General features: G+C 37.2%; 5 protein-coding genes across 5 annotated transcripts; 4 read left to right on the top strand and 1 right to left on the bottom strand.

Annotated features, from left to right (window-relative positions):
* The first annotated feature begins 10521 nt into the window (after positions 1-10521).
* LOC112190615 (blue copper protein-like) lies at positions 10522-11640 on the top strand. The gene is made up of 2 exons (XM_024330065.2): positions 10522-10684; positions 11477-11640. Exons 1-2 carry the CDS (start codon positions 10522-10524, stop codon positions 11638-11640), a joined length of 327 nt encoding a protein of 108 aa, XP_024185833.1.
* Positions 11641-37536: 25896 nt separating this feature from the next.
* LOC112167571 lies at positions 37537-38265 on the bottom strand. The gene has a single exon (XM_024304611.1). It carries the CDS (start codon positions 38263-38265, stop codon positions 37537-37539), a length of 729 nt encoding a protein of 242 aa, XP_024160379.1.
* A 4414-nt stretch (positions 38266-42679) lies between these two features.
* LOC112167563 (blue copper protein) lies at positions 42680-48758 on the top strand. Its single transcript, XM_024304601.2, has 3 exons — positions 42680-42842; positions 43711-43842; positions 48646-48758. The coding sequence occupies exons 1-3, from the start codon at positions 42680-42682 to the stop codon at positions 48756-48758; spliced, it is 408 nt and encodes a 135-aa protein (XP_024160369.2).
* A 1488-nt stretch (positions 48759-50246) lies between these two features.
* On the top strand, positions 50247-51384 carry LOC112174441 (mavicyanin). Its single transcript, XM_024312213.2, has 2 exons — positions 50247-50409; positions 51179-51384. The coding sequence occupies exons 1-2, from the start codon at positions 50247-50249 to the stop codon at positions 51382-51384; spliced, it is 369 nt and encodes a 122-aa protein (XP_024167981.1).
* A 7101-nt stretch (positions 51385-58485) lies between these two features.
* Positions 58486-59708, top strand: LOC112186787 (blue copper protein). The gene is made up of 2 exons (XM_024325301.2): positions 58486-58648; positions 59503-59708. Exons 1-2 carry the CDS (start codon positions 58486-58488, stop codon positions 59706-59708), a joined length of 369 nt encoding a protein of 122 aa, XP_024181069.1.
* The last annotated feature ends 12381 nt before the right edge of the window (positions 59709-72089 follow it).

Here is a 72089-nt window from a genome sequence, read left to right as displayed (position 1 = left end):
TAAATTGTTAACCTAACAAATCAATATGATAAATTGATCCAACCTGGATAATAAAAGTCAACACACAACAAATCATATCTATTGTTAACCTAACAAATAAAATATGATACTTTGGTCCAACCTAGACAATAAAAGTCAACACCGTGGCAAAATTATATAAATTGTTAATCTAACAAATAAAATATGATACTTGGTCCAACCTGGATAATAAAAATGTGTACTCAGGATTCGTAAGTAACCTACTTAGATCCATGAGATACGATGGCAGACATACTAGAGCTCTAACTGATCGCATCCACTCACCCGACCAAAGGTGTGAAGTCTCGATATATTGCTTGAGGTCACAACTTGCAACCCCAGATCCTTAGGCCAACCTAACCCTCAGATCAAAACATTTAAACGAGTCGCACTGGACCCAAAATGTTTCAAATCACCAAAAAGGAGAAATCACAACCTGTGACTCCCCAAATCCTCAGACCACCGATCATCAGATAAAAACATTTAAAATGGTCACACCGAACCTGAAAATGTTACCCAAAAGGCCAAAATTCAAAGGAGAAATCACAACCTATGACTCTCAAAACTCAACACTTTTCAAACAATAGAAAATACCATTTCCCAAATAATTGTTTTTTGAGAAGCCACAACCCCAAAACAATATACTGAACCCACTCACACATACTGTTTAAACCGCCCATCTTTCCATAAAGATATACATATTTCGAGTAAATACACACACACACACACGTAGTCATTCATTCAAGAATGCCATTAATATATCAACTATAGTTTGCAGTGAAATAAATAACTCCCAAAACGATAAGGTAACTCCATTCATAAATGAACATTGTGAGATTACTCACCTCTGAATCCTGCTACGTCTTCTATACAAAACCGAGCTAACACACTCACCAAAATATCCATTTGAGACAACTTCGTCAAGTACCTAATCACATACGGTCTCATCTCAGTACACGAACACAAAGCTATTAAAGTTTGAACCCCTATTTAAACTAAAATACTGAAAGTAATGTCAATCGAGGCGGAACTTCATCTGAGACCACCCCAAGTCTCTGGAATACTGCTACTATCGATATGACAAAACTACAAGTCGATCGGACAGCCGGATCCTCATGGATCGAAAACTAAAATAATCGAAAACACCCAAAAACCTTAACATGCTCATACGATCTCCAAAATTTACAAATCATATATCAAAATGCTCGTATCAACGAGTAGATGACAAATGAAGCATGAAACAGCCCCTGACATGGCTGGAAAGTCGCCAAGGGCTGCCACAGGCAGCGGCACGTGCACTGTACACACTGCAGTGCCAAACTCCAAACCAACAAGATCCAACCGTCTAAAATGGAGTTTACACAATGAGGATCAACTTTAATACTTGAGGTTTTGGCCGGTTCAGCCTAGATCTGCCGGAATCAAGTCCACAAGCCGGAATCCACTGTTCACTTCGAGTTGACTCTTCTTCGGTGAAATCATCCAAAACCACCACCATGGGCCGAAATAGGAAAGTCCCACGAACCTAACAAGACCGGTTTGAAGTTCTGCCATCGCCGGAGTTAAGATTTTTGATCAGGTTCAACTGCCTCTATCTTCGCCGCCTCGATGCGCCTCTGTGGGTGAGATTCGGTGCAAGCCACCACCACAGGGAGGACCGCGAGGCAAGTCTGAGTCAATCTCAGAGAGCACCGTCGTTGGAGGTGGCAGGAACTCGGAGTTCCGATCGGGTCAGATTTGCGGGTCCGTGTCGGGTTTGAAACGTTGAGGAGAGAGAAGAGAGCTTTCCGGTTTACTATTTTCCAAAGGTTTCCAAAAATATCAATTTGTGAATTTCCAAAACCGGAAACTCCTATTTGTAGTAATTTTCAAAATTAGTAAAATCTTCCGTTGACCATAACTTTCTCATACGAACTCCGATTTATGCGTGCCGCATGTCCACAAACTCGTATCGACGCGCTTTATGACTTTCGTGAAGGAAATTTTCAGATAAACCCAAAGAATAAAAACTCAACCTCTTGACCCCTGGAAAATGAAACGTTTCGAGTAATTATTCGTCCGAAATACTTCCAAATCATCCTCGGACTACGTACTCGTACCAATGATCACTGAATGAATTCTGAAAAATTTTCAGAAAATAATAACGAATTTCCGAGTATTACAAGACTCCAACCATGTTTGAGCTCCGATTTAACCAAGGCTCTGTTCTTCTCCTGAAGGCTGTGGCGCCACTCATTGACCTGGCCAACTTCGCCGATGTCTCACTAGTTGAGGTAATCTTGCTGATTGTAGGCAACTCCATGATCTCCAAGGGGGACTTCGTCATGCTGTGGATTCCGGAGTTGACCTTTGCTCGCATCATTTGCAAGGGTGTAGCTACATGGACATCAAAAGCGTCACTTGACCCTGCTCACCGTCTTGATGAACTCTATTATGTCTTAAGTGTTTGCTTTTATGTAAGAGAAATATGAGCTACTTGACTCAATTTGCCCCTTCTATAGCAATAAAATAGTTACTTTTAACTAGCTTATGACACCTTATTCTAAAAAATAAATGTGTGTGTGTGTGTGTGTTTTTTTTTATCTCTATTCCTCTCCTTGATTTGTTTATGTCATCCTTATGTACAAATTTCTTTTTGTTTTTTGTCATCGTAGGAAAATAGTTCAGGGCTAAGAAACTTTCATAGGTGATTATTTCTAGATGAGTATAGAGTATTTTAAAAATACTCGTATTTTTTTTTTTTTACTTTTTCTTTTTTAACTTAATCGACTAGCTATGTAAGTTTGACCCCTCTTAACTAAATTTGTTGGGTGTGAGGTTGTGATGCCCCGGAAATTCGTATTTATTTTCTGAGGATTTTCCGGAATCTAAGTTATGGTTATTGGACGGTTTCGTGACTCATTGATGGAGCGGAAGTGTTTCGGACGAATTTCTATTCGGAAAGTATGACTTTAGGGGGGGTTCAGGGTTGACTTTTTATACGTTGGGATTCTCCAAAAACTTCCTTCACGAAAGTTGTAGAGTGCGTCGGTACGAGTTCGTGAACATGTGGAACGTGAGAATCGGAGTTCGTATGAGAAAGTTATGAGCGTTTGAAGTTTTGGGAAAGTTCTATAAATAGGAGTTTCCATTTTCTGAAATAATCCTTTTCTCTCTCTTCTCTCTCGTCCGCACCTTCAGAGTCGAAGTTTTTCGACTGACCCAACCCGAACCCGGTGACCCGACCCGGCTTTTTCGGCGAACTGTGGTGGTCTCTGGCCGTGAAACTTGGTCAGCTGGTTCGCCTCCTCCGTCCGGTCGTCCCTGTGGTGTAAGCGACGAGATCCACCGTGTGCGGCGCTGCAAGACGGAGCAGTTAGCGTTTTCAGACCCGACCGGAAAACACAACTCCGGCGACTTCGTGGCTTCGTGCTTCCTTAGTTGAGTTCAGAATAGGCTTCCTGATCGATCTATGGTGTTTGTTTTGATCAGTTTACGTGGAAATCGGTTCAACTCAGTTGGGATTACTGTTTACGGCTTGTGAGGTAGTTTTCGACCCTTTTTGCTTGTTTTCTGAATTTGAGCTAGTTAGGAAAGTTCACAAGCATGCTTAGATGAAGAACTTTGATGTTGGGAGTTTTGTGAAATATTGAGTTTTGGCCGGCGGCGGTGCGCCACCGCCTGTGGCATTCTGGCGGTGTTCCGGCCACTTAAGGAACTGTTTTTGGTATTATATATGTTCTACTCGTTGTTACGAGCGTTTCGATATATAATATGCAAATTTTGGAGTTCGTATGGAATTGTTATGATTTTTACCGTTTCATATCGGTGAAATTATTCGTTCCGTGAGGATTCGAGAGTCCGATCGATTTGTGGTTTGGTCACATCGATCGTAGATGTATTCTGGAGACATTGGGTGTCTCGGATGTGGTTTCGCCTCGATTGGCGTCACTTTGGGAATTTTGGTTCGATTTGGGGTTTCGAACGTTATTCCTTGTGTTTCATTGATTGAATCAAAGCTGTACTTTTCTTAGGTGCTTGACAGAGTACTTTTTGTAAGTAGTCTAGTGGTGTGAAGACGCAGCGGGAATTTTGAGGTGAGTAATCTCACGAAGTTCATTCACGAATGGGCTTACCTTTATCGTTTTGAGAGTTATTTAGTTAACTGCAAACTATAGTTGGTATTAGTAGGCATTCCTGAGCGGATGACTATGTATATATATATATTTACGTGAAATATATATGTTTTAGTGGTTTGTGGATTTTGAAACAATATGCATGAAATGATGTTTTTTATTGTTTTGGGTTGTGGCTTTTGGAAACAAATGATTGTGGAAATGTTAATTTCAGATTTGTTTTGAAAAGCGTTGAGATTTGTGTATTTGAGGAACATTTTAGTTCGCGGGTGGTTTATTTAAATATGGGTTTTTACCGGGAGTAATTGATAGGGATCAATTACGGGGAATCTTTCATTTTAGATTCGTGTAACATTTTGGGTCCACTGTGACTCCTTTAATGTTTTGATATTTATACCGCGGGTCCAAAGACTTACGAGTTGAAGATCGTGGGTGGGAAAATCGGGACTTCACGCCTTTGGCCGGGTTAGTGAATACGATCAGTTAGAGCTCTAGTCTGTCCGCCGCGCTTGTTTATTGATTTAAACGTGTGAGTTTATCTCGTGATTTGTGTGGGTTATCCCGTGCTTTGTTTCTTGATTGAAACGTGCTTGTTTATTGATTTAAACGTGTGAGTTTATCTCGTGATTTGTGTGGGTTATCCCGTGCTTTGTTTCTTGATTGAAACGCGCTTGTTTATTGATTTAAACGTGTGAGTTTATCTCGTGATTTGTGTGGGTTATCCCGTGCTTTGTTTATTGATTGAAACGCGCTTGTTTATTGATTTAAACCTGTGAGTTTATCTCGTGATTTGTGTGGGTTATCCCGTGCTTTGTTTCTTGATTGAAACGCGCTTGTTTATTGATTTAAATGTGATTTGAGTGAGTTTATCTCGTGCTTTGTTTATTGATTTAAACGTGATTCGTGTGAGTTGTTCTCGTGATTGGTGTGAGTTGTGTGTGGTTTGAGTTACTCATATGGGCTTGCAAAAGCTTATCGGGTTTGTTGTGTGGCAACCCGGTGCACCATTCAAACGGTGTAGGGGAAAATCCTGCAGGTCAGGGTAATCGTGGCTGAAACTGAGGCAGCGAGCTAGAAGCTTTATGGTAGGAAGCCAATTTTGTGACTTTACCGTTATTTGGACTTCCGTTGTAGTGAGCTCTGAGGAGCATTTACGTTTTATCTTGTTGTTGACAATTTAATTCGTAAGCTTGTGTAATATATAACTCTATGGAGCGAGTGTATATTAACTTTGAGGGTTCATGGCATCAATATGTGTGTAAGTCAAAGGGAAAAAGATTTCAGGTATTTTATATTAATGACTGAACGTTCACGCATGTATAATTATGGGATTATATATATCGATTTTCATGTGTGTAAAATCAGGGGCGTGACAGAGGTAGTGTTGTGACAACACAATGCTTAAATGGATGGTTAGTCATTTCTCAACTTCTATTTTTACAATTCTAGCCTTCTTCAAGTAGAGCTCTATCTTGATATTGGACTCTTCCTTTTTCTTCAATGCAAGCAAATGTGATGGAATGATTCGTTATGTGAATTTTGAATTACTTTTGCTGCATTTATTTCTGGTTTAATGCTAAAAATGTAGTTGAATAACAAGGATTCATACAATATGTTAGTGCAAGATTTCGAGGTGTCTCTTCTACGATATGGATTATTTCTGGGCTGTTTTGTGTTTAGATCAGTAGACCTCACAAGCTACTCAAGTATGTGGTCCAATATTTTATTTTTCATACCAAAACTCGAGCCAAAAAAATGCCTGCTGAGATAGGCTTCATGGTTGGCCTATGTGACCTTAAAGTTGAAAAAGTAGTAAAACAACATGATTAATTATGGTATGGGAGCGGAAAATGCTGAAGCGCTCAGTTCATTTTGAGGGTTGGTTGATTTCTCTGGGGGTTGGTTTGTCAACAAAGTGATAGACTGACAGTAACTTTATATGTCTATGTTACTATCTTTTTAAGCTGATATTAGTAAACTTTTTATTTTCATTTTGATTGATTTCAAGTCAGTAGCTCTCTAGAACTATTATAGTGGCTTTTTAACATAATGATAGTAGCTTTGTATCCCTATGCTAGTATATTTTCAAGTTGATGTTAGTAGGTTTTTTATTTTAATTTTGAACGATTTCAAGTCAGTAGCTCTCTATAATGATTACAGTGGCTTTTTAACACAGCGATAGTTGCTTTCTATTCCTATGTTAGTATCTTTTCAATCTGATATCAATACGTTTTTTATTTTTATTTTTATTTTTATTGATTTCAAGTGGTCTTTTGTCAATAGCTTATCAAATTGGAAAAGTATGATCATGAATGAAATTCAATTTTCTTCTTATTGTGATTTCGTATCTCTAGCATTTCTTGTTTGGGATTTGTGTTATACATTCAACATGGATAATCAGCTGGTTTTGTGCAATCAGTATTCTGTTACTGGTCTAGTAGCTCTGTACATGTGTTATAGTAGTTTTCTGTATCTATGTCCATAGCTTTTTAATACTGGTTCAGTAGCTTTGTACATGTTTTATAGTAGTTTTTTGTACATATGTCAGTCTCTTTTTATTACTAGTCAAGTAGCTTTGTACATATGTTATAGTAGCTTTCTATAACTATAATAATAGCTTCTTCTTTTTTTTTTGAAAGGATAATGGTAGCTTTTTTGATTGCTTATTTTTATCTAGTTGATAAAGAGTGCCATGTTTGCAGCACAGCGGTACATTGTCATTTTTCTTTTCATATCAAATACTAATATTTTATTATATCTTTGTTCTTGTAAAATTCTTCCCCTTTGTATTTATAGTAGTAGATTTTTAAATTCATGTGGATTTGGATATTGACGCTCCATTCACCAAGAGATCATTCGGCCAATCAAGAAATGTTGAAATGAAGTCTCGTGCTGAGTGGCTAAATTATGCCCATGGGTTTAGAGCTTCACCTTTGAAAAATGACAGTAGCATTACAACTTTGACAGTAGATTTATACAACTATTGTAATAGATTTTCACAACTATGGTAGTGGCTTTTTACATAGTTATATCATTGTTGAACGTTGCATACTTTTAGTATCATTGAATATGTTTTTCTCTCTCGATTGCAGTAACATTTTTATTTTGGTTGTGTCATTCACATTTTCATAGCCCTTTTAGTATCTTAGAATAGCTTTCTCAATCTCTGGGACTCTGGGAGTAGCTTTTGTTATGTTTGGTAGTAGTTTTTGTTCTACTTGGTTATTGCTTTTAGCGTTGATGAGAGTAACTTTTAATGATGGTGATAGTAGTTTTGTTATTGGTGAGAGTAACTTTCTGGTGTTGGTGACAGTAGCATTCGTTGCTGGTAAGAGTAGCTTTTGGTATTTGTGACAGTAGCTTTTGTTGGTGGGTATAGTAGCTTTTGGTTTTGGGAAGTGTAGCTTTTGTTGGTAACAATAGGTATTGTTGTTGGTGACAGTAGCTTTTTTGACCTCGCCGGAGGTTGTCGAAAATCTCACTAGAGTAGCTTTTGTTGCTACTGACGTAGCTTTTATGGTAACCGGAGACCTCGCCGGAGTTGGTTGAAGACCCCGGCAGAGTTGGCTGGGGGTCGGTCGAAGATCTGCCGGAATTGGCTGGAGACCTCACGGAGAGGAGCGAGAGAATGATTGTTGACTTTTTACTATAGTGGCATTTAAGTAAATATGTTAGTTTTTATGTCCACAATTTTTAATCTAGTGGAATTATGAGGGGAAAAAATAGTTTGTGGCCTTATAGCTCAAAAAAAAATTTGAAAAATGGCCTTATATGTAATTGGCCCATATTTTTGCTTCTCAGTTTTCAATTACTTCCGACCTGCACACAATGTGGTTGTAGCAGCTAATATTGAAGTGTATGGTGAATGTGCCATATCTCCAAATCTGGGTGTGTATAATAGTGGGAATGACGTGATAACCTTGAATTCTGAAGGCACATACTATTTTGTGTGTGAATACCATTGTGCTTCAACTGCCTAGAGGGTTAAGATCACTATGAACTAGATCTATTCACTAACCTATACAACACAATCTGCAATTAGAAGACTAGTTGTGATTTTGAGCTACCGATGAGTAGGAAGTTCAAAGGGAAGGGAATTAGATGATTCTTGGTTCTAGGTTGATGCTTGGCTTATGTTGTTATGAGTTGCATTCTTATTTTGTTATCAAACAATCAGTTGCAAGTTGTTGTATTCTTGTCGTTAAAGGTTAAACTTTTAAATCCTACCATTATAGGTTTTAAGTGAACACCAGAATCATGTAAAATATCAGTAAAAATTGAATTTTTCCAAAACAAGTTTTGAAATAAGTAGCTTGATCAACAAATTACAAAAGGTGATTGCTGAAGGACTGATTAATCAATGAATCCTCCAGTTTTTGGATGACTTTTGCTAAGATTCATAGTTTAAGGGCCATCATTATTAATGACATCCATGACCTTAAAGAACCCAACTCCTAACAAAATTTCACTCCCAAATCCGTGAATTATGATGAAATGTAACATGAAGTGTCACGATATGCCATAAACATCAATACAAATCAGTTCACCCTCTTTTACACCATATCCAAAAACTACAAGCCATGTGGAAGGGCAATTCACCTTCATATTGATAATTAGAAAGCACCAAAACTAAAACATATATTTCCCAGGAATAACGCCATAAAAATGGCACAACAATAAAACCACTATCTCTGAATCCTAGCTCAATTGAGGAGGGACTTATCTAGAAACTGCTTTACAATTAGAAATAATTGAATATTTCTTACTTTGATTATATATTTTTCAATTTACTATAATAGCCCTTATATATTAATCTATATACTATTATTAAGAGAAGAGACTTTGTTAGCCAAAACTGAAAATTTTGACAGATTTAACCGTGAAAGATTAAAAAACTTTGACAATAAATGAAATTATAAGGGTAAATAGGAAAATTATAAAATAGATTTTATTAAGAAAATTGAAAAAAAATGCCCCACTTTTCTTTCCCACTATTTTCTCTCTGCAATAACTACCCATTGAATCTATTTTTTTTGCAGATAACTTTTTTTTTTTTACAATTAAAAATTTTTGAAATTTTTTATTACAATTAAAAATGTACAACAACTAGTAATTATTTTAACTTAACTTATGGTCTAGCTAAAGTAAGTAATATTTATTATATTATAGATACATGAACAATCCGTTACATCTCAGTCGATCACCAAAAAGTGAGAAGGAACTAGTTTCAAATATCTTTGGAGCCAAGGCTTCAGGCTAGTATTAGGGCTGTAAATAGGTTCGATACAGCTCATGTTCGACTCGTATTCGACTCGATTTTAGCTCGTTCGACTCATGTTCGTAAGATAAATGAGCCGAGCTTGAACTCAATGATAAACTCGACAAAATAACGAGCTGAGCATGAACAATAATATATTTGGCACATCTAGCTCGTGAGTAGCTCGAATTTGTTAAAACTCAACATGTATCAAAACTCAACTCATGAAAATTTATAATATAAATAAAAATATCATTTTTCTAATCTCAAATCTTTAACTCTTTTATTATCTTCCTTTTTAATTGGAAGAGAATCTGAGCATTTAAGTAAAAGACATTAAAATAAAGCCAAAAGGGATTTGTGTGATGGTTAGACATTAAATTTGAATTATTATTTTAAATTTTCTTTCTTCCTTTTTTATTTTTTTAAATTTAAAGTCAAATGAGCCAAGACCTGCCTATTCAAGCTCAAGCTCGTCCAATAAATTGAGCCGAGCCGAGCTTAACTCGGGCTTAAGAAAAATATTCAAGCCAAGCCGAGTTTGAGCATGGAAAAAAAATTCAAGCTTTAGCCCTACTCGAGCTCTATAAAAAACAAATAAGCCGAACATGATCATTTTGGTATTCGCTCCGGCTCGACTCATTTACACCCCTAGCTAGTATTGAGATGTAATTGACATCATAGCTAGCTAAACACAACAAAACAAATGGGTGTAATGTGAAAAAAATAAATAAAACAAATGCCTATCTGCATATAGAGATTCATGTACTGCTACAAAGATTTATACAAGCAAGTGAAAAGTAAATAGGCATCAATTACAATTAACAACTGCAATATTCTTGTAGTTGTCCATTTATCAAGAGAATTAAGATGGCAACGTTGTGACCAAAGAACGACATGAACCAACTAGCCATATGGCATATTATAATATATAATCCCAGAGGGGATCAAGTTGTTTAGTGGCATATTGATTTAGTCACAAGTGTAAACTTATTACCTTCTATTCGGCCAAACGAATTCTATATATGGGATTGAACAATTAGGACTATAAATTATAAGGCTTATAATCTATACAAGAGTGAATATTGTTTACTTCAAAGAGATAAACAAGAATTAGCTTTGTATATTAACATGGCGCGAATCACTGCTGCACTTGCTGTGATTGCCTTGTTTGCTGTATTTCCGAGCATGGAGGCAACGCAGTATATTGTTGGTGATGACCGGGTTTGGAGTTCTAATGTTGATTACTACTCTTGGATTGCTGGCAAAACTTTTCATGTTGGAGATTCTTTAGGTACCTATTCTTTCCTGCATTCATTTTACATAGAAGTTTCAAGCTTTGGTTATATGTACTGAGGATTTTGTGCCTTTTTCTTTAAAGTAGTAAAATCTTGCTTCGGCTATACCTTAATTTCTTTTTAGGCTTTTTAAAACTAAATTTCTTACCGATTTGGTCATGTGTTAATTGGTATAGCTTGATATACATTCTAATCCGTAGGACAAATCATTGTATGTATGACACAATTACAGGTTGGAGGCCCTTGGTTTCAATATATACGAAACCTCCAACTGATTTTATGCACATTTTAGTTTTAGTTTTATTTTTATATTTGATCTTGTTACCAGTAGTACTACTAATGTCATGTACCAACAATCGATCTATACTTTCCCACTATAGTACAATAACATTCTGCAATTTTGTTGCAGCAGTGTAGTAATATATAGTTACATATTTTTTGAGCCGATAACTTATTTCTACTCAAAATATAAATCACATTTACATCTGTGCATGTAATTCGTACGCTATAATTTTTTTTTTTACTTATTACATGAACCAAAAATAATAATAATAAAAAAATTATCAACGAAGTCAGAAATATGAGCAAACATAAAATTTTTGTGGATTGCTACATTAAGATAATAGCATAAATTGAAATGGAAAAAAAAGCGTGTGAATTTTTTTAAAAAAATTGTTGTCAAATTCCACTTATTGTTAGTTTACTATTTACCAATAAACTTGTTTCATTAGGTATTGTAAATGAGTATAATTGCAATTCATACCTTGGTTTTTGTTTTTATTTTTCAGTTTTCAATTATCCAACAATGATGCGTCACAATGTGCTTGTAGCAGCTAATTCTGATTTGTATGATAATTGTGATGCTGCTCCAAACTATGCGATCTGGACAAGTGGCAGCGATGACTTTACCTTGCCCACCACGGGGCACGGGTACCTATTATTTCACATGTGAATATGATTGCGACTTAGGGCAGAAGATTAAGGTAGAAGTGAATAGTTGATATATGTACTATACTAGCGTGAGTCTAGGCCTCATCAACGGGTAGGACCCGGCTCGGCTTGGCCCATTTGTAGCGGATTTGGGCTGGACCTTTCTTCATTTTAAAATAATAATGGGTCAGGCCAGGCTAGACATTATTGTAAATCAAATTATCTAAGTCCGATAAATAAAGCGGGTCTTGAGGGCTTTTTCGAGCCTGGCCTTACAAACTTTATTTAAAAATAAATCTTTAAAGATACTAATTATTTTATAAACTTATATTTATATATCACACACACACAATATATATATATATATATATATATATATATATATGTTGGAAAGGAAAGATCTCACAATGGAAAAGTGACAAATAAAATATAACTTATAAGTGGGTGAATCTTACCCAATTGTACCGAGGCCTTTTGTGATTAAAACTCAACACCTATCGGGTGGTTAAATCGGGACAGTATAGGTACAATGATGGGCCACAGGCCACGCTTGTCTCTGTTTAACTTGGTATCAGAGCGAGTCTCTCTCCAATTGCGTCTCCAATTGTCATGGGCCCGAATTTGGATTCCTTATATTGTCATCGGAATATTCCAATTGGATTGTTACCAAGTGTCCAATGTAGCCCTTGGATTGTTATATTGGCCAAGTCTCTGATATGAGACTTGTGTCCCAATTTCCAATGTGGGAATTGGATTGTTAATTAATTTCACGTGCAGACCTAGAATTAGGTTGCACGTGAGGGGGCGTGTTAGAGATGAAAGATCTCACATTGGAAAAGTGACAGATAAAATATAACTTATAAGTGGGTGGCTCTTACCCAATTGTACCGAGGCCTTTTCTGATTAAAACCCAACACCTATCGGGTGGTTAAGTTGGGACAATATCGGTACAATGGTGGGCCACAGGCCACGTTTGTCGCTGTTTAACAATATATATAAACACACACACACACACATATCTACAAAAATAAAGATACTAATTTTTTTATATACCTATATTTATATTTCATACACTCCAAAGAGCAACCTCTATCAATTCAAAGAAAATGGGAAAACTGACCGTTGGATGTGATTATTACAATAAATTATGAGTGTGGTAGAAAATTTAGTCAATTTCACCATATTTTCGAATCCGATCGAATTGGTCAACCGTTGTCACTTGTATGTCTTCTTGGTTGACTGATGGCATGACGACCGCAAAATGTGCTTATTTTTTCACATCACATCTTTAAGTATTCCATCGATGGATGTGCGTGGACATAAGATAAAAATTTCAATTTTAGTTACAAAGATGTTGGCCTATACAAATTTGCCTTCTAAAGTTGTATGAGTTATACATTGCATTTAAATTGTTGAGATTCATTCTAAAGCAACCATGAAGTGAAAAATGAATTTGGAGAAACCAACCGCTCAATTGAGATATTGTAATGTTTTATGGTGGTTGTAAAAAATCCAGCCAATTTAGTTCTCGTTTCGAATTTGATCAACTAGGTCAAACTTAGTTACTCTTATAAACCTATATTTATATATCATACACTCTAAAGAGAAACCTCTATAAATTCAAATAAAATGGAAAAACCGACCGTTGGATGTGATTACTACAATAAATTATGAGTGTGGTAAAAACTTTAGCCAATTTCACCATATTTTCGAATCCGATCGAATTGGTCAACCGTCATCACTTATAACATCTTCTTGGTTGACCGATGGCGTAACGACCACAAAACGTGCTTATTTTTTCACATCAAGTCTGTAAATATTCCATCAATGAATGTGGATGGACAAAAGATAAAAATTTCAATTAGTTACAAAGACATTGACCTATACCAATTTACCTCATAAAGTCGGATGACTTATACATTGCATTTAAATTGTTGAGGTTCATTCTAAAGCAACCATGGAGTGGAAAATGAATTTAGAGAAACCAACCGCTCGATAGAGAGACTGTAATATTTTATGGTGGTTGTAAAAAATCTAGCCATGTTTGGTTCTCTTTTCGAATTTGATCAATTAGGTCAAATTTAATTACTCTTATAAACCTATATTTATATATCATACACTCCAAAGAGCAACCTCTACAAATTCAAAGAAAATGGAAAAACCGACCGTTGGATGTGATTATGTCACGCCCCTGATTTTACACACATGAAAATCTATATATATAATCCCATAATTATACATGCGTGAACGTTCAATCATAGATACAAAATACCTGGAATCTTTTTCCTTTTAAACCAAGTACATACTGATGCCCTGAACCCACAAAATTAATATACACTCGCTCCAAAGAGTTATATATTACACAAGCTTACGAATTAAATTGTCAACAACAAAATAAAACGTAAATGCTCCTCAGAGCTCACTACAAGCGGAAGTCTTAATAACGGTAAGGTCACAAAATTGGCTTCCTACCGTAAAGCTGCTAGCTCGCTGCCTCAGTTTCAGCCACGATTACCCTGACATGCAGGATTATCCCCTACACCGATTGAATGGTGTACCGGGTTGCCAAACAACAAACCCGGTAAGCTTTTGCAAGCCCGTATGAGTAACTCAAACCACACACAACTCACACCAATCACGAAAATAACTCACACGAATCACGTTTAAATCAATAAACAAATCACGGAATAAACCCACACAAATCATGAGATAAACTCACCCAAATCACGTTTAAATCAATAAATAAATCACGGGATAAACCCACACAAATCACGAGATAAACTCACACGTTTAAATCAATAAACAAATCATGTTTCAATCAAGAAACAAAGCACGGGATAAACCCACACAAATCACGAGATAAACTCACACGCTTAAATCAATAAACAAATCACGTTTCAATCAAGAAACAAAGCACGGCGGACAGACTAGAGCTCTAACTGATCGTATCCACAAACCCAGCCAAAGGCGTGAAGTCCTGATTTTCCCACCCATGATCACATTTCGTGACCCACGATCCTCAACTCGTAAGTCTTAGGACCCACAGTATAGATACCAAAACATTTAAGGGAGTCACAGTGGACCTAAAATGTTACATGAATCTAAAATGAAAGATTCTCCGTAATTGATCCCTATCAATTACTCCCGGTATAAAACCCATATTTAAATAACCCACCGCGAACTAAAATGTTCCACAAATACACAAATCTCAACGCTTTTCAAAACAAATCGAAATCAATATTACCACAATCATTTGTTTTCCAAAAGCCACAACCCAAAACAATAACAAGCATCATTTCATGCATATTGTTTTCATAAATCCACAAACCCACCAAAACATATATATTTCATGTAAATATATATATACGTAGTCATCCGCTAAAAGGAATGCCTACAGCTAATACCAACTATAGTTTACAGTTAACTAAATAACTCTCAAAACAATAAGGTCAACCCGTTCGTGAATGAACTTCGTGAGATTACTCACCTCAGAATCTCGCTGCGTCTTCTATACAGAACCGAACTAACACTATCACCAACAACTCGTCCAATTCACCTTTAGAAGCACCTAATCACCAATGATCTCAAATCAGTAATGATTCACAAATGATTTAAGTCCGAAACCCTTGTTTTGAACTAAAATTCCCAAAGTGACGCCAATCAAGGTGAAACCACATCCGAGACCTCCCAAAGTCCCCGGAATTCGTCCACAATCGATGTGACCAAACCACAAGTCGATCGGATGCTCGAACCCTCACGGATCGAATAAATCGATCGGTATGAAACTGCAAAAATCATAACAATTCCATACGAACTCCAAAATTTGCATATTATATATCGAAACGCTCGTATCAACGAGTAGAACATATATAATACCAAAAATAGTTCCTTAAGTGGCCGGAACATCGCCAGAACGCCGTCACAGAAGGTGGCGCACCGCCGCCGGCCAAAAATCAATATTTCACAAAACTCCCAACATCAAAAACCTTCATCTAAGCATGCTTGTGAACTTTCATAACTAGCTCGAAGTCAGAAATCAAGCATAAAGGGTCGAAAACTACCTCACAAGCCATGAACAGTAATCCAATCCGAGTTGAACAAAGTTTAACGTGAATCGATCCAAACAACCACGAAAGATCGATCAAGGAGGCTGCTCTGAGCTCCCCAAGCTTAACTTGAAGCCCCGTCGACGTCGGAACAAGAATTTCCGACCGAGTCCGAAAACACCAATCTGCACCTCCTTCTACCGCCGCCACCACCGAGAATTGGCGCTAGAGGACACCACAGGGAGGAGCGCACGGAGGAGGCGAACCGATCTGGGCTCGTCTGGTGGTCTGTCGTCACCGGAGCTCGCCGGAAAATCCGGGTCGGATCACTGGGTTCGGGTCGGGTCCAGCGCGGGTGATGAGAGAGAACGGAGGATTTCTGATTTCCGAAAATGGTAAAAGTGAAAATGGAAATAGTAAGTTTCCGAAAATGGAAACTCCTATTTATAGAACTTTCCCAAAACTTCAAACGCTCATAACTTTCTCATACGAACTCCGATTCTCACGTTCCACATGTCCACGAACTCGTATCGACGCACTCTACAACTTTCATGAAGGAATTTTTGGAGAATCCCAACATATCAAAAGTCAACCTTGAACCCCCCCTAAAGTCATATTTTCCGAATGAAAATTAATCCGAGACACTTCTGCTCTGTCCACGAGCCACGAAACTGTCCAATAAATATAAAATTAATTCTGGAAAATCCTCGGAAAATAAATACGAATTTCCGGGGCATCACAGATTATAACAATAAATTATGAGTGTGGTAAAAAATTTAGCCAATTTCAGCATTATTTTGAATCTGATCGAATTAATCAAACATCGTCACTTGTATGTCTTCTTGGTTGACCAACGGCGTGACGACTGCGAAATGTGCTTATTTTTTCACATCACGTATGTAAATATTCCATCGATGGATGTGCATGGACATAAGATAAAATTTTCACTTTTAGTTATAAAGACGGCCTATACCAATTTGCCTCCTAAAGTTGTATGACTTATACATTGCATTTAAATTGTTAAGGTTCATTCTAAAGCAACCATGGAGTCGAAAATGAATTTGGAGAAACCAATTGCTTGATGGAGAGACTGTACTGTTTTATGGTGGTTGTAAAAAATCCAGCCAATTTAGTTCTTGTTTTGAATTCAATTAACTAGGTCAAACTTAGTTACTCTTATAAACATATATTTATACATCATACACTCCAAAGAGCAACCTCTATAAATTCAAAAAAAATGGAAAAACCGACCGTTAGATGAGATTATTACAATAAATTATGAGTGTGGTAAAAAATTTAGCCAATTTCACTATATTTTCGAATCCGATCGAATTGGTTAACTGTAATCATGATATGTAGAAAATATATGCACATATTCTATATAGAAGTATGAGAACTTTCACACACACACACACACATACACATATATATATATATATATATCTACACACACGCACACACACACACACACACATATATATATATATTAAACCATAAATAGGGGAATTACAATGTCATCATTGTGTTGCATATAGAATGCATGCTGCTGTCCAATTATAAATAATAAATTCTTCCCATGTCTTTGAGACCTTTATACCAGAGTACTAACATTAAGCAAGGATAAATATATATATATATATATATATATATATATTTATAAACACACACACACACACATGTATATAATAGTTTACGGGATTTTACGGGCCGGGCCTAGAGCGCTTTTGGTCGGCCGGGCCGAGTTTCAAACCCCTAAACCAAGCCCGGCCCTCTACCCACCGGGCTGGGCCTATGGTGGTCTTTTTGACAGGCCAGGCCGGTGGGCCTCCATCAGCCCACTTGATCTGCGGGCTTTTTGATGAGGCCTATGTGTATCTTCTCCTTTCTAGAGTGTTTCATTATATATATATATATATATATATATATATATATATATATATTTTTTTCCTTCAAAAAGAGGGCCAGTATGGCTGCCCTTAACCCTTGATTATTAATGAAATTACAGAATACATTGGGAGGGAGAGGGGGGACATGAAACCTGAACCCCATATTACAATAGGCATAGAGAGAATATCTTGAGATAATAACGAGTCTCAACAAACACTATGTATTCTAACATGCACCAATTAGTGAAGACTGCACAATGGGCTACTCTATTCGTTTTACAAAGGTGGTGACATACCGGAAAGTAAATGCTTTCTCGAAGCTATAATATACTAATAAGATCCGCTTTGGTGCCACTGGAAAACGCATCCGGTGACACTTATCTTCATCCTGCCACTAGGAGGTTACGACCATTTGGCAGAGCAAGGAACTCGCAGCCTTCCTAGGGTAGACAAGGTGTGTAGTCTGGGATAGAGCCTACGTTGCCCTACTATGACTGGATAGGGACTTATTACCGGCATAAAGCTACATCGACTTAAAATAACAAAATAACCTAAATAGAAGTTATAAAACTTATCCCTTAAATAAAATAAATACCCAGCCCACCAGATTAAGCCGAGCAGCATGGAGTAGGCCCAAAAGCCTAGAAACCAAGCAAGATTGCACGGGTCAGAGTTGCCTGTGTTGTTCGACCAGCACCTTCGCTTCCAAAGGATCACGTAGCCACTAACTGACATCGCCGGCCGGATCACCTCGAACCTTGATTTCAAAACGAAAACCGATCCAACACAGGATCAATCACAACCTCAGCTAGCCTTTCTCAACCCCAAAACAAGGGAAATAGCAATGATAACCCGCCTCTGCAGCACACCAGCCTTCCCCCGTTGCGCACCAGATCCCCTCCTCCACACCTCCTTTGCTCGAAACCTTCGCCATGCAGATCAGAACATATCAAGGAGGAGACCCTCTGCTTGTCGTACCCATTCTGAAAGCGACTCAGGCTCTCCCATCCCCCTACTCCGAGCTAGAACTGCTGATCCTCACCGGTGGACATACAGAACCAGTTCGCCCGTCCTACAACGACATCTCATGGACGCGCCATCGGACAGGGCATTGAATTTTTTTTTGTTTCTAGGGTTTTTGCGCTGCTCCTACTTTCTTGGAGCTCTCCTTCCACTTAATAATTTTATTATATTTCAAAGTTTTCCAGAGTGTTTCATTTTCTCATGACAAAAAAATAACAACTCTGTTAATAATATTACTCTGATATATGTAGAAACTACAGTATCAATAATAAAGTCCTAAATGGTGACGATTGTTTTCATTATTTGGAAGAGGCCCTCCATGGCTTATGGATTTACTTATACATGATTCTCATGTAATTTGATGTATTTTAAGGTTTGTGGTACTCTTCTCATCCACCAACAAATTAAAAATTTAGCAAACCACACATAAGCCCTTAATGAAAGATGAATTCACAAATACATTCCTACAAGTTGATTTAGAGTTTGTAAGGACAAAATTTACACATAAGGACAATTTATTTTGTTGTCATATGTCAATAAGACATTTACAATTCTAATCTTCTTGCATGGATGACTAAATATTAATTATTGTTTTTAATTCAACCTTTTTTTTGTTCAAATCCTGCTGCTGCACTAGTCTAATCTTGCTATTGTACTCGCTGCACTTATACTCGTCCAGTTTTGCTTCTACACTTGTACTTGTGTTCTGCTACTACACTCGCTGCACTTATACTCATCCAGTTTTACTACTACACTTGTACTCGTGTTCTAGTACTGCACTCGTCATCATCTAATCTTGCTACTGCACTCATCATCATCTAATCTTGCTACTACACTCGTCTAATCCTGGTGCTGCACTCGCTGCACTCATACTCATCCTGCTACTACACTTGTACTCGTGTTCTACTACTGCACTCGCCATCGTCTAATTCTGCTACTGCACTCGTCCAATCCTGCTACTTCAGTTCTCGTACTTCTCCAGTTCTGCTACTACACTCGTACTTCTCCAGTTCTGCTACTGCACTCATACTCCTCCAGTTCTGCTACTACTTGAAGATTAAGATAATATTGAAGGTTAGTTCTGCTACTACGTGAAGATTAAGATAATATTGAAGGTTAGTTCTGCTACTGCACTTGTACTCCTCCAGTTCGACTACTCTAAAAAGCAGTAGCAGTAGCAGAACTGGTAGAAGTTACTACCAGCTCCACCATTCAACTTGAACGAGTCGTAAGTCGAACCTTGGTCATCAAACTGCCACAACTAGCAGATTCCGGACGAGTCAGACTGTGAGCCCCGGAAATCTATTTGTCAAGCTAAGTTGAGATTGTTGGCGAATTAATTTACGATCTCATTATCTCTTAAGTGCTTGAGAATATTTTTTTTTAAAATTTTTCACAAGTTGAAATTCTTGATCTAAGAGTTTGATAATAAAGTACGCAACATGACTAGTTCGTTGAAATTTTCGGAGAATTTTTTGGATACCCGAGCTAATTTTTATGAATTTTAAAATTTTTGGTATTAAAGAAATTATCAAAGGAAAAAAAATATATGGCATCACAGTAATTTTAACAAAAAATTGTATTAATTAGTAATTATACATGAAATCTCAGATTTTAAGTATACTTTATTCTCTTTGGGTCTGAGCTTTGTGTCCTTATCTATACTATTATTAAGAGAAGAAACTTTGTTAGCCAAAATAGAAAAAATGTACCAAAATGACCCTGAAATATTAAAAAACTTTACAACTCATAAATTAGATAGGGGTAATATAGTCAAATTAAAAAATAAACAGAAAATAGGAAAAAGAAAAAAAATGGTGAAAGTGAAATAGATAAGAACTTGAAAAAAACTACCCCCACTCCTGTAACAAAAAAAAAATTTATATTCACACACAGTGTGTGAGGCCCATTTAGTCTTTGTTAATTAGCCAATTGTGACATAGATGTTGAAAGCGACTCTGCCATCCTGATTTCTGCTTTCAATAGTCGAGAGAAGAATTTCTTTGAGGTAAGTCGAGTTTTAGATGATTGTAGGGAGTATATAACTGCTTTTCAATCTGCTAGAATTCGACATATTTACCGTGAAGCAAATGGTATAGCAGATAGGCTTGCTCACCTTGCTAGTAGTGGTTTCATTGATGATGTATGGTTAGATGAGACACCTCCAATCATTCAGGATGTTCTCTATGAGGATTATTGCAACTGTTCTACTGTAGCTCGGGGTTCAGGTTTTATGTCCCCCCCGATGCCAAATTCTACTATTAATTTAATAAATGGAACCGGGTGTGGGGCTAAGCCTCCCAGCTAGGTTGGGTTCCAAACCCCTTTCAAAAAAAAAAAAAAAATTAAGCCAATTGTGGGGAGGAATGGTTAAATTTTTGAACTACCAAAAATGCCAATAGGTTAAAAAAGTCTACAAAAATACTTCAAGGAGGGAGTAAGCATTTATAGAACTAATTTACAAATAGGTTTAGGTCTATGTTTATGGCAAGTTTAGCACACGAGCACCATTCCAAAAACAGAACACGCACGTGCGAGCGTACGTGCATGCAAGAAGGCTAGAGGAACAAATACTTAGCAAACGACCCTTTCGAATGGTTAAATTAAAGTAAACAAAGGGCAAAAGAGTAAACCAGGTTCCACTTTATCCTAAATCAAAAACTGATTTGCAGTTTTTCTTCTCCCACTTTTTCTAGAACGTGCAAAAGAGGTTCTCCTTGCTATGGAATCACCATCGCGATTGTGCACTTCAATTGACAAAGAAGCTCACCAATAGAAAATTTACTTAAAAGGTATGATAATAGTTGGTTGTTTTGCTTCCTTAGTTGATTGATTGTAAACATATGAAATATTACATCTCCGATAGGGCAACGTAAGAGAGCAAGAGAAAACAAAGAAAAGATGAAATACTACATCTTAGAGAGAAGCCTAACGCGCCATTTGTGTTTGTGCATAATGGACTGGAGCCTGAACCTGTTTGGTATTTTGTCTAGCATCTTGGTCGCTTCCTCTTGCCAATCCTTTTTTTTTTTTTTCTTCAGGGCTCTTATTTTCCACACCTTTCTTTTCATTGATTCTAATTCATGTCAATCATGAATAAATCGACCTTTCTAAAACAATTATGATGTATGTATGCATGTTATGTAGAAGATGACAAGGGAACTGCTGAGACCTTTGATAAAGACAGGTTCTAAAACACTGGTGATCTTTGTTATTTTGACGACAAGGGGTTCATCCTGTCATGTACATTGTGGACATGTTCATATGATAAAGACCAGGTTTATTAGGCAACTGAGAGTTTCTCCTCCTTTAACTGTTAACTCCTTACAAACGATGGTTGTAAATTTCATTTAATTGTCTTCTTAATTGTATTACTTTGGTTCAGGTTTAGTGATTGTTGCTACTATGCTACTATAATTGTGTTGTGAGGAAGCGTAACAAACTCGATATTGATATGGAATTAGATGAGCGACCAAACAACGAAAAAGAAAGCAAACCACAAAACACAAGAATTTATAGTGGTTCACTCAATCAATGTGATTGAGCTACGTCCACTTTGGGGCCGGCGAGAAATTCCACTATAATCAATTGGAGAGAATACAATTAGAGTTTGAGAATAAACTCTATCCAAAATCCCAACACCCCAATAACCTAGTTAACTCCCTCTATCTCTCTGCAGCGGCAGTAGGCATATATGTATCTAACCTGATTAATCTAGACACACACACACACAGATATATATATATATATATATATATATATATATATATATATATATCCTAATTAACCTAGGCGTGCCTTGCCCACGTGATCACCATGGGCCATTCAATTGGATTTTGCCAACCAATTAAATAAAGCCAATATTCAATAAATTGTACTTCTTTTATTTTATGTGTGGTGATTTTAGCAATTCTTCTTCTTTTTATTTTTTTAATTTGTTCCTGAACAATGTAGTGGTCAAAATTCATGTCGAGGAAGAAAATAAGGAAAAGGTAACGGTTATCTAAAGTTTGGCTTGCACGATAGTTGTGTTGTTTCATTTGTTCCTCTGGCTTCCCTACAAACAGAGTTATGATAAAGTCGAAGAGAAAACATGTGACCAGCAAGGCCAGTATAAGGACCTAAGTATCTACGTAGAAAGTACGGTTTTGATCTTTGTTTCAGGTTTTATAATGTACTACCCTTCCTGCACCCGCGTATGCACCTGTGGAAGGGCCGTGCTCACGTGTGTGGAGGAGTCACACTCATGCATGCAATTAGTTTCATTTTGTTAAGCATTAAGCATACATGCTGTTTATCACTTTGGCTATAGTTGTTTTAAAGTTATTTGTTTATTTACTTGGCTTGGTTTTTAAAATGTCTTCGAATCTTTTTCCACGCATTGACAAATGGTACTTCAATCCAAACTCAATACCCTTTTGGCTATTTGATTATACCCTCTTGTCAGGACTCTGCTTAGTGCTTATTTACTTGGGGTAGATGAAAATTGAGCCTTACGGAGTTGAAGTAGATGGGATACTTAATCGTGTTATGTATGGTCTGAAATGCTGCTAATTGCATACATTCTCAATATTTCATCAAATCACTAATTTTTATTGTTTCCCGCTTTCAGAATTGTGTGATTTCTTACTATGCTGAGAAAAGGTGGCATGGGTACATGAAATGAGCTGATGTGCTTTGAGTCTTATTAACTTTACGTAAAGCCTTCACCTCAATCAACTGAGATAAGGTGACAATTGTTTTGGGAAACACCTTCTCTTTATTTTTATTTTTGTCTTTCCATGGCTTCCTTGAGTAAGATATAAAGATTTTCAGTAGTTCCTGATCGAGAGGTGATTGGAATTCATTAATATAATTTATGCTCTGTGTTTCTCTATCTCCGGAAGAGCTTTATTCATCGATGGGCCGACATTAATTAACAAAACCATCCCATCCTAATCCCAAAATAAACACAGAGAGCTTAAATTTTTAGACTTGATTTGAAAACATAGACGGCCTAATAACTTGGCTCGGATGTTTTAGACTTGATTTGAATGATATTTTACAATGTATGCAACTATTTCTTGCAAATTTGAGGAAGGAATATATAGCAATCACATGTGTTTACTTTGACAATAGTGTTTGTAACAAAAATTGATTTTTCGTTTTTGGCTTTATTTACTGAAAATGGAAGGACAAAAAAAAAAAAATTTTGAGGTGAAGTTATTAGGCTATCTTAATGTATAGGAACATAGTCGCCTAAAATCCTGAGTTTTAATGCACCCAAAGTACTAAATCAACAATATAATGAACGAAAAGGAAGAAAAGATTGATGGGTGAAATGTTAAGAATAGAATAAAAAATGAATTTACAAAATGATGTATAATCAAATAACCAAGTGGGTATTGAGTTTGGATTGAAGTACCATTTGTCAATGCGTGTAAAAAGATTTGAAGACATTTTAAAAACCAAGCCAAGGAAATAAACAAATAACTTTAAAACAATTATAGCAAAAGTGATAGACAGTATGTATGCTTAATGCTTAACAAAATGAAACTAATTGCATGCATGAGTGTGACTCTTCCACACGCGTGAGCGCGGCCCTTCCGCACGGGCGTATGCGCGTGCAAGAAGGCTAGTACTATTATTAATAAAAGAGAGCTTACTCTCCGAAACTGAATTTTTTTACCAATTTACCATTTTTAGATTAGAAACTATGACACATAATTAATCAATGTGGATAATATAATAAATTGTAATATAGAAAACAAAATAATAAAAATTTAAAAAATAGCAGAAAATGTGATAGTTGTACGAAAATTTTTCCACTATCTTTAACTTCTCTCCGCAGTGGGCCCTACTAGTTTATATAAATCTAATACAATTATAGTAGCATAGTAGCAACAATCACTAAACCTGAACCAAAGTAATACAATTAAGAAGACAATTAAATAAAATTTACAACCATCGTTTGTAAGGAGTTAACAGTTAAAGGAGGAGAAACTCTCAGTCGCCTAATAAGCCTGGTCTTTGTCATATGAACATGTCCACAATGTACATGAACGGATGAACCCCTTGTCGTCAAAATAACAAAGATCACCAGTGTTTTAGCACCTGTCTTTATCCAAGGTCTCAGCAGTTCCCTTGTCATCTCCTACATAACCTGCATACATACATCATAATTGTTTTAGAAAGGTCGATTTATTCATGACTGACATGAATTAGAATCAATGAAAAGAAAGATGTGGAAAATAAGAGCGATTGGAAAGAGGAAGCGACCAAGATGCTAGACAAAATACCAAACAGGTCCAGGCTCCAGTCCATTATGCGCAAACACAAATGGCGCGTCAGGCTTCTCTCTAAGATGTGGTATTTCATCTTTTCTTTGTTTTCTCTTGCTCTCTTACATTACCCTATCGGATATGTAATATTTCATATGTTTACAATCAATCAACTAAGGAAGCAAAACAACCAACAATTATCATACCTTTTAAGTAAATTTTCTGTCAGTGAGCTTCTTTGTCAATTGAAGTGCACAATCGCAATGGTGATTCCATAGCAAGGAGAACCTCTTTTGCACGTTCTAGAAAAAGTGGGAGAAGAAAAACTGCAAATCAGTTTTTGATTTAGGATAAAGTGGAACCTGGTTTACTCTTTTGCCCTTTGTTTACTTTAATTTAACCATTCGAAAGGGTCGTTTGCTAAGTATTTGTTCCTCTAGCCTTCTTGCATGCACGTACACTCGCACGTGCGTGTTCTGTTTTTGGAATGGTGCTCATGTGCTAAACTTGCCATAAACATAGACCTAAACCTATTTGTAAATCAGTTCTATAAATGCTTACTCCCTCCTTGAAGTATTTTTGTAGACTTTTTTAACCTATTGGCATTTTTGGTAGTTCAAAAATTTAACCATTCCTCCCCACAATTGGCTTAATTAATAAAGACTAAATGGGCCTCACACACTGTGTGTGAATATTGATTTTTTTTTTTTGTTACAGGAGTGGGTAGTTTTTTTTCAAGTTCTTATTTGTTTCACTTTCACCATTTTTTTTCTTTTTCCTATTTTCTGTTTATTTTTTAATTTGACTATATTACCCCTATCTAATTTATGAGTTGTAAAGTTTTTTAATATTTTAGGGTCATTTTGGTACATTTTTTCTATTTTGGCTAACAAAGTTTCTTCTCTTAATAATAGTATAGATATATATTTAGTCAGTTACTTGATTGTAATTTTCTATAAAATTACGCATACTGCCCCTCACCCTCTCAGACAGATGCTCTCTCCCTCTTCTCCGAGGTTCACGACGATGACAGGTTCGATGACTACGAAGCGGAGTCTCCATCGGCTCCGGCGGTTCGATTCCCTGTGGCACAAGCTTTGAGGACGAGGAGCCACTCCTTGACGATCATCATCGTCGTCATCAAGGTGCTCGTACTCTTTGGGCTTTAGGAACCGGAAAATCATATGGGGTTGGGGCAAAATGACACTCATCCATGCACGGGGGCGCTTCGGTGGTTTTCGACTGACGTCGTTGGAAGCTATGCATCAAGTTGTTGATTTTTTCTACTGACAAAAAGGGTCGAGAACCGTTTCTGAAATCTAGCAGAGAAGTTGCCGTGGCGGTGGCGGTGGGTTTGAGCGTCTAGGCCACGGGTTTACATCCCTTGATGTTGGTAGTCTAGAGTTCTTGATTTCATTGTCTGTCCTTCCAGGTAAATGCCGCACAATCAGAGACCATCTGCAAGAAAAGAACAAATTTTCAGGTTAATTTTCTGGGCTACAAAACAGAGCAGACATAAAATGAAAAAAATCAGGAATTGAGTTTGTTTCAATTACTTATTTCCTAGTAAGCTATGGAGCTTGATAATAAGCTCGTCTTCTTCTTTGGTGAAATTCCCACGCTCCAGTGGGTATTTTTAGATTATGGGTTTCGATAATCTTGTTAAATTTTATGGGTATCAGGTTTGGGGTAAGTTGTTCTTGGTTTTCTGGGTCTGGGTTGATAATTGGGATAAATATTTGTCTTTGTTAATTTCCTTCAATACATACATAGATTAGGCCTACACAGGTATAGGTGTTGAAAAAGTTTGTATCTTGTAGAGATTTTATTTTATTTTTATTTGCCATATGCTTTTGCCATTGATATATTACACTAGCTTTCTGCTCACATGCTCTGCATGTGTAAAATTTTTATAATTATTATATTTAGAAAAAAATAGAAGTTATTTGAAAAAAAAAAAGTGGGAAGTTATCTGAAATTGTGGGTGGTAATTGTAGACATAGGTAGTTAACTATCTGAAAATTATTAAATTTTGGATTAATTTCAGTTTACCCCCCTGAGGTTTGGGGGTGTCATCATTTCACCCCCTCTACTTTCAATTTTGAATTTTTACCCCCTAAACTTTTCAATTTCAATCAGTCTTGTCTAATTTTTACTGTTCCGTCCAAATTGGACGTTAAGTTTGACTTTTGAGGGCTAAAATGGTCATTTCAACATAAAAAATTTAAAAAAATTAAAAATAAATTTTTTTTTCTGTTTTTTTTTTTTTTTTGTCTTCAACCTATACACCACAAATTATAATAGGTTTATAAAAACAAAAAAATATTCCAGGTGGTTGAAAGCCGCTAACTGGTCTACGATATTTGTAATATATCTCCGATAAAGTGAAGAATTTTAGAATATATCCCCAATAAAGTGAAGAAATATCTGTAAAAAATAATTTTACACTTTATCTGTAAATAAATATCTGTATATCCCCAATAAAGTAAAGAAATATCTGTGTAAAATCATTTTTGGTCTGCGATATTTGTGATATATATCCAATATTTATCTGTAAATAAATATCTGTAAAAAATGATTTTACACAGATATTTCTTCACTTTATTGGGGATATACAGATATTTACAGATAAAGTGTAAAATCATTTTTTACAGATATTTCTTCACTTTATTGGGGATATATCCTAAAATTCTTCAATTTATTGGATATATATCACAAATATCGTAGACCAAAAATGATTTTACACAGATATTTCTTCACTTTATTGGGGATATACAGATATTTATTTACAGATAAAGCGTAAAATTATTTTTTACAAATATTTCTTCACTTTATTTGGGATATATCCTAAATTCTTCACTTTATCGGATATATGTCACAAATATCGTAGACCAGCGAGCGGCTTTCAACTACCTAGAGTATTTTTTTTGTTTTTATAAACCTATTATAACTTGTGGTGTATAGGTTGGAGACAAAATTTTAAAAAAAAAAATTGAAGAAACAGAACAAAAAAAAAAAAAAAAACAGAATTTTTTTTATTTTTTTATGTTGAAATGACAATTTTGACCCTCAAAAGTCAAATTTAACGTCCAATTTGGACGGAACAGTAAAAATTGGACACGGCTGATTGAAATTGAAAAGTTTAGGGGGTAAAAATTCAAAATTGAAAGTAGAGGGGGTGAAATGATTTCACTCCCAAACCTCAGGGGGATAAACTGAAATTAATCATTAAATTTTTATAATTATTATATTGAGAAAAAAAATAGAAGTTATTTGAAAAAAAAAGTGGGAAGTTATCTGAAATTGTGGGTGGTTACTACAGACATAGGTAGTTAACTATCTGAAAATTATTTATTTTATTTTTTACATAATTTTTAATTTTGCTATTTACCATACTACCACTCAATTATAAAAATTATCTAAAATTAATATAAGGTCTAAGTATTTTATTGTCTTTTCACACCAACTTTGGCTAACAAAGTCTCTTTTCTTAATAATAGTATAGATAAGAACATAAATAGTACAGAGCATGTCAAAACTTTTGACAAAACCTACAACAATTTGCTACAATCATTCAATTTCCTTCCATTTAATTAAGGGAAGGCATGAGGTGCTGGTTGGTGTGCAATCTGGGTCATGGGCCTGTCATCTATTCTTGGGCCTGTGTTGGTGGGCTTATAGTAGGTATTTATTTTCAATAGTTTGCTTAATGCTTAGGTGTATTTTATTTCCAATAAATCCCTATATAGTTGTTGTAGGGAGAGTCGGGCTGAATGTCCTTGTCTGCACTCAATGTGCCTTGTTTGTCCTAGAGAGGTGTCGAATCGTTATCAACTGGATGAACCCTCCTAGTGGCAAGATGAAACCTAGTGCCGCTGGTCGCAGCATAGTGGGAAAGCAGGTTTAATTGCTCTATGGCTTCGTATGAGCTTTATCTTTCCGTTATGTCACCCTTGTAAAGCAAATGGTGTTGCCCAGATATCTGGTTTGTCAACCCTTGCTAGTCGGAGCATGTTTGAGTACATAAGATTAGTGGAGGTTACTGTTATTATTCGCGATACTTTCTCAGTACTTATTGTCATTCGGGGTTCAGGCTTTACGTCCCCCCCATTGTATTCAACAATTTCATTAATGAAGGCCTGAGGGCCGCTGCACTAGCCCTTATTTCAAAAAAAAAAAAAATTACAAGCCAAAGTCATCGATCAACAAGTTTGATTCTTGTTCAGCCCAAGCCAGCTAGTAATCTTGCTCTTGATTTTAAGTGGTTGCATGAATAATTGAACTAGTTTGGACAACCCCCACAACTCAAGTACATGACAGTCCTCAAAGACTCCTCTGACTTCTTGTGCTTCTCAAGTTCTCATCCCTGACTTTGCTTAAAGCTGATGTCGAAGAAGAAGATAACTTGTTCTTGTTGGCCTAAGAAGGTTTCAGGTCATTGTTCTTGGCTTGTTGATGCACCGATCTTATGGTGGGTGAGTTCCAACTGTAAATGCTTTGGTCCTTCATTGCCTCAGACAACTCCAACACTTGCTGCCACAATAGCCTTGCTTGCTCTTGAACTAGTACCACGGTGATAATGATTTTCTCTTTCTGATAGAAGCAGTAATCCTCTCTTCAAGTTTTGGAATTTATCACAGGTGAGTTTGAAGAGTTTTTATCACCAACAATATCTAAACTATTTTACACCAGACAAAATGGTACCCAACTTTCAAAAGTGATTAAAATGATATACCTATACTTTTAAAAACAAATTAACTTGATATCTCAGCTTATTTTCCGGGTACCCAACTTTCAAAAGTGATCAAAATGATACCTAAATTTTTAAAAACAAATCAACTTGATAGCTCGATTTATTTTTCGTCACTTCTCTGTTAAAATTGATCCTGTGAGGTGTTTTGTAGGGTTATAATAGTATTTTCACACAAAAACTTTTTTTCAATTTCTGTGCATCTTCGTGTTCAGTTTTGGATTCCAATTCTGTAAAGTTTTCAAATTAGAATTTTGTGGTGCTATTGGCAGCCGACTGAGGAAGAGGCCAGCAACTAGACCATTGTATTTTCACGCAGTTCCATTGCTTAATGATCATTGATCGAACTATTTTTAGACAAACAAGAAAAAAGGTTGGGTCATAGATGCAATATGCAAAAAGAAGAGGGTTAGGCTAAAGTCAGGCAATCACAAGTAAGAAGAATTAAGCTTGGGTTGTTAGGTTATTGATGATTAGATACAATATGCAGATTGCAGAAGAACGAGAACAAAAAAAGAGAAAGAGAAATAATTAGAGGATAATATTGTCATTTCTAACTAAAATTTGAGTGAAATATCGTATATGCCTTTAGATTTAACGAAGATGTGACGAAAAATGGATGGAGATATGAATTTGATCAATTCTTATAAGTCTAAGTAGCTCTTTGATCACTTTTGAAAGTTGGGTATCATTTTGTCTGGTGCAAGAAAGTTTTGACCTTAGTGCTGATAAAAACCCGAGTTTGAATGATTTGAGTATTTTGGTTATATTTATCTTGTAGAGTTTATTGTATTGTATGGGCCTTACCTTAGTTAACGGCCTTGGTTTGTCTCTTAAAGGTGGTAGAGCTTATTTAAACATGTTGAGTTCTACGGTTGTGAACTTGTGATTGACTTGTGGTGGTTGTTCTCAACTTGCAGTGATGCATGGTATTTCTTTGTTGGTATGTGAGTGTTAGCATTAAAGCCACCCTTAGAGCAAATACCAATCAAAGGAAGTGAGGAAAAGAAAGAATGCAGTGGAAAATGATCACTCGACCAATTCATGGGTCCCAGCTAAGGATTGAAATATCTATGATATTTCAGATATATTCCCCGATATCTTTCTTTTTGGAGGAGCCGATATAATATAGGGGAAAAATATATTCTTCCACCGTTTCTGCGAAATTTCTCCGATATTGTTAAATATCTTTGATATATAGGATAGTTAGGATATATCCAGATAAAATGAAGAAATATCTGTAAAATCTGATAAAAAATAAATAAAAAGTAGAAAAAAAAAACTCAATATTCATACAGAAACATACATTATGGAATATGGAGGTTACAAAGGGGTGTAAAATTTTAATAACTGTTTCTAGTAGGATATGGCCTAATAAAGAGGCAAATTAACCTGTTTGTGAAAAAATACCTCAAAGTGGACCCTTTGAAGGCAGATTTGGGTGAAGAAAAATTATCTCAAGGCGAATATAGATGAGGAGAAATCCTCTTAAGGTGAATCAAGATGACAAGTAGTTCTCTAAATGTAAATCTATGTGAGATATCTTCTCAAAGTGAACATAGGGGAGGAGAAATCTCCTCAAATCGAATCTGAGTGAGGAGTATTCCTTTCGAGAGAAATATGAGTGAGAAGTGGAATCCAAGGAAGGAGAAATTTCCTCAAGACGAATATGGGTGAGGATAATTCATGATGGAGTAATATCAGCAAAAGAAAACAAACTTGATGGATCCATAAATCACTCATTTCATCTTTCTCAATTATATGGGATTGGCCTCAATTATATGAAGATTTCAAACGAGGAGAACAGACTATTGGGTTATGAATAATTTGGTATTACTTAGTATGTGACTGTATAGTCTGTAGTTGAATAGTATAAAGAAGATAAATATTGTTCAATTAGTCAAATGAGGCCAAGTGGCTTTTCAGAAGAAACCATATATGGATGAGGCAGAGTGACTCTGCAATTTGCATCTTGAAGAAGTGAGGAATCTATATAAGAGTCTGTAACTATTATGTTCATCACTATAATTCGTACTATGTGAATCCTATGTTTTGGTCTGATTATTGTATTTTCGTAGATCAACGAGCGACTTTTCAACCACATAGAGTCTCTTTTTGGATGTAGATGAAGTTGATATTCATATCTATTTATATATAATTCCAATAAATTGACTCTTTAAAAAAAGATATATTTTTCAGAATATCCTTGATATTTTCGATATCGTCTTTTTTCAAAGTCTCGATAGATATGTAAAAACTGATATTTTAATTTTGGGTCCCATACTCCCAGCAAGTCAACCAATTGACTGACAGAGAATCAGCAACTTGATTGCCCGACCAAGACTGCGGCTCCCACACTTATATGGGTTTCTACCAAAGGCCAGATTTCTTAGATATTAATTCAATGGTCTCTATTTAATTGAACAAGTCACTATTTATTTTAATTTCTTCTTTTCAGAAAAATTTAAAACAATTACAAATAAAAATCTCAATAATTTTAGTTATATATTTTTTTTAAATACTCATTTTCTTTCCTTCACATCATATACTAAAATTTCAGAAGTTTTTACAGCTCTTTATCTTTATCCTCCATCTAATAATTAAATTTTAAATTTAATCTCATGTATAAATTAATTAAATAATCTAATTTTCAAGTCAAAATAGTATAATGACATTAGAGTTGCCTTTATTGGTGCATTTACAAAGTGAAAGCAATAGTCAATTTTGGATGAATAGTGAATTGACAAGTACCTATTTAGTAGGCAAATTAGTAGTTGCCCTTGGTACATGAGTGCGCATTTGCTCTTAAGTGCAAGAGATACAAGTCATAGAATAAAGGATTAAGTAAGGATGTCGAACCCATGAGGATTGGCAAATTTTTTCCTAACTAGGGAAAACCTAAGTAAAACTAGAAAGAATACTCACCATTTACAAATTCACCAAATCAAAACTCATAACAAGGTATGGCATGTGAATGATGATATGCACAAATGGACAGTGAATTGTTTGTTAAGATTTTTGGTTGAAAGATTACACTAATTGCAATGAAAATAAACAAGACTAGACTAAGCTAAAGTTGTTGTAAAATGGATAGGAGTCTGGGTTTAGATTGTCTACAACTAACCTCCCTTGATGCCACAATGCAATTGAACATAAATGATGTTAAAGTTATTGTCCAATTACCTTCTTAGCATCCAGTTAAGACTACTAAGGCCTCAACTTCTTTGGTTTTATCAATTCTAACTAGTTAAGTTAAGAATTAACTACCTAAGAACAAATCATATTACTAGTTAACTACCTAAGAGTGCAGTTTGGATAACTAAGCAAACAAACCAATCCTTGTTCTAGGTGATTTTAACTCACTACCCTCACACACACAGAGGGTGCGCTTCCATGCTCTTACTTTAGAGATTTATCTCAAAACACTAGTCCTGAGATGACAAATGCATATATATACTTGAACTAGTCAAATTAAAATATAAGCATTCACTTTTTAATTTAGCATGTGGAGGTGACTACATGGAGGTAAGACCTCGAAAATTCGTTATTAATTTCTTAGAATTTCCTAGAATTAATAAAGTGTTCGTTAGTAAGATTTCGTAGTTCGAGGGTTGAGCGAAAGTGTTTTGGACGAATAATTACTCCGTTTTATTTTCAAAGAGTCAAAGCGTTGACTTTTTATTGGTTGAGCTTCTCTGAAAACTTTCTTCACAAAAGTCGTATAGCGTGTTGATACGAGTTTGTGGATACGCGGAATGCGAAAATCAGAGTTCGTATAAAGAAGTTATGGCCAACGGAAAAAGTTTCTATTTTGGTTAAATAGGAAAAATTGGGAAATTTTCAAAAAAACCCTAAATTTTCAATTTTGGAAATCCCAATCCGGATTTCTCTCTCAAGCCGCCGAACCAGCCCGATTTAGTTTTCTGGCCATATCTTCGCTGTCTGGCCTCCAATCCAGCCGCCACTAGTCCCATTCGAACCGCCTCTTCTTCCTCTTCAAGTCTATGGTGGTGGAGCACGACGATTCGCTACTGGACTACGCAGCACGGTGGCGGCTCTTTTTCCAATTTGCTATGATTTCTCCACTTTTCGGCCACCTCAGGCCAAGCCATCGGTCATTTCTTGAAGCCCAGAAGATTTGCAACGAGGTCTCCAAGTGACTTGAACTGATTTCCAACGAGGAAGGAGAATCGATAAAAATCCAATTTTGCGTTTTTCCAAATTCTTGAAGTTTTGAGGTAAATTTTGGCCAAATGGCTTACAATTTGACTTTGTGCTAGTTGTGAAAATTGTTGTACATGTTGAGATGAACATTTTGGCATAGGTTTCATGACCCAATTTGGGGGGTTGCCGGCGGCGAGTGGAGCTCAAGCCCAGCCACTGCCGGATGCGCGTAGTGGCATCCGTCCAGTTTTTGGGTATCTGTTTTCATGGTTGTCATCTATCAATATGAGCATGTTGATATATCATGATGTCAAGTTGTAGCCATTTGAGGCATGCTAGGTTTTCTGTAATTTCAGTTTCCTCAGTATGCGATCCGTGAGGATCCGACTGTTAGAGCGTCTTATAATTTTGAGAAATTGATCCTAAAAGTGTTCCGAAGACCTTGGGAAGTCTCCAAGGAAGTTTGTCTCGATTGACGAAATCTTCAGATTTTGGTTCAAGTGCTCAGTTCGAACTGTGACCGCTTTCGTTTTAATCGTATACTAAGTTGAGACCTTATTTTACTTAGGTGCTTGGCTGAGAGGGTTCTGTACTTTATCACGGCTGTAAGAGAAGACGCAGCTGGATTTAGAGGTGAGTAATCTCACAAGGTTCATTTATGAATGAAGTTCACTTATTATTTTGGATTATTCGCTAAATTATGAAATTATTTTCTGGAAATAAATATTTATTTTAAATTATATGAACTTGATCGTTCATAGGTAAGTTAAAATAAGATTTTAATTATAAAAATGATTTTCTTTTGTGATTGTGGACTATAGTTGGTATTAGTGGCAGTTATGAGTGAATGACTACATATATATATATATATATGTGTGTGTGTGTGTGTGTGTGTGTGTGTGTGTGTGTGAAATATATATGTATTGGTGGAATTTTTGTGATGCAAACAATATTTGTGAGTGAGTTCATATTATTGTTTTGGGGTATGACTTTTCGGGAAACAATATATTATAGGAAATGATATTTTCTATTGTTTTGAAAAGTGTGAAGATTTAGGAGTCACATGTTGTGATTTCTCCATTTTGAGATTTGGGTAACATTTTGGGTCCAGCGCGACTCGTTTAAATGTTTTGATCTAAGGGTCAGGTTGACCTAAAAATTCGGGGTTACAGGTTGTAACCTCAGTACAGGAATAAGGCATAACTTTGTGTTAATTATGGCACTTATGGGTATATGTTTTTAAAAGAGAGTTTCGGGTGTTGTACTTTCTTTTATTGTCCAAGTGGGACCGGAGTTTCATATTGAATTATTAGGTTAACGATTCATATGATTTTGTCACTGAGTTGATCTTTATTGTCCAGGTTGGACCAGAGTTTCATATTGATTTCTTAGGTTAACATCTTATATGACTTTGTCACGATGTGACTTGTATTGTTTCTTTTGGAAAAAGAATATTGAGTTTTTAAGGAATCTTGGTGTGAGTTATCTTCTTCAAGTTGAAAGGTCTTCCTCGTTATTCTTGTGAGTTTTGTGGTTTTGTATTTGAGTTTACTCATACAAGCTTTCAAAAGCTTACTGGGTTTACTGTGTGGCAATCCAGTGCACTATTTAATGGTGTAGGGGTTAATCCTGTAGGTCAGGGTAATCGCTGGTGAAGTTGAGTTCTAGTAGTAGCTGTACGGGTAGGAAGTTATGTTTGTGGCTTTACTGTTGTTAAGACTTCCACTGTGTAGTGAGTTCTGAGGAGCATTTACTTATTATTTTGTTATGCAACTTAATTCGTAAACTTGTGTAATGTAATATATAACTCTAGTGATTGAGTCTGTATTGACATTTGTGGACTCAGTTTATTTTGTTGCTTAGTTTAAATGGAAAAAAGTTTTTTAAGTATCTGGGCGATTTGTTGAGTTATCTTGTTTCGAATTCGAATTTTAGGTGTGACAATGGATTTCATCAAATCATAAACAAAACATCAATTACAATCAAGTTTGGCTAGGGCTTTCAACGCTAACCCCAACAAGTTCATCACTTACTCATAACTAAATAAACAAGTTTTATCATACTACAATACATTAGTAATTAAAGAGATAGAGTGACAAGTGACTATTGATGATGTGGAAGTGGTGGTGGAGATAGGTCTCCCATGTCGTGATGTGGTGGTTGTCTCCTCTTCCTTGCTCCTCAAGCTTCTTAATTTTGTAGAGATAATAAATCCTAGAGTATCTAGTGATGGTTCGTAGTGTTGAGGTGGTTGTAGAATTGATGGGTGGTAGCAGTAGTGGAGATGGAGTTTAGTGTTTGGTGTTTCGATTTAACAGAGGTGGAGCTATAGAGAGAAGATGGAGCTAAAGTGAAGGAAGAATAGATGAATCAATGGTTCAAGAGATGGTGTGAAGATAAAGTATCTTTGGTCTTAAAAATCAGCTATGTTAGGAGATCAAAGATGGAAGAGATGCTCTTACACCATGGTCCCAAAATGCAAGCAAAACCAAAAGGACAAGGTGTGAGGTGATATTTGAATTTTAAATGATAGAAAATTTCCACCACCATGGTCCTCCTTGGCTGGACTACGAGTCCTCCATGTGTGATGTCTAGTCGGAAAAGTTCTACGGAATCTACTTAGTATTTTTCTTGCTTAAATCTCATGTCTTCTCCTCCTAGCTTTGGTTCTTCAACTTTCAAGCCATAAATTTGGCATTTTCCTCTCTCTGCATTGTTTCCTACAAACAAAACAAAATAGATTAAAGATGACAAAATAGTATGGAAGAGAAGTCGATCAACTTCCATAGTTTTGAGGCACAATTACATAAGTAAATTGTGACTCGATAGTGGGGCTTCTTGGTTATAGGTTGATGCTTGGCTTATGTTGTTATAAGTTGCATTATTGTTTTGTTATCAAACAACCAGCTGCGAGTTGTGTTTTTCATAAAAACTTTTAAATCCTACTATAATGGGTTCCGATTGAACACTAGAATCATGTAAAATATCAGTAAACATTAAATTTTCTCAAAACAAGTTTTGAAATAAGTAGCTTGATTGACAAGTTACAAAAGGCGATTGAAGAAGGACTGACTAATCAATGAGCATTTTTTGGATTATTTTTGCTAAGATTCATAGTTACCAGCCATCATTATTAAGGACGTCTATGACCTTAAAGAACCCAACTCCTAACAAAATTTCACACCCAAACTAGAATGAAATGTAACACCAAGTGTCATGATACTCCACAAATATCAATACAAATCAATTCACCCTCTTTTACACAGTATCCAAAAACCGCTAGTCATGTGGAAGGGCAATTCACCTTCATAGTGATAACCAAAAAGCACCAAAACTAAAAAATATATTTTCAAGGAATAACTCCATAAAAATGGCACAGCAACAAAACCAATACCCTTGAATCCTAGCTCAATCGGAGAGGGACTTATATAGAAACTGCTTTTCAATTTTTTTGATAAAAAGAACTTTCATTGAATTAGCGAGAAATATCGCTTAAAATGGCATCCCTTATAAGTTCGGGAGCCTACAAAAACCAAGAATGAGATAGCTCTGATTAAAGAGCCGTCTGAGCTAGAATATGAGTAACTCTATTTGCCCGATGACTAACATGAGATAAAGAGAACACAGGATAGTTTCTAAATATTAGTCTGTCCTCCTCCACAATATAGCCCACTACTGAAGCATCTTCCTCATCAAGTCATCAGCAGAGATAGCTCGAACCAGTTGCAAACAATTAATTTCAAACTGCACCTGCTCGTGATGCATCGAGATAGCGAACTGAAGTGAAGTTCACAAGGCCATGAATTCAACTTGGAAGGCAGATGCTGCAGTAGCAATAAACTTCCTCACAGCTGCCTGAAACTCCCCTCTGTGATTCCGGAGTTCACAGCCAACTCCACCTTTCATCTGGTACTGACTAAAACTACCATCAATATTACACTTCAAAACATTCTCAACCGGTCTCGACCATCTCTGAATTACCTTCATTCTAGGGATTGAAGAAGCATGCACCAACTTATATTCATTAAACCAACTCATAGTAGCAATTGCTATATCTGCCGGTAATCGCGGCTTCTCTTCCCACAACGCAGCATTGCGATTATTCCACAACGCCCACAGAAAAACCATAAACTTTTCAAACTGTTGCAGGGATACTCGATGTACACATTCCAACATCCACTCCTTGAAAACAAAGATAGGTGTCACCGGGCAAGTAATCTGCAGAGACACCTCCCCCAATAGCTCTCTAGCAATCTCACAATATTCCAAAACATAACCAACGGACTCCATTGGGCATGCACACAGCAAGCAATTAGCTTTTCCCTCATATCTTTTCGTTAAAAGTCTCTCTCGAGTAGGTAAGATATTCTGGCATGCTTGCCAAACTCCAACCGCCACTTTCTTGGGAACCTTGGCCTTCCAAATTGTTCTCCATAGGGCTTGAAAACCATCAACTAGAGGAGGGTAGTGGACTCGATTATAAGCAATATCCCTAGCTACATAGTAAGCTGAGTTCATAGTAAACACACCTCACAACTTTATCACAAGGCCAATGTTCACTCAATGGGATAGACTTAATAAGCATCACTTCTTGGGGGGGGGGGGGGCGAACAACTCATTGAGCATCCTTTCATTCCACGTGCCAGCGGTCTGATCAATAAGCTCAAACACAAAAACTGGACCATTCAAAGTAGGCCGTGACCAAGGTATAAGAGCATAGCGATCTGCCAGTAACCACCTATGCTCCCATATCCGAACATTTTCCCCATTGCCAATCATCCAATGCGTACCAACTTGCAATACAGAACGTGCCTCCAAACTGCTTTTCAGTTATTTCTAATTGAATATTTACTTTGATTATATATTTTTCAATTTACTATAATATCCCTTACATAATAATATTATATTTTTAACTTAAATTATGGTCTATCCAAAGTGAGTTAATATTTATTATATATTTATTATATTATAGGACCATGTAATAATTTCCCTATATTATAGATAGATAATATAGATTAACACAAGGTTACATCTCAGTGGACCACCAAAATGTGGGAAGGAACTAGTTTCAAATATCTTGGGAGTTAAGGCTTCAGGCTAGTATTGAGATGTAATATCATAGCCAGCTAAAACCAACAAAACAAATGGGTGAAATGTGAAAAAATAAAACAAATGTCTATCTGCATACAGAGACTCATGTACTGCCACAAAGACTTCTAGAAGCAAGTGAAAAGTAAATAGGCATCGATTACAGATAACAACTGCAATATTCTTGTAGTTATCAATTTCTCATGAGAATTAAGACGGCAACGTTGCGACCAAAGAACTATCTAACCTTATGCATATGATTGATATAATCACAAGCATTAACTTATTGTGGGAAAATTTGATCGATGGATGCTACTTCTATCACCAGATTTCACCTCCTATAAGATCTAAAAAATACAATATATTAATAACAAATAATAATCATAATATTATTGTCATAATAGATTAAATAATAAGGATTATAGAACTTATCTTTTGGATTTATAGGCTTCCGAATGACACATTACTCAAAAAGAGTTTAAGGTTAAGGCGTGTAATCACTGCCCTTAAGAGTAGATTTCGCCTCTCAGAGACAATGTCTCGGTGTACGTAGTAGGTTTATGGTGCCTTACCCTCCAGGGTACACCAACCTCGATCCTTGTAGGTATATACTCACAATACTCAGATCGTATCGAACAGCTTGAAACTTTCTTTTAGTGGAATAGATAAATTAAAGGAAACACATGAATACTTTGAGCTCAGAAAGGAAACAAAGGAGATTGAATTTCTTGTTGTTTTGATTTGGAAAGCTAGAGATTATATAGGGAAAAAATGATTAATGCAATAATAATTTGCTAATAACAATTAAGCTTTGTAACTTATGTAACATAAATGAATATAATGACATTGATTAGGAAGAATCAAAACGGAAGTGTATCAAATAAGGAATGAACCAATATAATTGCAGAGTTAACGAAATTAATGATCCAAACTGATGAATTCTTTGTAATAATCACAATCAAAGAGAGTTAATGACACAAAAAGAATTAATGACTATTACTATCTGCAAATAAAGGTTTAAAGGAGGTTTCAAAAATAGCAGGTGTTTTGAAATATTCTAATTAAATTCCAACAATCCCCCACTATTTCAAAGTACCAAAATTTCAAGGAAAGTGAAAGATAAGGAATACCAAAAGAAAGTGAGAATCAATGCATCAGTACTAGTGTCTTTTGGACTATGAACCAGTCATAGGACAAATTAGTCGTGACCCACGAAACCTTGGCGGAAATAAAATTTTCTATAAACCAAAATTTCTAATTGTGAATCAAACAACTAACCATCCACATTAACTCTCGGATCAAGCTGTTCGAAGCGGGGTGGCGCGAATAGGCCACGCGTCCTACCTGGATATTCATGAATACTTTAGAGAGTATGCCTTGCTCTCATAAGAAGCAGCCCCACTTCCACATACATATAGGTGAATCCATCGAGTGTGTACTGCAAACAAACACACCAGCCAAATGTTTGGGCTATGGAACTCATTAAGAACATTTGTTCAACCTTACACATAGCAGTTCAAACACTATTTATTTACACCATAGGGAGGGACCTTCAATAGCTTTACTTGATAGTGCATCACTGACCAACAAGTGACTTGTTCTTACCCATATGAACTTAGTTCATGGGATCTCCATTCACATAGGTTGGGTTACCATCACTCTTGATCTTTGACTATAGGCATAAACCTGATCCCCCTCAATGTATTAACCACTAGCTTTTGGCTTTTAGTCTAGTGATTTTGTCAGAGTATTGGCCAAAATCAACTCTGACCTACATAACTTATTTAATAATCTCAACATTAAGTAATTTTCATTAGATTTTTAGTTATCCAATCTCATATAAATATAAGAGCCTATTTTTCTTGTTTTTCCTTGACCCGCACATTTTTTGAGTCTGTCTGAATTAGCCTCAGGCCCATAAATATAGGCAAGATAATACAAGCCATATATATTTACGCAACAAATCTTCGCCAATCAAGGACTTGAGAATTTAATAGGCAACATTATGTATCCAATTTCGTGACTTTGAATACCTTAGTCATCCCCACATTTGGAGCTATCAACTGTCTCTTTATTCTTGATCAAAATTAAATTTGATCATGGAGGTACATTGAATGTCCATTTTCTCAAAGCATAAACCGAAGGCAGCAATTAATGAGATAGTTTTTCAAGGCATCAGCTAGCATAAGGGACAATATCGAGGCGCCAATGAATAAAAACCGCATATATTTATTTGTTTTGAAGCAACATTGACCGAAAGGCAACGAAAATTTGAAAGGCAGCATATGGAGTTAATCATTTGAGCAAATATGGTTAGGGAACCATGTTTAGAGACTTGTTGTCTTTGTATTATATCCAGAAGCACCAATAATATAGAATCAGGTAACTATTTTCTTGGTAACCAAATTCTCTAGGCAACCATGTTCATTACCATTAAATAAGTATCGAGGCAACTGTTATATCTAAACCATAGGATAGGGTCCGATTCATCATTCAAGATGTAAATGAGGCAACCCTTATTACTTGTAACCAAACTTTAAGGCAACATTATTATTATTTTTCTTTTCGAAGGCATCAACCGTAGGGACATTTATATTCCGACGCATCAAATTGCCATAAGCAACCGTCAATGTAAAATTAACAAAATAATTTCTCAATGCATTATTCATGAGAACACATTTATTTTTCAGGCAACCGAGGCATCATCTTAATCAAGAGGCAACAACTTTATTATTTCCGAAGAAACAATAATCCGAAGGTAACATTTCAATTTTTTTTTTCTTCCTTGAAGAAAAATACTTTGAAGGGATGTATTCCGAAGGCAACAACAAAGAAACAATAATTTGCGACTATTAATAACGTGCAAATGAATTTTGAAAATGTAATCTTCGCAATGTAACATCCACCAACAGATCTACTCTTAAGATTGTTGGAAAATTTGATCGATGGATGCTACTTCCGTCACTAGATTTCACCTCCTACAAGATCTCAAAAATACAATATATTAATAACAAATAATAATCATAATATTATTGTCATAATAGATTAAATAACAAGGATTATAGAACTTATCTTTTGGATTTATAGGCTTCCGAAGGACACATTACTCAAAAAGAGTTTAAGGTTGAGGCGAGTAATCACCGGCCTTAAGAGTAGATTTCGCCCCTCGGAGACAATGTCTCAGTGTAGCAGGTTTATGGCGCCCTACCCTCCAGGGTACGACAATCTCGATCCTTGTAGGTGTACACTTACAATACTCGGATAGTATCGAACAGCTTGAAATTTTCCTTTAGTGGAATAGATAAATTAAAGGAAACACATGAATACTTTGACAAAGGAGATTGAATTTCTTGTTGTTTTGATTTGGAAAGCTAGAGATTATATAGGGCAAAAATGATTAATGCAATAATAATTTACTAATAGCAATTAAGCTTTATAACTTATGTAGCAGAAATGAATATAATGACATTGATTAGGAAGAATCAAAAAGGAAGTGTATCAAATAAGGAATATTGAACCAATATAATTGTAGAGTTAATGAAATTAATGATCCAAATTGATGAAATCTTTGTAATAATCACAATCAAAGAGAGGTAATGACACAAAAAGAATTAATGACTATTATTACTATCTGCAAATAACAATTCAAAAGAGATTTCAAAAATAGTAGGTTTTTTGAAATATTCTAATTAAATTCCAACATTTGTTACCTTCTATTCGGCCAAACGAACTATATTTATAGCATTGAAGAATTACGACTGTAAATTATAAAGCTAACAATCTATACAAGAGTGAATATTATTTTCTTCAAAGAGATAAACAAGAATTAGCTTTGTATAACAACATGGCGCGAATCACTGCTGCTCTTGCTGTGATTGCCTTTTTTGCTATATTTCCGAGCATGGAGGCAACACAGTATATTGTTGGTGATGACCAAGGTTGGAGTTCTGATGTTGATTACTACTCTTGGATTGCTGGCAAAACTTTTCATGTTGGAGATTCTTTAGGTACCTATTCATTCCTGCATTCATTTTACATATAAGTTTCAAATTTGTTTATATGTACCGATGATTTTGTGCCTTTTTCACTGCATAAAAAATTGTTTAAGCTATACCTTAATTTCTTTTTAGGATTTTTAGAACTAAATTTCTTATCGATTTGATCATGTGCTAATTGGTATAGCTAGCTTGATAATACTTTCTAATCTGTAGGACAAGTCATTGCACATATGACATAATTACAGGCTGGAGGCCATTGGTTTCAATTCAAAACCTCCAACTGATTTTATGCACTTATATATATTTATATATACAGGCGATCTTGGTCCTTAGGTACGGACGTCCGCACCTGAGAATGGTTCTTTATATATATATATATATATATATTATATATATATTTTATATTTGAGCTTGTTACCAGTAGTACTAATGTCATGCAACAGCATTCTATACTTTCCCACTGTAGTACAATAACATTCTGCAATTTTGTTGCAGCAGTGTAGTAGTATATAGTTACATATTTTTAGGGTCTATAACATTATTTCTACTCAAAATATAAATCCACATTTACATCCGCACATGTAATTAGTACACAATTATTATTTTTTTAACTTATTACAGGAACGAAAAATAATAATTTTTTTTTATCAACTAAGTCATATGAGGAAATGAAGTGTCTAAAGTTTTTTCGGATTGCAACTGTATGATCATAGCATATTCGAGACAGAAAAAAAAAGTGTGTTTGAAAAACCATTGTTGTGAAATTCCACTTATTGGTAGTTTACTATTTACCAATAACTTGTTTCATTAGGACATTAGGTATTGTATATGAGTAAAGCTGCAATTCATATCTTGGTTTTTGTTTTGTATTTTTCAGTTTTCAATTATACATCTGGCGAACACAATGTGGTTGTAGCAGCAAATTCTGATGTGTATGATCAGTGTGCTACTACTCCAAACTTTGGAGTCTGGATAGGTGGCAGTGACGTCTTTACAGTGCCCACCACAGGTACCTATTATTTCTTGTGTGAATTTCATTGCGAAAACAGCGAGCAGAGGATTAAGGTAGAAGTGAACAGTTGATTATGTGTACTGCACTAGTGTATATATCTTCCTTTCTAGAGTATTTCATTTTCTCACGAAGAAAAGATGACAACTCTATTAAGGAGGATTAAACTGATATATGTAGAAACTACCCTATTAATAATAAACTCCTAAATGGTGAAGACTGTTTTCATTGTTTGGAAGAAGGCCCATACCTGGCTTATGGATTTACTTATGTATGATTCTCATGTAATTTAATATATTTTAGGGTGTGTGGTACTCTTCTCCTGCCTAGGATTTTTCTCACGTGGTTTACCTAAGAAAGCTTTAATGAGGCCAGTATATGTACATTTGTAATTCTTGTTTGTTTATGGAGTGTTCTCCTAATAATAATACTATGCTTTCTTAAAATAAAAAATAAAAAAAGTAATCGAAAACAATATGAGATTTCATAATGCAGTGAAAATTAAACCTAACAAGGATACGAATGGATGCAAACATGCATTTACAGAAGCATCATATATAAGCCGGGATATGTAAAAAGTTATTGATGATATGATTGACCATAGTAGGGCAATCTTCCATCAAATTAACAAATAACGTGATCAACCAAACATTTTTCACGCAAACCCTACATCCAAAAGAGCGTAATCTTCCACCAATGTTACTTATGGTACACATATGACCGATTATAATAGGGAAATCTCTCATTAATGTAACCGTTGATATGATCAGTGAAGCATGTTCTACAAAGAACCAAATGACAAAGAAGGAACCACAATAACTATATGTCTTTTTCTTATCACTTAGGGATTCATCAAACTTTTAGTTTTCAAGTTTTTCTTCCATTGCTCTTGTTCGGTGGTGCCCCAGTACTGGTGTGAGGGTCCTTTTTGAATTAAACATTGACTAGGCCAAAATCAACCCAATAATTTGATTAGTGGGAAGACTTTATATGTAATTCAAATCATAGGAAAAAGAAATAGAGCTTAACAGCGTGAAGCATGGTGTGGGAGCTAGAAGCACACTGCAGTGAGAGAATTGGACGATTTTTGGATTTGGGGTTTCTGGAAATTGGTTTGAATGAGGGTTTGGGAAAATGTTGAAAGCCAAACTTATGCTTGAAGCTTGAAGGCTTGATCTGCTATAAGTGTTTCTAAATATTCTGGGTTTTGCTCGATTATGCCGGATGCCTATCTCAATCCTAAATCTCCCTTTATATAGACTCTATTGGGAACACACAGTTTCTGGGTAAAGCATTTCTCCTTCAATCCACACACAATTCATGCCTTAAATCGAGGAAAAGAGAAGCTTACTTGAGAAATGAAGTTTTGGGAGGAAGAGACAGTCGCTGCAGCAGTAGACAATGATTGCAGCAGAGTAGCTGCAGTGACGCAAATCCTGGAACGTGGTGGACGAGGAAGCTTAGGAACTGTGGGCTCATTATTTAAGGAAGATGAGCATAACTCTTAACTGGTCATACGATTTCCCCTTTCAATGACTAATACAAGGAATTAATCGTACTTGAGGAGTTTGGCTAACTCTCTGTGTACTAGGTTGTTGCAGGGGAGGTAGGTAGGACGGGAAGAAAAGAAAAGGGAAGTTGGGCTTTTCTTACATGGACTTTGGGTTTTAAAGGAGAGACTGGCCCTATTCTCATGTTCACCATTTCGTTCTTGATTTAAGTCATTGGGCTTGGATTTCGGGCCCAAGATCGAATCACCAACGACACTAAATCAATACACGAGTATTATGTGTTTCCTTAACCTTCCACACCACACCCACTCCTGCAAGCCCCAAGAGCGTAGTTGTGGCTTGGGTCCACATGCGTGGCATGAAGGTTCGATATGTAACTTTTGTCCTTCCGAATGTGGTTTGCATGTGCATTTCCCTTTTGGGGTTGAAATGTGCGTACGACATGTCTTGTGATTTTTTGGGTATCAACAGCTGGCATAGGCCTCTGGCCTTACTAGTGCATGGTGGTTGCTTCCGGATCGGTGGACCTTTTGTTTATTCATGGTGGAGGAGAAGTAATTATGATCGATTCCTTTCTGTTTGATGGGAAGATTGATTTGCCAATCTCTCGCTCTGTTTTTGATTTGTGTTTGTCATGGAGGGTGTGACGAGGGGTTTTTTGTGGACTTTAGATAGTGAGAGGTAATTACGATCGATTCCTTTTGGTTTAAAAGGGTATCGACAACATAGTTGGAGTTTTCCGCGTTGGATGGGAAGATTGATTTGCCAATCTCTCGCTTTGTTTCTGATTTGTGTTTGTCATGGAGGGTATGACATGGATGTGCCAGAGGGTTTCTTGTGGATTTTAGACAGTGAGAGGCTGGGTTGTTGTTGGTGGAGCATTGGAGGGGATTTGGGATTCTACCGTGAAGATTAGTATGGTGGTGGATATCTAGAGGTGGTGTCGTCATGGGATTTTCTATGTAGATTAGAGTTGGTTCAGGAGTGTATGATGGTGCAAGTAGGGCCACCACCAATTCGGGGGTGGTGGCCCTTGATGGTCCAATGACGGCTCTTCGGCTGATGGTAATTGTTCACAGTGGCATCCTTCTATTTTTATTAGGATTTTGTTTTAGTTTTTGGTTATTTTTCTTTAGGTTTATTCAGTCCCTTCTCTTTAGAGTTAAGGTTTAGGGGTCCTAGTACTATATTGGTGTTATGGTTATGGTATTAATTCTATGGAATTGCTGTATCTTTTTTGTGGTCAAGGTAATAGAGAAGAGCTCCTGCACATGGTTTGACGGATTTGGATCATGGTGTTGAAGGGATTAATTTTCTTCTTGAGAATGGTTGCCAAGAGGTATGGTGTCTCCTGGATTAGGTTGATTGGTGAGCCATTTCTTTGGCATTATTCCCGAGGACCATATATGGTATTATCAGTGGCTTGTTATTGCTAATATGATGGTAGTTTATCCTTACAAGTGGTTTGGCTGTTTGGAGACCTGGTGTTGAAAAGGGTGACATATGTGTCTCATTTTGTAGCTCGAGATTTGGAATGATTAAGTTAGTTACAGGTCGGGACCGTTTGGCTCATAGATGTCATTATTTATGATGGACTAGTAACTAAGATTGGCTTTAGAGAGGAGAGTAGGGAACCTATATGTCACGGCCCAATTTTTAAAACAATTAAAAATCAAGATAATCTCACAATTATACCAGCCGTGAATGGTTCAGTCATCAATACAAAATACCTGAAAAACTTCTTCTTTTTTTTCCTCTTGAACGAAGTTCATACTGATGCCCTGAATGCACAATGTTTATACAAACCTGCTCCGTAGAGTCATATATTACATTACACAAGTTTACGAATTAAGTTGCAAAACAAAATAATAAGTAAGCGCTCCTCAGAGCTTACTACAACGGAAGTCTTAACAACATTAAAGCCCCAAAATTAGCTTCCTACCTGAATGGCTGCAACCACGAGATTTTAGCTTCAGCCACGATTTCCCTGACCTACAGGATTAACCCCTACACCATTGAACAGTGCACCAGTTTGCAACAGATAAACCCAATAAGCTTATGAAAGTTTGTATGAGTAACTGAAATACATCAAAGCAACTCACACCAATCACAAGAAAACCCACCCATTCTAATTTAGGAAGCAACTCACACAAATCACAGGAAAACCCACCCATTCCATTTAAGGAAGAACTCACACAAATCACAGGAAAACCCACCCATTTCATTTAAGGAAACAACTCACACAAACAACTCACGCTTGTTTTCTTTTGAAACTCCCCATCCTTATCTCACAAGGAAAACACGTGTCACATTGTGATAAAATCATTTTAGTTGAAACCCTGACAATTAAATATGAAAAACTCTCGTCCTTCATGGACAATAAAAGAAAGAATATACTCAAGACTCTCTTTTAAAAATTTGCACTCATGAGTCCCAAGTAACCTCACTGTTACCCCCATGATACAATAAAACTCGGCAGATAGACTAGAACTCTAACTGATTGTAACCAATCACACGGCCAAGGCTTGGTTCCCGATAACATACCTTGGTCACCATCTGTGACCCCCGATCACAATCTATGACCCCTAATCTTTAGATTCTCTGTCTTCAGATCCCCGATATAAATACCAAAACATTAAGCGAGTCGCATTGGACCCAAGATGTTACACAAATCACAATCACCAACTGTGACCCGATCTTGATCACCATCCGTGACAAGATCAAAACATTAAGCCAGTCACACTGGACCCAGAATGTTACCCGAACTTAAAATAAAAGATACCTCAACCAGTCTTTGGATCCCCAAAATGTCAGACCCCAAAACAATAATATCGTAACTTTTACTGGTGATAATAGGTTTTGTTGCTGATGATAGTAGCTTTTCTGAACTCGCCAGAGGTCGTCATAAATCTCACTAGAGTAGCTTTTGTTGTTAGTGATAGTAGCTTTTGGTGTTAGTGACAGTAGCTTTTATGGTAACCGGAGACGTCACCGGACTTTGTCGGAGACCCCGCCAGAGTTGGCTGGGGGTCGACTGGAGATCCGCCAGAGTTGGCTGGGGGTCGACTGGAGATCCGCCAGGGTTGGCCAGAGACCTTGCCAGAGAGGAGAGAGAGAATGATTGTTGACTTTTTACTCTATTGGCATTTAAGTAAATATATTAGTTTTTATGTCCACAATTTTTAATCTAGTGGCCTTATGAGGGAAAAAAAAAAAATAGTTGGTGACTTTATAGCTAAATTTTTTTTTAAAATGACTTTATATGTAATTGGCCCATATTTCTGCTTCTCAGTTTTCAGTTACTTCCGACCTGCACACAATGTGGTTGTAGCAGCTAATATTGAAGTGTATGGTGAATGTGCCACATCTCCAAATCTGGGCGTGTATAATCGTGGAATGACGTGATAACCTTGAATTCTAAAGGCACATACTATTTTGTTTGTGAATACCATTGTGCTTCAACTGGCCAGAGGGTTAAGATCACTGTGAACTAGATTTGTTCACTAACCTCTACAATCAGAAGACTAGTTGTGATTTTGAGTTACCGATGATTAATTAGGAAGTTCAAAGGGAAGGGAAATTAGATGATTCTTGGTTCTAGGTTGATGCTTGGCTTATGTTGTTATGAGTCAACTAGTTGCGAGTTGTATTCTTGTTGTTAAAAGTTAAAACTTTTAAATCTTACTATCATAAGTTCCTAGTGAACACTAGAATCATGTAAAATATTAGTAAAAATTGAATTTTTCCAAAATAAGTTTTGAAATAAGTAGCTTGACAAGTTAGAAAAGGCGATTGTTGAAGGACTGATTAATCAATGAATCCTCCAGTTTTTGGTTGACTTTTGGTAAAATTCATAGTTAAGGGCCATCATTATTAATAATATCCATGACCTAAAAGAACCCACCTCCTAAACCCTAAATTTCACTCCCAAATCCGTGAATTTTGATGAAATGTAACACCAAGTGTCACGATATACCACAAACATCAATACAAATCAATTCACCCTCTTTTACACCATATACAAAACTGCGAGCCATGTAGAAGGGCAATTCACCTTCATATTGATAACTAGAAAGCACCAAAACTAAAACATATATTTCCCAGGAATAACGCCATAAAAATGGCACAACAATAAAACCAATTCCCCTGAACCTAGCTCAATTGATGAGGAGGGACTTATCTAGAAACTGCTTTACAATTAGAAATAATTGAATATTTGTTACTTTGATTATATATTTTTCAATTTACTATCATATCCCTTATACAATATATATTAATAATTATTTTAACTTAACTTATGGTCTAGCCAAAGCAAGTAATATTTATTATATTATAGATACATAAACAATCCGTTACAATCTTTGTCGATCACCAAAAAGTGAGAAGGAGCTAGTTTCAAATATCATGGGAGCCAAGGCGTTAGGCTAGTATTGAGATGTTATTAACATCTTAGCTAGCTAAACACAACAAAACAAATGGGTGTAATGTGAAAAAATAAAACAAATGTCTGTCTGCATACAGAGATTCATGTACTGCCTCAAAGATTTATACAAGCAAGTGAAAAGTAAATAGGCATCAATTACAATTGACAACTGCAATATTCTTGTAGTTGTCCATTTATCAAGAGAACTAAGACGGCAACGTTGTGACCAAAGAACGACATGATCCAACTAGCCATATGGCATATTATAATATATAATCCCAGGGGATCAAGTTGGTTAGTGGCATATTGATATAGTCACAAGCATAAACTTATTAGCTTCTAGTCGACCAAATGAATTCTATATATAGGATTGAACAATTAGGACTATAAATTATAAGGCTTATAATCTATACAAGAGTGAATATTGTTTACGTCAAAGAGATAAACAAGAATTAGCTTTGTATAATAACATGGCGCGAATAACTGCTGCATTTGCTGTGATTGCCTTGTTTGCTGTATTTCCGAGCATGGAGGCAACGCAGTACATTGTTGGTGATGACCGGGGTTGGAGTTCTAATGTTGATTACTACTCTTGGATTGCTGACAAAACTTTTCATGTTGGAGATTCTTTAGGTACCTATTTTTTGCTGCATTCATTTTACATAGAAGTTTGGTTATATGTACTGAGGATTTTGTGCGTTTTTCTTTACAGTAGTAAAATTTTGTTTAGGCTATACCTTAATTTCTTTTTAGGCTTTTTAAAACTAAATTTCTTAACGATTTGGTCATGCATGTGTTAATTGGTAAAGCTTGATATACATTCTAATCCGAAGGACAAGTCATTGTACGTATGACACAATTACAGGTTGGAGGCCCTTGGTTTCAATATGAAACCTCCAACTGATTTTATGCACGTTTTATTTTTATTTTTATATTTGATCTTGTTACCAGTACTACTAATGTCATGCAACAAGAATCTATACTTTCCCACTGTAGTCCAATAACATTTTGCAATTTTGTTGTAGCAGTGTAGTAGTATATAGTTACATATTTTTTGAGCCTATAACTTATTTCTACTCAAAATATAAATCACATTTACATTTGTGCATGTAATTTTTCACTTATTACATGAACCAAAAATAAAAATAAAAAAAATTATCAACGAAGTCAGAAATACGAGCAAATGAATAGTGTCTAAATTTTTTTTTGGATTGGTACATTATGATAATAGCATATATTTAAACGGAAAATAAATTGTTGTGAAATTCCACTTATTGGTAGTTTACTATTTACCAATGAACTTTTTTTTTTTTGGTAATTTTTACCAATAAACTTGTTTCATTAGGTATTGTAAATGAGTATAATTGCAATTCATAACTTGGTTTTTGTTTTTATTTTTCAGTTTTCAATTATCCAACAATGATGCGTCACAATGTGCTTGTAGCAGCTAATTTTGATGTGTATGATAATTGTGATGCTGCTCCAAATTATGGGATCTGGACAAGTGGCAACGATGTCTTTACCTTGCCCACCACGGGTACCTATTATTTCACATGTGAATATGATTGCGACGTAGGGCAGAAGATTATGGTGGAAGTGAATAGTTGATTATATGTACCATGTTTCTTTTGAAAACTAGGCAGATAAAGAAAACCCTCTAGGGAGGAGAACCTCTGTTCTCTAACCTCGTCCCTTTCATCCTTTCAACTTTCCCTACCTTCGTGGTAGTCTCTGCCCCGGCGGTGGCAGGTATGGTTTTAATTTCCTTTCCTTCCCTACTTCCCTCTTCCAAATCTACCTAATCCTTCAATTTCATATTACCCATCCCCCTATTCCTACTGTTCTTCTCTTTTCTTCATCTTTTCCACTGTGTCTTTTCCGTTTCAGATCCTCCCCATCTGTTCTTTCTTCTCCTTTTCAATTCCATCCCTCTCCTTCTCAAATTCCAAAATCTTCATGTTTCAGATGCACATCTTCCTCTCCAATCAGATTCACTTTAAACGAATGTTCACCGATGTTTCGAAGCTTCGAAGTCGGTGTTGTATCGCTAGTCTTACATCGGCACGATGGCTATTCTGCTGCATGCTGGTGATCTCGATCTTTCTTTCTTTTTTCTTTTTTCTTTGGTTACCCTGTGGCCTGGCAAGTTTTTGCCTGGTTATCTGATTTTGGTGATTGATGATATTTTGTATGGCACTGGAATTTGGTTCGTGGAGATCTTGTGTTTGTTTGGATGGGTTCTGCATGTTCAGGTGTTCTTGCGTAGGATTGATTTGGCTGGCTTTGAAGCTTTTTGCGGCAGATTTCGTGACGTCTCTGTGTCACGTTCAGTTTCGGGGTGAAACGGCGGCGTCGACGCCACTCCCTGCTGAATTTGCAACTGAGCTGAGGGCTTGTCAAGCTTGCTTGGCTTGTTGTTTGTTTTGGTTTTTGTTTTTTTGCCCTGTTTTGGGCCTTTGTCTGTAATCTAGTTTGTTTGTACTGTTGTGTTGTTGAATAAAATTATCCTTCCATCGCCAAAAAAAAAAAAAAATTATATATATATATATATATATATATATATATATATATATATATATATATATGTACGATACTAGTGTGCATCTCTTCCTTTTCAGAGTGTTTCATTTTTTTTTCCTGAAAGAGGGCTAATACGGTTACCCTCAAGTCTTAATACTAATGAAACTGCAGAATACATGGAGGGAACATAAAATCTGAACCCCAAATTACAATAGGCATAGAGAGAATATCTCGAGATAATAACGAGAGTCTCAACAAAAACTATGTATTCTAACATACACCAATTAGTGAAGACTGCACAATAGGCTACTCTATTCGCTTTACAAAGGTGGTAGCATGCCGGGAAGTAAATACTTACTCAAAGTCATAATATACTAATAAGATTCACTTTCCCACTATGTTGCCACCGGAAAACGCATCCGGTTACATTTAGTTTCATCTTACCACTAGCAGGTTGCAACCATTTGGCAAAGTAAGGAACTTGTCGCCTTCCTCGGGTAGACAAGGCACACAAGGTGTGTAGTATGGGACAGAGCCAACGTCGCCTTACCATGACTGGGTAAGGACTTTTTACCTGTATAAAGCCACGTAGAATATTATAAAACTTATTCCTGAAATAAAATAAATATCCAACCCACCAGATTAAGCCGAGCAGCCTAAAGCAGGACAAAAACCCATAATCCAAGCAAGATTACTCAGGTCGGAGTTGCCTGTGTTGCCGGACCAGCAGCTCAGCTTCTAATGGATCACGTCGCCTCACCGGAACGTAGCCACCAACTGACATCGCCGGCCGGATCGTCTCGAACCTTGATTTTAAAACGAAAACCGATCCAAAACAGGATCAATCACAACCTCCGTCAGCCTTTCTCAACCCCAAAACAAGGGAAACCGCAATGATAACCTGCCTCCGCCGCACACTAGCCTTCCCCCGTCGTGCACAAAATTCCCTCCGCCACACCGCACTTGCTCGAAACCTCCGCCGCGCAGATCAGAATCGATCAAGGAGGAGACCCTCTACCTGTCGCACCCAATTCGAACGCGACTCAGGCGCTCCATCCCCAGAACCAATGATCCTCATCGGTGGACGCACAAAACCAGTTCGCCCGTCCGACGATGATGTTCCATGAACATGCTGCCAGACATGGCATTGAGAATTATTTTTTTGTTTCCAGGGTTTTTGCACTGCTCCGACTTTCTTGGCGCTCTCCTTCCACTTGACAATTTTATTACATTTCAGAGTTTTCCAGAGTGTTTCATTTTCTCATGAATAAAAAATAACAACTCTGTTAATAGTATTACTCTGATATATGTAGAAACTACCTTATCAATAATAAAGTCCTAAATGTGACGATTGTTTTCATTATTTGGAAGAGGCCCTTTGTGACTTTATGGATTTACTTATACATGATTCTCATGTAATTTGATGTATTTTAAGGTCTATGGTACTCTTCTCATCCACTAACAAAGTGAAAATTTAGCAAACCACACATAAGCCCTTGTCAAAAGATGAATTCACAAATACATCCCTACAATAGTTGATTTAGAGTTTATAAGGACAAAATTTTACACATAGGGACAAGTTGTTATTTTGTTGTCATATGTCAATAAAACAATTACAATTCTAACTTTCCTGCATGGATGACTAAATATTAATTATTTTTTTAATTCAAACTCTTTTTTGTTCAAATCTTGCTACTGCACTCGTCCAATCTTGCTACTGCACTCGCTGCACTCATACACGTTTAGTTCTGCTACTACGTACACTTGTACTTGTATTTTGCTACTGCACTCGCTGCACTCATACTCATCCAGTTTTACTACTACACTTGTACCCGTGTTCTGCTATTGCACTCGTCATCGTTTAATCCTGCTACTGCACTCGCTGCACTCATACTCATCCAGTTCTGCTACTACACTTGTACTCATGTTTTGCTACTGCACTCGCCATCGTCTAATCCTGCTACTCCAGTTCTCGTACTCCTCTAGTTCTACTACTGTATTCGTACTCCTCTAGTTCTGCTACTGCATGTACTCGTACTCCTCTAGTTCTGCTACTGTACTGTACTCATACTCCTCTAGTTTTGCTACTACTTGAAGATTAAGACAATATTAAAGGTTAGTTCTGCTACTGCACTTGTACTTCTCTAGTTCTACTACTCTAAAAAGCAATAGCAGAACTTGTAAAAGTTACTACTAGCTCCACTGTTCAACTCGAACGAGTTGTAACTCGGACCCTGGCCATCAAACTGACATAACTAGCAGAATCTGAATGAGTCAGACTGTGAGTCCCGGAAATTTATTGTCGAGCTAAGTTGAGATCATTGGCGAATTAATTTACGATCTCATTATTTCTTAAGTGCTCGAGAATATTTTTTTTTTAAATTTCCACAAGTTGAAATTCTTGAAAAAAAGTCATAGCCTTTTGACGATAACATCACAGTAATTTTAATAAAAAGTTGTATTAATTCGTAATTACGCATGAAATCTCAGATATTAGGTTCTCTTTGGGTCTGGGTTTTGTGTCCTTATTTGTATAAATCTAAGGGAAAATGATCATTTATCCAATTTTGGGGTTAATTAACCTCACTTACCCAAATACTTTAAGAGATTGCACACTTACCCAATATTTAATATATATTTTGCCCTAATACCCAATTATGTATTTTTTTATTTATTTTTAGGACAATTTTGCCCTCTCATTGGAGACCTTGCCAGACTCCGGTGACCGGTGCTGGACTCCGGTGACTAGAATTCGGCAACTGGTGACAAGAATCTGGCCATCGAACTGGTAGCCGGATTCAGGCGTTCTATTTTATTGCCCCCTAGTAATACCCACTAATCATATTATTGCCCTCTAATAAACATATTATTGCCCCCAAATACTTTTTTTACTGCCTCCCAATAATCATATTATTGCCCAACAATAATCTAATTATTGCCTCAATAAACATTTTATTGCCCCCCAATAATCTTATTATTGTTCCCAATAAAATACCAACAAGACGATTAAAACAATTAAACATTAGTATAGGCAGTCACCAATCTACAAAATCTACCAAACAGATGCTATTCTGCTAGTACATAATTGGAATGAAAACATATTTTCTGCATATTTTCACATACTAGACAACCTGTGGCCTGTGTCCTGCCCAGAAAAAAAAAAAAAAGATAGCTTGTGGTCGCTGCCTACCATGCTGAAGCTGATGAGGTGGCTCTCCTCATCTAGCAAGTCTAGCCTCTCCATGCTGCTGTAGGCCGGGACCTCACGAAGAATACAGACATCGCCTTCCCCGACGATGACATGGTAGCTCTTGACGAAGGGCTTGTATGCTTCGGCGTGGGTTGTCAAGCTCCGAACCAGATCAATAACCACACGATGGAGATGTGAGCAACGATCTCTTACGTCACGGGGAGCGGGATCGGGCGCGCTGCTTCTTGATCATCATCCCCAACCGAGATCTCCAATCGTCGTCCATTCCTCGCTCGGCAGAGATGGTGGAGGGACGTCGAGGTCTTCATCCCCAACTGCCTTGCCAATCACCGTCAATTCCTCGTCCGGCAGGGATGGAGGTTGTTGTCCACTGGTTGAACTCGCTGAGTCGACTCGGTCGAGGAAGGAAGAGAGAGACTGTCGAGAGAGAGAGAGAGAGAGAGAGAGAGAGAGAGAGAGAGAGAGAGAGAGAGAGAGTCTCTGAGATGAGTCGATATAGAGAGAGAGTCTGAGGGGTTTGTTAATTAAAATGAGGGTAACATTGTCATTCATGTTTAAATTGGGTAAAAGGGATTAAAAACTTCTTAGTGGAATAAGTGGACAATTTTTAGGCTCAAATTAGATAAGTGGTCGCGGCCCCTAAATCTAATACAAGTTGGGTTTTCTGTTGATTGTAATTAAAATTACGCACACTGCCACTCTCCCTCTCAGACAAACATTCTCTCCTTTTTCTCCGTCTTTGTTCATCACGATGCCGGCTTCGACGACTACGAAGCGGAGTCTCCATCGGCTCCGGCTGTTCGATTCTCGGTGGCACAAGCTTTGAGAATGTGGAGCCACTCCTCGACGATCATCTACGTCATCATCGAGGTGCTCATACTCTTTAGGCTTTAGGAATCGGAAAAACATATGGGGTTAGGGAAAAAAGACACGCATCCGTGCAAGGGGGAGCTTCGATGGTTTTCAACCGACTTCTTTGGAAGCCATGCATCAGGTTGTTGATTTTCTCTACTGACAAAAATGGTCGAGAACCGTTTCTGAAATCTAGCCGAGAAGTTGCCGCGGCTGTGGCACTGGGTTTGAGGGTCGTGGCCGCAGGTGAGGAGCTTTCTCTTGATTTGGTGTTCCAGAGTTCTTGATTTCATTGTAGTACCTTCTGGGTAAAAGCCCTGCAATCAAAGACCATCTGCAAGAAAATAACAAATCTTCAGGGCAACAAAACAGAACATACATGAAATGAAAAAAAAAATAAAGAATTGGGTTTGTTTCAATTACTTATTTCCTAGTAAGCTATGGAGCTTGATAATAAGCTCGTCTTCTTCTTCGATGAAATTCCCACGCTTCAGTGGGTTTTTTTAGATTATGGGTTTCGATAATCTTGTTAAATTTTCTGGGTATCAGGTTTGGGGTAAGTTGTTCTTAGCCAACTCTTTTTCGTTGCCCAATTACATCACCTCATAAACCAACTCCTTCACAATTGCATTAATGAAACATCCTGAAACTCTTATATGATCATTGCATCAATATAATAGCTAACGAAATGAAGTGATTCTTGTTGATATATCATTAATCAAGCCATATAAATAGAAGACATATAGCCAAGTCTTTTTCGATCGGAGTGAAATTTTACCTCAGAGAATAAGGAGATAGGTGAAGTGACAGCATCCAAGTCTTTTTGTTGCCCAATTTTTGAGGTAAAATTCCACTCTGATCGAAACCTAGAATCTAAAATCACAATTGGAGTGTAAACTGGATCAAAATTAACTACTCAAATTTCACAAAATTGTATGAGGCTTATGATAACCCTTACGTTTCTTCAAGCTTTTAATTTGTAGCTTCAATTCTATTTCTATCTCATTTACCCAGAAAACATGAGACTGGGGAAATTATTAGGTGGTCTCGGACTATAGTATACGTGGTGGTCCGGATTGATGTTATTGGCCCATACGATTTGTGTTTGTTTCTTATTGGTCTTTTAATTTAATTTTTTTTTTATCCCCTACATGGTATCAACAAAATTCAAGTGATGTTATTGGTTTGGACCACCACATGGCAGTGCCACGTGGTAGTCCAGGACCACTTAATAGTTCCCCCATGAGACGGGAAATTATTAGGTGGTCTCAGACCATAGTACAAGTGGTGGTCTGGATTGATGTCATTGGCTCATACGATTTGTGTTTATTTCTTATTAGTTTTTTAATTTAATTTTTCTTTTATTTTTCACCCTATGAATGGTCCCCACAAAATTTGAGTGATGTTATTGGCTTGGACCACCACATGGCAGTGCCACGTGGTAATTCAGGACCACCTAATAATTCTCTCATGAGACGGGAAATTATTAGGTGGTCCCGAACCATAGTACACGTAGTGATCCGGATTGATGTTATTGGCCCATACGATTTGTGTTTGTTTCTTATTGGTCTTTTAATTTAATTTTTCTTTTATTTTTTCACCCTGCATGGTCCTCACAAAATTCGAGTGATGTTATTAGCTTGGACCACCACATGGCATTACCACGTGGTCGTTCAGGACCACCTAATAATTCCCCATGAGAGAGAGAGAAGAAAAAGGAAAACTATTTTTAATGAAAAGAAATAGAACAGGGTCAAAAATGACAAGAAAAAAGAAGAAAAACTTGCACTGAATAAAATATTTCGTTTTTGCTGTCCAAGTAAATAGGCATCAATTACAGTAACAACTGCAATATTCTTGTAGTTATCAATTTATCATGAGAATTAAGATGGCAACGTTGTGACCAAAGAACTATCTAACCATATATTAAAAAAAAAGAACAAAATAACCTTATACATATGATCGATATAATCACAAACATAAACTTATTACCTTCTATTCGGCCAAACGAATTCTATATATAGGATTGAACAATTAGGACTGTAAATTATAAAGCTAACAATCTATACAAGAGTGCATACTATTTTCTTCAAAGAGATAAACAAGAATTAGCTTTGTATAATAACATGGCGCGAATCACTGCAGCTCTTGCTGTGATTCCCTTGTTTGCTGTATTTCCGAGCATGGAGGCAACGCAGTATGTTGTTGGTGATGACCAGGGTTGGAATTCTGATGTTGATTACTACTCTTGGATTGCTGGCAAAACTTTTCATGTTGGAGATTCTTTAGGTATCTATTCTTTCCTGCATTCATTTTACATAGAAGTTTCAAGTTTGGTTATATGGACTGAGGATTTTGTGCCTTTTTCTTTGCAGTAGTACAAAATTGTTTAGGCTATACCTTAAATTTAGTTTTAGGGTTTTTAAAACTAAATTTCTTTTCGATTTGGTCATGTGCTAATTGGTATAGCTTGATAATACATTCTAATCTGTAGTACAAGTCATTGTACGTTTGACATAATTACAGGTTGGAGGCTTTTGGTTTCAATTCAAAACCTCCAACTGATTTTTTTTTTTTTTGAAAGAGGTTTGGAACCCAACCCACTTGGGAGGCTCAGCCCCACGCCCGGTTCCATTTATTATATTAAAAACCTTCAATTCAAAACCTCCAACTGATTTTATGCACTTTTTTTTTATATTTTTATTTTTATATTTGAGCTTGTTACCAGTACTACTAGTCATGCAACATCATTCTATACCTTTCCACAGTAGTACAATAACAGTCTGCAATTTTGTTGCAGCAGTGTAGTAGTGTATAGTTACATATTTTTTGAGCCTATAACAGTATTTCTACTCAAAATGTAAATATTTACATCCGTACATGTAATTCATACACTTTTTTTTTTTACTTATTACACGAACCATTTTTTTTTATCAACGAAGAAGTCAGAAATATGAGGAAATGAATAGTGTCTAAAGTTTTTGTGGATTGCTATTGTGTATGATAATAACATAAATGGAGAGTTCGAGACGGAAAAAAAAGAGTGTGAATTTTGAAAAAACGTTGTTTTTAAATTCCAGTTATTGGTATTGTAATGAGTACAATTGCAATTCATATCTTGGTTTTTATTTTTTATTTTGCAGTTTTCAGTTATACACTGGGCGATCACAATGTAGTTGTAGCAGCTAATTCTAATGTGTATGATAAGTGTGCTACTACTCCAAACTTGGGGGTCTGGACAAGTGGCAGTGACGTCTTAACCTTGCCCAGCACGGGTACCTATTATTTCTTGTGTGAATTTCATTGCGACTTCAGCGAGCAGAGGATTAAAGTAGAAGTGAACAGTTGATTATGTGTACTGTACCAGTGCATATATCTTCCTTTCAGGGTGTGCAAAAAAAAAAAACCTTTGTTTCTAGTGTTTCATTTTCTCATGAAGAGAAGATGACAAGCTATATTAATAATAAGGAAGATTAAACTAATATATGTAGAAACTACCTTATTAATAATGAGTTAGGATCAAGGGACACATCATTTGACATATTTTTTTACACTCTTTGTTAACCTTTAGATTTCCCTACATCCAATGGTTTAAAAGCTCCACTAATTAATGTGGCAATAATATAGAAATATATATATATATATATATATATTTTTTCTTTCTTTCTTAAAATTACAAAAAATAAATAAAAATCAAATAAACACAATCTACCGGCAGCACCGATACCTACAAGCCACCATTGTCAATTGCAGAACTAGCGGATGAGAAGAAAGATTCTTCTTCTTATGACCCATGAATGTACCAATCAATTAAATTTTAAGAACAACATGTTTCACTTAATAATTGAACAAGAGATATTGCAATTGTAATTAACCCTTAGACCATGCATGATTGGTGTTCTGGAAAGAGTCTCCGTGTCCGCCATTGATGGAGGCTAACTAAAAGAGAATTTCACAGAGAGAGAGAGAGAGAGAGGTCTTTGTGTTCTTGGTTTAATGCACTGGTTATTCAATTGGCGTCAAGCTCGGGTCTTTAGGGGTGGTGGTGGTGGTGGTGCTGGCGCTGCTGCTGCTGTTGAGTTCTTGTGTTATTTTTATCTTATTTGTTAGTTTTGTATTTTTACCAAAAACAATTTATTTATGTTTCAATTTTAATATCCATTAATGAAGTTTAAGAACCATTGGATGCAATTAAATCTAAAGCCTAGGAAAGAGTGTAAAAAATGTGTCCCTTGATCCTGACCCATTAATATAATAAGGTCCTAAATGGTGAAGCCTATTTTCATTGTTTAGGGTTTAGGGCCTCCATGGGTTATGGATTTACTTATGTATGATTCTCATGTAATTTGATGTATTTTATTGTGTGGTATTCTTCTCCTGCCTAGGATCGATGTTTATCACATAATACTATGATTAGATAAAGGGAGCTTCTATTCATACCTCCAAATTTGGCATTTGGAGTTTTGGACCTCCTCACTTAATAGACCTCCAACTTACTTTTATAAATAACTATTTTGCTATCTACACCTCTCTAATCTTCCTAGCTATAATACCCATCCTCCAATAAAATCAATAAAAGCCCTTTTTTAAAGATTCTATTCATACTTTCAAAAATCATTAGTTGGACCTCCTTCAGTTTTTGAAAATTTAGAATTGCAGCAATTTTTTTTGGAAGTTCATCCTCTAGATACGAGTTACGGAGGTGCTATCACTTTTTCAATGAATTGTCGACTCTTGGTTAGCATATGCAATAATACCATGTTTGCTCATCATCTCGTACAATTATGTTTTCCAATTAAGTATTATTTTCATTGCATTTAGGTGTCATTGTCGCTAAACTGAAACGTGCTGGAGTACTGCTTTTTGTCGCCGCTCGTTCACATGTTTGTTTGCATTCAGAATGAGTAGGGCTTCATCAACTGAGTTGTCTTTGTATTTCCCATTTTCTCTCCTTTTATTTTTATTTTATTTTTTTATAGTGCAGTGAGTATTACTGTTCGTAGAGATAAGAAGATATATATTTTTTTCCTTATTTATGTCTTTATTGGTAATTTGACATGAGTTGACAAAGTCAACTATTATTTGGAAAAAAAGAGAGGTCTAAATACCAATATTGGAGGTATGAATAGAAGCTCCCTTAGATAAAAATAAAAAAAGTAATTGAAAACAATACGAGATGCTATAACGCATTGAAAATTAAACTTAACAAGGATACGAATGGATGCAAACGCACATCTAAAGAAGCATCAAATATAAGTCGGGATATCTGAAAAGTTACTGATGACATGATTGACCATAATACGGCAATCTTCCATCAATGTGGTTAATAATGTGACCGACCAAACATTTTTCACATAAACCCTATGTCAAATAGAGCGTAATCTTCCACTAATGTTATTTATGGTATGACCGACCGATTATATTAGGGAAATCTTTCATTAATGTAACCGTTGATATGATCACCGAAAGCATATTCTACAAAATCATACACGTCAAGATAAGGATTTGAGGAAAATGAGACTGTGGCTCTCTCCAAAACCTAGCCGCCCAGGCTATGGTTCTCCATTCCGGTGACTGCTTCTGGTCTCCGCCCTAAGTGGCGATTGGTTCTCCACGCTCTGCGGTCTAGTACCTGCACTCCAGTGCCGCTTTTTTCCAGCTATCGCTCAACCTTGCCCAACTCCTCTATCATGGAAACTTGATGAGAATAAGGGGGATTGCCAGGCAGATCTGATCGAGATCTGGAATTTGAGCACTTGGGATCCGGGTGTGCGAATCAGACCAAGGAGAGGGTGACTCAAATCTCTGATCGATCACAACGGAATCTTCACGTCTAAGCAGTTCGGGCAAAAAGATCAGGTCGGATTCTTATGGGCTAGCTTGAAGGATGAGGTGGCGCATCATTATGCGTCGACTGATATCGAGTAAGGCAGTGATAGGCGATGTGCAACGTCTTGCAGGGTCAGTGAGAAGATTGTCGACTTCGGCAATGGAATGGCAGGCCGGTCTTGCTATAAATCTACTGCCTGAGGTTGTGAGGCAAATCATGGAGGGGAGAGTTGAGCCGACCCACGAGTCTGACCGTGCAATGTTAGTGGGAACGACGGTGAGGTGTGTGGACGGGAGAGGCAGCGACGGTGAGGCTGCAGATTGGGTGCCCTTCTGTGGTTGGGTGCCCAAATCAGTTTTGGGGCCCAAGTCCGTGTTCAGGCCCAAATCAATATGGGTGCCCAAACATAGCACAGTTTTGGGGCCTAATTGGAGATGGGCTTGGAAGTGGACTCAGCTATGGGCTCTATGTTGGACTCAGGCTATCTCATGGGCCCAATTGATGGACTCTAACTCTCTAGGGTATCTTATTTATTTGGGATCCTGAAGGTTTACTCAAACAGAATCCGAGTACGTTTGGCATCAGTGATACTATTGGATCTTCTAGAGTAGTACTAAAGGAGGATTCAAGCTATTTTATAAGGGCAGAGCATGAAACATCAAATGAGTGGACCTATCTCTATGTACCACCATGGGTACTACCACATCTTCTTGTTCTGTTTGTACATGGCCGCGGATGGGTATGTAATGACCACTCTGGCCTTAGGCCAAAACAAATTTCTAGAAATTTGATGACACTCCTCGAATGCTATCTGGATGTGTTATAATATGATTGTAACCCAACTCTATTGGGTTTCTATCTAGAAAGTTATTTTCTTGATTCAAAAAAATTATACAAAATCATAAAGCGAAAAGAGTAAAATCTTCCACTTGTATAAGTGTAACCAAATGACAAGAACCCAACAAAAGTAAAGATCCAATTCAAGCCCAGAAACCAGGCCCAACCTCATATTCCATTTATGTCAAATTCCCTTAAATCCCAAATTCATATCCGGGATGAAATCCTAGCCCACCTTGCATTAGGGAAGCCCAAACTTAAATCAACAAAAATCTAGGTCCAAGACTGGCTTCCCCATTGTAGATACCTCTACTAGCAAGCTAGTTTTGCTACTTCACCAAACATAAGTAACTCTCTCTTAGCGGGCCCACAAGTCATGGTGGGGCCCAACCGAGACATACACCTTGTAGCCCGATGTCCAAGCTACGCCTCGGTAGTCGGAAGCGGCCGATACCTCGCCGGAAAGCCACCTTTCAGGCCTTGCCAAGTTGCCTCTATAGTAGGCCTTTGTGCACTAGAATAGTGTTGATTGCATCCCACATCTAAGAAAATGTAATTGAGAGGGGTTCCCTTACCTATAAAAGGAACCCATCCTCACACTTAGAAGCCATCCCATTATATCTCATGTAATCCTCTTGGGCCGCAAGACCCAACACACATAGTAAGCTTTCAAGTGGACGTAGTTTCCCTCTAAGGCGGGAGACGAACCACTATACTTCTTGTGTCGTTCTCTCTCTCTCTCTCTCTCTCTCTCTCTCTCTCTCTCTCTCACGTTAATTAGATAGATCCCCACGGATCCAAACATTAACATTGGCACCGTCTGTAGGAAGCCGATACAATGGCTTCGTCACTTACTATGCGTTAAGTTCGCTTAACGGAGCTCAAAGAATTTTTTTTTCCTTTTTCTTTGAGTTATGTAAATCTCACTGGGCACGCACCCATTTTTCTTTAATCATCATTCTTGAATCATAATTGGCTCCCAGCGAGTGCAAATTTGAGTTGATGCTTCTTGGCGGCAACTTATGCCTAACTATGATCAACATTACCCCAGTGGTTAAACAAAAAAAAAGGTGTGCTGCTTTAGTGCCATCGCCAACACAACCTAGTGGTAGAACAAAGACAAAAAAAATTTGGCATCAAGGTTAACTTGAGCTCAGTACTTGCAAAAATTTCAAGTCAAGGCCTGGTCAACGCCAACATAAGAGTCGGTCAACGCCAATAGCTCAAAAAGGTCTCCGCTGAGCACCAAAAAAAAAAAAAAACAAACAAATTTTGGTGTCAATTTACTTTGGACACCCAGAAGCTTTGAGCACCCAGCCTCCTCTTGGCTAATTGCACCGCCACCAGCCTCCGCCAAAGCTTTCATTCCTCTTGATCCTCTAAGGGCAAACCGCTAGCACAATCAAAACATAGCCAGCAGTGACACATCGATGATGAGCTCCGTCAAAACAATCAACCAACGGCGTTCAATCAGCGTCAACTACCTTTGCTTAGCGTCAAAGCAACATCAGCGGCAACCTAGCACTGCCAGGTTTCTTCCGCCAAGAACTATCAGCGGCAACCACTAAAGAAAGCTCCGCCAAGAGCACCATTCTCCAACAAACAAGTCCGCTGAGCGTCTCCGCTGAACAACCAACCGCTGGCAATCATCCACCAAGCTTCCTCCGTTGGCCACAGTCCCACTAATCGCTGGCCAAAGCTCTACCTCAGCTGACAAGCTTCTCTTCTGCTAACAAGCTCCGTTTCCGCTGATAAGCAACGCTCCACCAGCTCTGCTTTTCCTTCTCAGCCCAACTTGCTGGCTAGCGCTCCGCCAACCCAGCCCCACAGTGCCAGTCCAAGCAACGCAACACCAGCTTTACTTTTTCTTCTCGGCCGAATGCACAGCCTTAACGCAGGCTCATGGCACAGCTTCAGTTGATGCTCATCAGCTCCAGTCATTCAAACTCGCGTTATTCATCTAGCCTCACTCTTGGGTACCTGGGAAATTGGGTTGGCTATGAATTAATCAACCGACATCCGTCTGAGCACCTCTCTGCAATCATGGACTCAACCTTCGGCTTTCTTCAAAACAGTCAATAAGCTAAGTCTCCTGATGCTCTGTACTTATCATATCTTTATTGATAAGCATGAATTGGAATTCCAATTGCACACCACGTGCTTCTATGAAACAGCATGGCTAGTTTAGTGCCACGTATTGATCACATGATATCTGCTAAGCTCTCTTACCTCTTAAGCTATCGGCTCATTGATATGTATATAAAGCCTTGAGCACCACGTGCATGTCTCTGTTCTAAGAACAAAAAAAAAAATAGTGGTGAGTATGGCATGATACATAGCATATTTAACAATATCTTTACACTTGCAACATTAATAGAGAAAATCAATTAACTTGCAGTGCATATAACTTCCGGTGCATATCCATATATGCTTGATTCCTTATCAAACATGCATAAACTACATGTTATATGGTACTGAGCCTTGTGCTTTTCCCTTATATATATATATATATATATATTTATTTACATAGCTTACGGCATACATACCTCTACTCATGGCCATCTCATAAGCTCTATCAAATTCCTGTCAGTTAAGGCTAAGTCATATAATTTCAAAATCCTATGATCATTACTCTCCAATATTGTGTATGTGCTAGCAATCGAACATTCGGTCATGCCTTGTCTTTGATAAAAAAAATTCATGTGTCTATGCTTCGTCTATCTATTAGCTGTACACATGGGCTTAATTTTCACGCACGGACTCATACATCTTAATTGACAGTATCTGTTGTAAGCTGACATGCTAGCACATGAGCCCACCACCCATGCCTCTTGAGTTTCATTGGAAAGTGATATATTCAAAATTTTAGATGCATCATATGCTCCCGGCTCTATATATCTCTTGTACATGGTGACATTCAAAATAACACATATTCGTGGTCCAAACCCAACATAGTCATTCTAGTGATGTTTCCATTGATATATGTCAAAAGATTATTTGTCCATAAATCTCTATATATAGGCTCCAGGGCCTAGTACTTATGTGATGACTTGTTAAACATGTTTCTTTAACATTTCACTGTCACTTTGAAATTCATATTTGAGACACACAATCAAAATATGTCATTTGTTGTTAACTACAACATTGCTTATACACTTTGCTTAAAATCTCATCAAAGTATGTATGCAAGATACTAGTGTTGATCTTACATACTCATGTACTAATCACCTATTCTATTTCAAGGAGACATAATCACCGGTCACCTCTTCAATTAGTAAAATCATCATCCTTCTACTAAGAAACTTCACCGGAGCAGTGGAGCTTTATGCTTGGACAACCCCAACATGATTTTGGTACTAACATCATTTCCAATTCCAACTCGCTCCAAACCGGCATAAGATAAGTAACTATATCTTATCTTTTACGCTTTCGCAATCAGAGCCATTACATGCTTTCACTACTTTAAGCATGCTTACAATATATCACACTTGATATGCATTTACATGCTTCCATGATAACTAATCATGCTTATAACACATGTTGTATGTTTTAGTAGCACACCTACTATGCACACATCCTAGTGTAATGCTTCAAATGTCTTCACGACCCTTAAGCATGCTTGCACTATGTTACTAGTACATGCTATACACATATGCCATGCTTATTTGTTGTTCATACAATTGTACACTATATGTAAAATATTTTGTCTAGCCTCTTGGCCACCATCTTTGTCAAACTCTCCCCATTGGAAAGAGACCTAAAATGGGTCTAAAGACTCCACGAGTCTATGGTCCACGACCAACCACCAAGCGGTAAGGCAATGCCTCATAGGTGACAGTGGCCGCTATGCGGCATTGCAGTCAAGCTTTACTCCTCAGGGAAAGAGTAAAGGGATCGGTTAACGTAGCCCACGGCAGCCATTGATCCGGCAGTTAACCCCCGAAACTTGGGTATCAAAGATTAGGTTCGCTACCTAACACCCACTGCTTAAACGCAGCGCCCCTCATCAAACAATTTTCCGACCATACGGAGGTCTATAGCCAAGAGTGGGGGACTCCTTGGAGGGCCTACCAGGGGCCCACCTGAAAGGGCATGAGCGTTCGCTCCGACCAATTCTAGATGGAAAACGCACTTGTACTAATTATACTCGCAATACGGCACAAAGCCACGCTTTGGTATCAACCCCGCTGCAAACCCTCCTTGATCGGAGACTTCGGGCACTTGTACATACAGCCCAACATAATTAACAATGGTTATGCTCATGCCTCAGGGCATCACTTGCGAGCTACCCATCAATGCCTCATGGAAACTCTGAGCTTTCACGCTCTCACCTCAGTGGCAACTTCGAGCTTTCACGCTCTCGCCTCAGCGGCAACTTCGAGTTTTCAAGCTCTCGCCTCAGCTGCACCGCCGAGCTTTCACGATCGCGCCTCAGCGGTAACCTCGAGCTTCCCGCTCACGAGCTTCCCTCTCATGCCTTCGCGGCAATCCGAGCTTCCCGCTCACGCCTTCACGGCACCCCCAAGCTTCCCACTCACGAGCTTTCGGCTCACGCCTTGGCGGCAACCCTGAGCTTCCCGATCACGCCTTCGAGTCACCCCCGAGCTTCCCACTTACGAGCTTTCCTCTCACGCCTTGGCGGCAACCCTGAGCTTCCGCTCATGCCTTCGCGGCACCCCCGAGCTTCCCGCTCACAAGCTTCCGCTCACGCCTTCGTGGCACCCCTGAGCTTACCCTCACGAGCTTCCGCTCATGCCTTCGCGGCAATCCCGAGCTTCTTCTCAAGCCTTCGGGCACTCCCGAGCTTCGAGCTCACGCCTTCACGGTACCCCTAGCTTCCGCTCACTCCTTCGTGGCAATCCCGAGCTTCCCGCTCATGCCTTCACAGCACCCCCGAGCTTCTCGCTCACGCCTTCCCGGCACCACCAAGCTCTCCACTCATGACTTCCCGACAACCCCAAGCTTCCCGCTCACTCCTTCGCTGCACCCCCCAGCTTCCTGCTGACGAGCTTCGCGCTCACGCCTTCGCGACAATCCCGATCTTCCCGCTCACGCCTTCGCGACACCCCCGAGCTTTACGCTCATGATTTCCCGGCAGCTCCGAGCTTCCAGCTCACGAGCTCTCCGCTCATGCCTCCCCGACAACCCTGAGCTTCCCTCTCACGCCTTCGCGGTACCCCGGAGCTTTACGCTCATGCCTTCCTGGCAACGCTCGAGCTTCCTTACGCCTTTCTGGCACCCCCGAGCTTCCATACTCTTGCCTCCCGGAATTCCCAAGTGTTATACTCACATCCCCCCGACATAATACACATTAATGGAACATTGAATTCTTCTACCATTTGTCATTTACAACAAATTGAATTCTTTTCGTGTTCCATTAATACGAGCGAAAACCAAACAAACACAAGCGTTCACGTATTCATCGTTCACGAATTACAAACGCTTGCCTTCATGGCACTCATGCAACTTAAACTGAGTGTAACCTCGTCAACTCGACCTCGTTCGTTTTTCTTGCGCGCATCACGCATTTATCATATGTAATTCATATGTTCACACAACCACGTAACCTTGAGTTTATACGTCATAATCGATTATACTCGGTGCCATTCGCATGTATACATCAACATGTATCATGCACCTCATACATTCGTATATGCCAATGCATATCCACGCAACTCACATACGTTGCCTAATACAACAAGCATTCTACGTGCGATGCTCCTATATTTTTGTTGCAGGTTAAAGAGTCATTTCTTGCTTAAGGAGTTTGGGGACTTGTAGGAGCTATGCGCCTCTCGGACGTCACTTATGCTTGATGACTTCATGTTTATAACTCCCCAACCAAGAAGCTCCTCTTACTTGGGGACTTCGGGGACTTGTAGATACCTCTACTAGCAAGCTAGTTTTGCTACTTCACCAAGTATAAGTAACTCTCTCTTAGCGGGCCCACAAGCCATGGTGGGGCCCAACCGAGACATACACCTTGTAGCCCGATGTCCAAGCTACGCCTCGGTAATCGGAAGCGGCCGATACCTTGCCGGAAAGCCACCTTTCCGGCCTTGCCAAGTTGCCTCCATAGTGAGCCTTTGTGCACTAGAATAGTGTTGATTGCATCCCACATCTAAGAAAATGTAATTGAGAGGGATTCCCTTACCTATAAAAGGGACCCCTCCTCACACTTAGAAGCCATCCCATTACATCTCATGTAATCCTCTTGGGCCGCAAGACCCAACACATATAGTTAAGCTTTCAAGTGGACGTAGTTTCCCGCTAAGGCGGGAGACGAACCATTATACTTCTTGTGTCGTTCTCTCTCTCTCTCTCTCTCTCACACACACACACACACGCACACGTTAATTAGATCCCCATGGATCCAAACATTAACACCCATGCAACAAGGATAGTGTGCAAACTAGTCTGGCTTGACACATTTTATTTCAGTTTTACGGTATCAAAATCTCAACATTTTTTAGTAGAATTTTGAAATTGTCAAGTTCTTTATTTTTTATCTCTCTACTTATTTAATTAAATCGAGAGACCCATAATCCTGAGGCATGTCTCTCATATTTATAGTAACTTAGTGAGCTATATTTCAAGTTGGACTCGGTTGTGAACCCTAGGCCCCTAGCCTATTTTTAGTTCCACTTATGAAATCATATTTTTGGGTTGCTAGATTGATTTGCTCAAGTAAATTTTTTACAAACCAATAATCTAAACTCAAAAGGCCTTGCAATTTTAGGTTGTCATTCAAAGATTTACTATTTACTAATATCCTCTTGGGAATAGACTTATCTTTCTGGGCTTCATCGGAAAAGTAGATAGTTTATTTCCTTGTATTTTTTCAATGTGTTTGTCCAAATTAATTTGTCAATTGCACCATGATGTCAACCAACCATTACTCCAAAGGTAGTAAGTATGGAAGCTGGATCAAGTTTTCGGGTTTAAGCATTAGAAAGTTAGCAAAGTTATTTTGAATGAGTGGGTATTCGATCGGAAGAGTGAGCTAGAGAGCTAAAAAAGAAAGGAAAAATTATTTATCTCCATCCTAGTATTTGAAACAAATTTTGTCATGGATTAAGTTGGTTATTTCACTACATATGTTGTTGCTCATATTAAAATATACAAATTATTGGACGCATCAAAGTGTAAGGGAAAAGTGAGACATTGATCCGTATGTAGTTATTTAGACGAGCGGCATTTAGATTTTTGCTCGACTTCCACTTCTTTCTCTCGAGTGATGGCTCAACTTTAGTGGTTCACCATCAATGCTCTATGGGAAGAAGGTGTAATCTTCGACTGAAGTTGATGCCTCTCAAGTATTTCATAAGCGATGGACTAATAGGGAAGCTTGCAATGGCAACACGGACGCTAATTTGAGTAAAGTTTGAGTTTAACATTTTCTCCAATTCTGTTGTTAATTGGTGGGACAGCAGGAAACTTGTAATATATTTGGGGAAATCTAGTGTTGAGATGACAAATTTATTTTTTCAAAGAACACTATCAAATGAAAGACACCTAGTAGAGCCATCAAAATTTATTTCTGAAGCCGTCATTGCATTGGTTAGCAGGGAAACGAGAAATGCATGTTTCCTATAATCATAGCAATTAATGGGAGAATGGAAAATCACGGTACTAACAACAGATTTAGAGTCTAATAATCACAAGGTCAAGGCCTTGTGCTTCTATTCGACAGGATCATCGACAACATTTCTAGAAGTACGTACCCAAGAGAATATCTTTAATGTTTATAACAAGGGGGGACATAGAGCCTAAATCAATGTATTGAGAGAATATCCTGAAATAATACTATGAGTCTCCACTAAATCAATGTATTCTAACAAGCACCAATTAGCAATTAGTGCACGATAGGCTATTCGATTTGCTTTGACATAGCAGTGACATACCGAAAAAATAACTCTATCACAAAAAAACATCATTATAAATCAATATTTTCTCTATTTTAAGAAATCTCGATTGCTTTGAAGTCGTCGATGCTATGAAATTTAAGAAGAGGACGAGTTGGCAGTGTACGTACTTTTATAAGATGCAACTTTGATTGGATCTTTAGGACAAAACTTAATTGGTAATGTCAAGAACAAATTAAACAATTATAATGAGCTTTACTAATAATGAGTAAACAAATAAAGCAAATCTCTAACTGCTTCAATGTGTTCCCACAAAGATCGATTTTATAATAGCTTGTACTATTGTAGTTATCATTCCAGCGGCATGAACAAAGTAAAATGTAACTCCATACACGCGATTGGTAATGCTGACAAGCATATTGTAAGTTTATTAATTAGGGGTTGTCTTGGGTACCTTGATGTATGCCATACCCTTATTTTTTTTATTTTTTTTTTACATTTAGTAAATTAATATAGTGGAAACCTACTGAACTGGTCAACAGGTTACCCAATTAAATATCGACATGTGTCATTTTTAAAAATAAAATTTACCGTATTAACAACACAATCTTTCTTGATATGTAACATTGTTAAAAATCATGTAACAAGTATTGTCAAAATAATAAATTACACATAGTTGAACTACAATTATGACTTATGACAACAGTTGTTGTGGTTCTTGTAATTGAGTGGTCAAAGATGTAAATATCATATTTGGACAACTTTTATCAAATTTAGAACCTTGATTATCAAGTGGAGAAGCTCCTTACAATACTGAGTTGTTACATATCTTTTGGTCTAATTTTAATTTTACCATGTTCACAATACAAATGTTGTCGGAATTGTAAAATGGTTGGTAATCTTGTAAATGGTATATAGTTTTTGAAGTAATTACTACAATCAGAACAAAAGTTACCGCTTTTACACCAATAGTTACGAGTTATGGTAAAATATGTAGTCATTGAGTAATTATTCCATTAATGATAAAAATATAACGATTTACCCCTTTGACAACAAATTTGTTGTTGCACTTGTTAAATTGTCCATAAATTAGTACATTAGTTTAGGTTGAGTAATTACTATAAATAGGACAAAAGTTACCTCTTTTACATCAATTGTTGTGATTGTGGTAAAATGTGTAGCCATTGTAGTAATCATT

Source organism: Rosa chinensis, chromosome 1 (genome assembly GCF_002994745.2).
Source record: "Rosa chinensis cultivar Old Blush chromosome 1, RchiOBHm-V2, whole genome shotgun sequence".
Lineage (NCBI taxonomy): Eukaryota > Viridiplantae > Streptophyta > Magnoliopsida > Rosales > Rosaceae > Rosa > Rosa chinensis.
Note: the sequence above shows the minus strand (reverse complement) of the source record. Positions and strands in the feature narration are given on the sequence as shown.

What these genes read in the sequence shown, in the direction of transcription:
- LOC112167571 (XM_024304611.1), bottom strand. Translation starts at nt 38,265, where the DNA reads ATGAACTCAGCTTACTATGTAGCTAGGGATATTGCTTATAATCGAGTC.
- LOC112186787 (XM_024325301.2), top strand. Translation starts at nt 58,486, where the DNA reads ATGGCGCGAATCACTGCAGCTCTTGCTGTGATTCCCTTGTTTGCTGTA. An exon ending in TCATGTTGGAGATTCTTTAG is followed by an intron (nt 58,649 to 59,502) that starts GTATCTATTCTT and finishes TTTATTTTGCAG; the next exon opens with TTTTCAGTTATACACTGGGC.
- LOC112174441 (XM_024312213.2), top strand. Translation starts at nt 50,247, where the DNA reads ATGGCGCGAATAACTGCTGCATTTGCTGTGATTGCCTTGTTTGCTGTA. An exon ending in TCATGTTGGAGATTCTTTAG is followed by an intron (nt 50,410 to 51,178) that starts GTACCTATTTTT and finishes TTTATTTTTCAG; the next exon opens with TTTTCAATTATCCAACAATG.
- LOC112167563 (XM_024304601.2), top strand. Translation starts at nt 42,680, where the DNA reads ATGGCGCGAATCACTGCTGCTCTTGCTGTGATTGCCTTTTTTGCTATA. An exon ending in TCATGTTGGAGATTCTTTAG is followed by an intron (nt 42,843 to 43,710) that starts GTACCTATTCAT and finishes TGTATTTTTCAG; the next exon opens with TTTTCAATTATACATCTGGC. An exon ending in CTTTACAGTGCCCACCACAG is followed by an intron (nt 43,843 to 48,645) that starts GTACCTATTATT and finishes TCTGCTTCTCAG; the next exon opens with TTTTCAGTTACTTCCGACCT.
- LOC112190615 (XM_024330065.2), top strand. Translation starts at nt 10,522, where the DNA reads ATGGCGCGAATCACTGCTGCACTTGCTGTGATTGCCTTGTTTGCTGTA. An exon ending in TCATGTTGGAGATTCTTTAG is followed by an intron (nt 10,685 to 11,476) that starts GTACCTATTCTT and finishes TTTATTTTTCAG; the next exon opens with TTTTCAATTATCCAACAATG.